The sequence below is a fragment of the Gopherus evgoodei genome, unplaced genomic scaffold (genome assembly GCF_007399415.2).
Source record: "Gopherus evgoodei ecotype Sinaloan lineage unplaced genomic scaffold, rGopEvg1_v1.p scaffold_41_arrow_ctg1, whole genome shotgun sequence".
In the NCBI taxonomy this organism is placed as follows: Eukaryota; Metazoa; Chordata; order Testudines; family Testudinidae; genus Gopherus; species Gopherus evgoodei.
The window spans coordinates 1,297,572-1,369,660 of NW_022060062.1; the positions used below are offsets into that span (position 1 = coordinate 1,297,572).

Sequence of the window (72,089 nt, forward strand, 5' to 3'; positions counted from 1 at the left end):
GAGTAATTGGTGGGTCGGTGCCAGCAACTCTTTGTCTCTAGTTTAAAAGTGGTAGCCGTGTTAGTCTGTATCAGCAAAAACAACAAGGAGTACTCGTGGCACCTTAGAGACCAACAAATTTATTAGGACATAAGCTTTCTCGGCCACCTGATGAAGTGGGTTTTAGCCCAGGATGGCTTATGACCAAATCTATTGGTTAGTCTCTAAGGTGCCACAAGGCTTCCTCCTTGTCTTTCTCTCTAGTCTCTGCTCTGGGGGTGGGGAGTGCCGGGGAGGTGGTAGCCGCCCCTGTATCATGGGGGAAGGGGGACAGTGCCTGTGTGGCGTGTGTGTCCTAGGAGGGGGAGGGAAGAGGTGCCCGTTGCCTGGGGGTGGGCACTGCCTGGACTGTGTGTGTGTCCTGGGGGAGGGGGCAGTGCCTGTGTGGTGTGTGCCTCCTGGAGAGGGAGGGAAGAGGTGCGCGGTGCCTGGGGGTGGGCACTGCCTGTACTGTGTGTGTGTGTCCCGGAGCAGGGGGCAGTGCGTGTACCATGCGGGGTGTGTGTGTGTGTGTGTCCCGGACCAGGGGGCAGCGCCTCTGTGGTGTGTGTGTCCTGGACAGGGAGGGAAGAGGTGCGCGGTGCCTGGGGGTGGGCACTGCCTGGACTGTGTGTGTGTGTCCCGGGGGAGGGGGCAGTGCCTGTGCGGTGTGTGTGTCCTGGAAGGGGGGGGGAAGAGGTGCGCGGTGCCTGGGGCTGGGCACTGCCTGGACTGTGTGTGTGTGTCCCGGGGGAGGGGGCAGCCCCTGTGCGGTGTGTGGCGGGGCGGGAGGCTGTGGGCGGCGGAAGTGACGGGCCGTCGTTCACCTGCTGGGCGCGGCCGTGAGGAGGACGCCGGGGCGCTTTCCCGCCATGGAGCTGCCGCCGCTCGCTGCGCTGCTGGGGAGCCTCCTGCTGTGCTGCGCAGGTGAGCAGCGGCGGGGGTGATGTAGGGGTGTCCCCGCGCGGGCACAGCGTGCCCCTCTGCCCCGCCGCTCGGGGCCAGGCTCCGGAGCCGCCTCGGCGCGCTGCTGTCCCCGGGGCCGTTTGGAGCACGATGCTTCTGCCCCCCTGGTGCCCCCAGATGCGGGCTCGCCGGGTCGGTGTGCGCTCGGGGGGACCGGAGGAGCCGGAGTCTCGCCAGCCGCCTCCGTGCCCCTGCCCCGGGCCCTGTCCCCTCCGTGCGCCGCGTCCCCAGCCGGGGAAAGTGGCTTTGTCAGCTGGGCCGGGTGCGCCCGGCGTGGAGCCCAGCCGGGGGCTCCTTAAAGAGCCATCGCGTGGCACCGTCCAGCGCCTTTCGGTGCTTTGGGCTTTCTGGGGCTTCCAGGTGGATCCGTGTAAGAACGTGGCTCCGTAACCTGCGGTGTAGGAACTGTGGATTACACGGGAAGCTCAGGGCAGCGCTCACTTTCTGCAGGATCTGCTGCACTTCCAGCTGGACAGCGCTGGGTGCTACGGCTGTGCGGGGAAAGCGCTGCAGCGTGGCCACATTTGCAGGCTGTTGGGAGCGGTGCATTGTGGGCAGCTGCCCCAGTCTTGGAGGGGGCTGCAACCTGTTTTTCAAAAGGGGGGGTGAGGGGGAGCCTGTGGGGGGGGGAGAGAGAGGGGGGATTTTTGGAGCTGTCAGCTCCATGCCTTGCAAGTTCTAAGGACTGGAAGATACACATCACCAACCTGTAATCAATCAATGTAAAAGTTTCGAGCCCTTCCCCCACCCCTCTCTTTATTCCCTAAATGCAAATTATGCACTCCTAAATAGCCTTCAGACCACATAAACAGCTGCTCCAACATGAACTCCCCCCTCCTCTCCGCTCCGCCATGTGGCTTTTCTACTCTAGCAAACAGCTGTGAACATTCCAAAGCAATTCCCCTGCCTGCCTCTTCTCCAGCAAACAGAAGCTGTTTGTTTTTTTAGATAAGCAGCTCCGGGGAGCCCGGAGTTCAGCCATGCTTCCAGTTTGTTGTGAGCAGGCATTCTGGGAAACCTCCTAATGCCCTGCAGGCCAATAACAGCACTTTTGGTGGCCCCCACTTGACAAGCCGTGCTGCATTCCCAGTGCTGCAATCGTTACACCCCAAGCAGACCAGGTGTACAGCCAGTGCTGCAGCCAGGGAGTTGCAGCGCTGGATGTGCCTTGCCGGTGTGGACAGTTACTAAATTGCAGTACTGTAAACCCACTACCAGCGCTGCAACTCTCCAGTGTAGCCATGGCCTCAAGGAGTAACTTTTACAACGTTATGAATAAATTCCTGGGGTGGAAGTCAAAGCAAAGAGTATAAATTAGTTGAAAATACTTTGATCTGTCCGCAGCATATGAAGCAAAAGCAAGATTTAATTAAGCAAAAGGAGCAGGCATGTTGCACTATGTGTTTATAAAACAGCTCCTTGTTTTGACACCCTTTTGGCTGCTAAAAGGTGGATAAGCATAGTTTAATTCTTTCAATGTATTTGCAGTTATTTTACAAATTTATAGAAATTTTAGGTAATGGCATTAAAATGTGTTCACTATACTTTGCCTAAAACACTTATTTTTGATCCTGTGATAAAATTTATCAAAGTGATGTGTTAATTCCACCTAATTTTAGGAAACTGCTACAGTTATCTTTTGAAACACTTCCTGTTTTCAAAGCTTTCTGATATTTTGTACAATCTTGCATCAATTTTGATGTAATACAAAATAACTATGAAACACCTGGGGATGTTAAAAGTTAGAAAAACTGCTTTTCAGGGGCATTAGGATGACACTGTCTGTTTCCTGTTGAAATGTTAATGCCATTGTTGATGTCACAGCTGTGTTAGGGAATTACTCATGGGATCAAAATTTGTTATAATAGAATCTCCAAATCTAACTGCTTGTGTGATGATGCATGAGTAGCTGGAAACTTTCTTGCAAACTTCAAGTAAAAATACATGGCTGGTTTGCTTTTTGCTATCTGTTTTACTGAATATATTACATTTGTTAATTAAGATTCATTTAAAAATATTTTCCACGTACTTAGAATAGGCACTGTATATAATCTGGATTGATGGATGTTAATTTTGTACATTTAGAAACTTTTGTTTTCACTGAGTCTCTTGGACAGTTCTGTCCAGAGTGAAGTTTGAGCACAAATTTTATATATAAACACACAATACTTGCTTCAGGTGAAAACTCTGTAGATAGGAAAAAATACTTACAACATTACTTTCTCTTTCCAAATCATTAAACTGTGCCAGTGTATATAATCCCTATAATTTGACAATTGTTAGCACATCATGTTGATATTTTATCATAAAATGGAAGTAAATGACACAATGTGCTAGTGTTTATTTGAAACTGAGTAGCAGGAAATACAATTTATAGTTCAGATCCGTCTTTATTTAAAGGTGATTTAAAGAACAGTTGCTTTCAAAATGAATTTGGAAAGGGCAGTAATCAATGTTCAGTACACCGTTTATATTTGGATTTCATAAAGAAGGTAAATTTTAGCTTTTTGTTTTGTATTTGCCTTCTTCCAATTAAGAATATTCTTTTATGCAAAATATTTTATGTTCCTTTAAAGGAAAGGAATATTTAAAAGATTATTTTCAGTATTTTGATAGTGTTTTTTCAGATAATCTTTTTCCACTTATAACAATGATTTAGCCTTCAAGTATTCAGTTATCAAGTTGAGGAGATGCTGTAGTTATGGATACAGTATAGATTTCAAATTCCGATCATCTTTAAGTGGACTTGCAAATATGTCTATTACCTCCAACTCAAATTAAAATATAAGTATTACATTAAAAATATTAAAGAATGTTAAGGTTGTAAAGTCAACCACTCAAAAAGTTAGATGACAGAATTAATGCTGCATATTTCAACTTTAATTCAGCCCATTTGTTGTACGTGTTAGGATATCATGTGGTCATGTAATTAAAGACTGTCTTTTCAGAGGTCCCTTGCCTCATCCTGTGCTCGTAATGGGTTCTAATTAACTCCATGAGTAGCAGCTATTCAATGTTTGGTTTTATCCTCACCATTTGATTTGTCTTCCCATGTCTAACTTATTGTACACTCTTGCTCTGCTTTGAATACAGAATTAATTTCCTCATTGTCTTTTCTTACAGAGCTCATCACTGTAATATCAATCTACTTCATAAACATTAATTTATTTTCATAACACTTGAGTGAGGTAATTTGGTATTCTGCTGTCACTTTACCGATGAGGAACTGGTGCACAAAGGGATTAAGGTAGACAGAGCCTGCTAATTTTGGGATCCCAGTTTGAAGCATCAGGGGATGGATTTTTATCAGAGAATTTGACATATTACATGTCTAGAACAGAGCTGTGTTGACTTCTATTGTAGTTGTGAATGGTCATCTCTTCTGCAAATCAGGCCCCCAAATGTGTCAGATTGAACAATTAGGATTTGGAACAAACAATTAGTGGCTACCTGTGAATAAACTGATTTAAGTTGGGGTAGTCAATTATTTTTTGTCAAGGCATAGTCAAGGTCCAGGCTCCCTTTTCACACAGCAATAACAGTAATGATGAAACATATGGAAAAAGACTTCATGGTCCATTCAAAAGTATCTGGCAGTCTGCGTTTGGCCCGCAGTCCGCCTGTTGACTACCTGAGGCTTAAGTGATTTGTCCAGCATCATACAGAAACCCTGTAGGAGATTGGGGGTGATAGAAGTCAGTTCTCCAGGGTGGCATTTAACTGATTTTTTCATGAGACTATCTTGTCTTTCTGTAGTCCTCTGCTTTATTCACTCATTCCAGCTTCTCTGAAACAAATGATGCAGAAGTCCTGCAGACAATAACCTCATTTTGTATGCAACCCTGGTTCATTTCTAGGACACTGCCTATCCGGTGCACTGAATTAAGCAGATGTCATGTGAAGAAAAAAGTATGTGATCATGTAATTAAAGGCTATATATCAAAAGGCATACCCGCAAGGGGTCTGAATTAAGGCTGCATGGACAACCTTAATTCTGGCATTTCCTAACTTTTGAGTACTTGACTTTAGAAACTTAAATTGTTGTAAAGTAGCTTTTTAATTTTTTTTGGAAGAAGTTTCCTAATTTTTTTTTTAAAGCAAACAGGGGGCAAAAAACTTCACAGAAAAGTAGGGCTGGAAAGGATCTTGAGAAGTCTAACCTTTTCTCCTTCTCCCCCCGCCCCCCAATTCACTGGGGAAAATCCCATAGGTTCCCTGATGGTGATACCATTTTCTAGTCCTTGCCATAAAATGGAGCCAATGGTGAAGACTTGGTTCTCCTTGTTTAACAAAAGTTGTTTCTGCTGGTATGTCTGTGAAACTGCTGAGGCTTTTGTGAGGTAGTGAAGGGGGAGGATGTTTTAGCACTGGCTGAGGCAGGACCAAGACAACCTCCGGCAATGGGAATTCCACAACCTATCCTAGAATCCTATTCCAGAGCTTGACTATCTTTTAAAGTTTTTCTTTCATCTGACCTAAATCCCACTTGTTGCAGATTAAGCCCATTACTTCTTGTCATAACTTCAGTGGACATGGAGAACAATTGATTGCAGTTCCCTTAATAACAGCCCTTAATATATTTATTAATTTGACATCTTTTCTCAAGACTTAAATGTGCTCATTTTCTAACCTTTCCTCATAGGTCAGGTTTTCTAAACCTTTTATCATTTTTGTTGCTCTCCTCTGGACTCTCTCCGGTTTGTCCACATCTTTCCTGTGTTTAGGCATGGCTGGATTTGGTTTAAATCAACAAATGTTGGTGAATAGTTTTAGCTGACACATTGAAATAAAAGAGAGAAATCCATCTGTAACAGTCAGCACAAATGCAGCTCTGTTCCCCTCCCCCCCTCACACCTTTTGCCTGCAGGGATTGGATTATGACACCAAAATTGGTCATAATTAAGGATTTGGAATCTTTGGATCTTGGCTCTAAAGCACAGACCTCTGCCACTTAAGCTAAGGGACTAAAGGTTGTAATCTTCTATGTGGACCAGACTGGAAGGAGGTGACCCACACACTTTGCCTTGTATTTGCTGATTGGCAGAGGACTGTTGAAACAGCATAATCCTGGGTTCAATTCTGGATTGTACTTCAATAGTCACAGACCCTTACATCCTGACCCCTTAATCATTTTCTTCTTTCACAGCTCCTATCTCACTCTCACTTCACTTTCCCTCCATCTCATCATCCTTTTGCATTCCAGTCAAGTTAGTTCCTTCTCCATGTTGTCTGAGCACCAGCAGTAGGGGATTCAGAGCTCACTGTTCATAGTTCTGGTGCCTGGCACAGCAGACTCCCAGCCACCAAGAGGAACAATTTCAGGGAGAGTTCTGCTTACTCTTGCAGCCTTGGAATAGATCATGCTTATTTATTCTGTGGGGATGGTACATGTGCAGTCTGATTGGAACTGTATGAAGATGGATGGTGAACATAGGATAATGACAGGTAGTCTTTTGAAAATTTAACTGCTAAAGTACTAATCTTTTATTGAGTTTGTATAAGCCAGGGGTCCCCAAACAGTGCCTGCGGGCGCCGTGGCACCCGCCGGGACATCCATGTGTGCCTGCCTACTGTCCGCCAGACAAGCAACTCCCGAAATGCTGCCGAGAAGTGGCAATGTCAAGAAGCGCTACTGCTGAAATCCCGCCGAATTTCAGCGGCAACTCCTCTTGATGACACTCCTTTACAGCGGCATTTCAGTGGCCGATTCACAGCTGCTTGTCCGGTGGCCACGGTCCTCGGCGGCTAGTCGTCTGGTCCCTGCCCCACGGAAAAGGTTTGGGACCACTAGTGTAAGCTATGGATTGCCCCGTATCTCCGTGAGAGTTTCATAGAGATCTGAGGCAGATTCCCATGAAGTGAGGAAGTCAATCAACATCCTGTTCTGCCTCTCAGACTAGGCATGTGGTAGTATGCGCATCATACAGAGACACAAGCCTGCTTTCTGCAGCCCTCCTGCCCCCAAGAACTCGCTTCAGCTATTCCCAAAATCAAAGCTGCTTACCAGGGGCCTCCTCTCCTGTTTGCACTTTGCCAAGCTCCGTCAGCTGTGACTGGCTAGCCTCCTCCGGGATAGAGAGGAGCTCCTGGCTGCATGCATCTCTGACCTCCAAGTCATCTGCCTCTGGGTCCCCCACACCCTCCACATCCTTTTCCAAGTTTTCCTCCTTGTGGCTCAGTCCAGTCTCGACTGGCATGCAAGCCAACAAAGTATCCACAGTGGCCTTCTCAGTGAATGTTGGCTTGCCACTGATTATCGCGTCCAGCTGTATGTAGAATCGGCAGCTTGTGGGCACAGCCCTGGAGTGGCGGTTTGCCACCTGCAACTTGTGGTAGGCGTTCCGCAGCTCCTTCACTTTGACCCTGCACTGCAGTGTGGCCTAGTCATGGCCCCTTTCTGTCATGCATTTTGAAATCTGTCCTTAGTTATCATAATTCCTACAGCTGGAGTGCAGCTGGGACGGGACAGCCTCTCCCCAAATGCTGATGAGGTCCAGCAGCTCAGCATAGCTCCAAAGGGGGGATCGCCTGGTGCATGGAGCAGGCCTGGCCATCTGGAAAGATGCGCTGAGACCACTCCATGTGTCACTGAGGAAACAGGAAGGGGACTTTCAAAATTCCCAAGCAGTTTAAGGGGTGGGACTCACTGTTGGTCACTTGAGGGCAGGGCACTAAAGTTCAAACTGATGACCAGAGAGGTGAGAACAGGCATTGTGGGACACCCCCTGGAGAGCAGTCACAGTGGTGTAATTGACCATGGTGTCTACTCTGGTACCAAGGCGCTGTACTCCTGTTGCAGAAAGCTGTATGCTTCTCGTCAAGGTGGTTTTTTAAATAGCACTGCAACTGCACAGTTTCTGGCACTGCATGGCTTGGCAGGTACACACCTCGGGAGTTACTCCGCAGAAAGCTGCTTTACTGCACGGAAACTTGCCAGTGTAGACAAGACCTTAGTGACTACTTCTGTTTCTTGACTTTCCCAAGCAGCTGGTAGGTGGTTCATATTATTTTTGGGTTGCTTTCAGGTTTTGTAAATCAGCAGTAAAATTGACCAAGCTACTAAATTTCACTTGCTGCTGTTTTCTGGATTCAAAGACAAGTATTGAATTGATTCACATATGGAAACATATCTTTGCAATTGTAAGAGCTAGAAATGTTAAAATGAAAGCCTACAGTCTTCAGAAGTTGGTGGTTAGCTCCTTCTCCATGCAACCTACCTGGGAAAGCTTCCTACCTGCAACTGGTGAGTGGGCGAATACTTTGTTTCAGTCACTGCGTTATCTCTGGTTTATTCGCTGGTAAAGGGTTTTGTCTTTTCCAACCCTTGATTTTAGCTGATTTTCAGGATTGTTTGCTGAGGGTATGTCTACACTATGAAATTAGGTTGAATTTATAGGAGTCGATTTTTACTAAATGATTTTATACAGTCAATTGTGAGAGTCCCCATTAAGTGCATTAAATCGTCGTAGTGTGTCCACAGCACCGTCACTAGCATTGACTTTCAGAGTGTTGCACTGTGGGTAGCTATCCCACAGTTCCTGCAGTCTCTGCTGCCCATTGGAATTCTGAGTTGAGCTCTCAATGCCTGATTGATGGTTTTGGGTACATGTCATCAGTCGCCCCTCCCTCTATGAAAGCAAAGGCAGACTATCGTTTCACGCTTTTTTTCCGTGCAGATGCCATGCTGCTTTCAGCAGACGGTGCAGTAAGACTGCTAATCGTTGTCATCCAACCACTGCTTCTGCTGCTCTCTTGGTGCCATGATCCACCTCGCAGGTCCTCTTATCGTTTGGTATAAATATCTATTCTTGTGGCATCCGTTGTTATCCACTGCTTCCACTGCAACTCTGCTCTCCTTCAGATGCCATACCATGGCAAGCATGGAGCCCGCTCAGCTCACCGCTGCTGTTGTGAGCATTGTAAACACCTTGCGCGTTATGTGCAGAACCAGAACCTGCAAAGGCAGGTGAGATGACGACAATGCGATCACGATAATCATGAGGACATGGACACAGACTTCTCTCAAAGCGCGGGCTCTGGCAATTTGAACATCATGGTGGTAATAGGGTAGGTTCATGCTGTGGAATGCTGGTTCTGGGCCCAGGAAACAAGCACAGCCTGGTGGGACCACATAGCGTTGCAGGTCTGGGATGATTCCCAGGGGCTGGAAAACATTCGCATGTGTAAGGGCACTTTCATGGAACTTTGTGACTTGTTTTCCCCTGCCCTGAAGCACCAGAATACCAAGATGAGATCAACCCTCACAGTTGAGAAGCGAGTGGCGATAGCCCTCTGGAAGCTTGCAACGCCAGACAGCTACCGGTCAGTCGGGAATCAATTTGGAGTGGGTAAATCTACTGTGGGGGCTACTGTGATCCAAGTAGCCAGCGCAATCACTGAGCTGCTGCTATCAAGGGTAGTGACTCTGGGAAATGTGCAGGTCATAGTGGATGACTTTGCTGCAATGGGATTCCCTAACTGTGGTGGGGCGATAGATGGAATGCATATCTCTAGCTTGGGAATGGACCACCCTTGCAGCCAGTACATTAACCGCAAGGGGTCCTTTTCAATGGTGCTGCAAGCACTGGTAGATCACAAGGGACGTTTCACCGACATCAGTGTGGGATAGACTCTAGGACTGGAAGGGACCTCGAGAGGTCATCGAGTCCAGTCCTCTGCCCTCATGGCAGGACCAAATACTGTCTAGACCATCCCTAACAGACATTTATCTAACCTACTCTTAAATATCTCCAGAGATGGAGATTCCACAACCTCCCTAGGCAATTTATTCCAGTGTTTAACTACCCTGACAGTTAGGAACTTTTTCCTAATGTCCAACCTAAATCTCCCTTGCTGCAGTTTAAGCCCATTGCTTCTTGTTCTATCATTGGAGGCTAAGGTGAACAAGTTTTCTCCCTCCTCCTGATGACACCCTTTTAGATACCTGAAAACTGCTATCATATCCCCTCTCAGTCTTCTCTTCTCCAAACTAAACAAACCCAATTCCTTCAGCCTTCCTTCATAGGTCATGTTCTCAAGACCTTTCATCATTCTTGTTGCTCTTCTCTGGACCCTGTCCAATTTCTCCACATCTTTCTTGAAATGCGGTGCCCAGAACTGGACACAATACTTGAGTTGAGGCCTAACCAGCTCAGAGTAAAGCGGAAGAATGACTTCTTGTGTCTTGTTTACAACACACCTGTTAATGCATCCCAGAATCATGTTTGCTTTTTTTGCAACAGTGTCGCACTGTTGACTCATATTAAGCTTGTGGTCTACTATGACCCCTAGATCTCTTTCTGCCATACTCCTTCCTAGACAGTCTCTTCCCATTCTGTATGTGTGAAACTGATTGTTCCTTCCTAGGTGGAGCACTTTGCATTTATCTTTATTGAACTTCATCCTGTTTACCTCAGACCATTTCTCCAATTTGTCCAGATCGTTTTGAATTTTGACCCTGTCCTCCAAAGCAGTTGCAATCCCTCCCAGTTTGGTATCGTCCGCAAACTTAATAAGCGTACTTTCTATGCCAACATCTAAATCGTTGATGAAGATATTGAACAGAACCGGTCCCAAAACAGACCTCTGTGGAACCCCACTTGTTATACCTTTCCAGCAGGATTGAGAGCCATTAACAACTACTCTCTGAGTACGGTTATCCAGCCAGTTATGCACCCACCTTATAGTAGCCCCATCTAAATTGTACTTTCCTAGTTTATCTATAAAAATATCATGCGAGACCGTATCAAATGCCTTACTAAAGTCTAGGTATATCACATCCAACGCTTCTCCCTTATCCACAAGGCTCGTTATACTATCAAAGAACGCTATCAGATTAGTTTGACACGATTTGTTCTTTACAAATCCATGCTGGCTATTCCCTATCACCTTACCACCTTCCAACTGTTTGCAGATGATTTCTTTAATTACCTGCTCCATTATCTTCCCTGGCACAGAAGTTAAACTAACTGGTCTGTAGTTTCCTGGGTTGTTTTTATTTCCCTTTTTATAGATGGGCACTATATTTCCCCCTTCCAGTCTCCTGGAATCTCCCCCGTCTCCCAGGATTTCCCAAAGATAATAGCTAGAGGCTCAGATACCTCTTCTATTAACTCCTTGAGTATTCTAGGATGCATTTCATCAGGCCCTGGTGACTTGCAGGCATCTAACTTTTCTAAGTGATTTTTTACTTGCTCTTTTTTTATTTTCTCTTCTAAACCTACCCTCTTCCCGTAAGCATTCACTATACTAGACATTCCTTCAGACTTCTCAGTGAAGACTGAAACAAAGAAGTCATTAAGCATCTCTGCCATTTCCAAGTCTCCCATTACTGTTTCCCCCTCCTCATTGAGCAGTGGGCCTACCCTGTCCTTAGTCTTCCTCTTGCTTCTAATGTATTGATAAAAAGTTTTCTTGTTTCCCTTTATTCCCATAGCTAGTTTGAGTTCATTTTGTGCCTTTGCTTTTCTAATCTTGCCTCTGCATTCCTGTGTTGTTTGCCTATATTCATCCTTCGTGATCTGACCTAGTTTCCATTTTTTATATGACGCCTTTTTATTTTGTAGGTCACGCAAGATCTCAAGGGTGAGCCAAGGTGGTCTTTTGCCACATTTTCTATTTTTCCTAACCATTGGAATAACTTGCTTTTGGGCCCTTAATAGCGTCCCTTTGAAAAACTGCCAACTTTCCTCAGTTGTTTTTCCCCTCAGTCTTAATTCCCATGGGACCTTACCTGTCAGCTCTCTGAGCTTACCAAAATCCGCCTTCCTGAAGTGCATTGTCTTTATTTTGCTGTACTCCCTTCTACCCTTCCTTAGAATTGCAAATTCTATAATTTCATGATCACTTTCACCCAAGCTTCCTTCTACTTTCAAATTCTCAACAAGTTCCTCCCTATTTGTTAAAATCAAGTCTAGAACAGCTTCCTCCCTAGTAGCTTTTTCAACTTTCTGAAACAAAAAGTTGTCTGCAATGCAGTCCAGGAACTTATTGGATAGTCTGTGCCCCGTGGTGTTATTTTCCCAACATATATCTGGATAGTTGAAGTCCCCCATCACCACCAAATCTTGGGCTTTTGGATGATTTTGTTAGTTGTTTGAAAAAAGCCTCATCCACCTCTTCCACCTGATTATATGGCCTGTAGTAGACTCCCAGCACGACATCACCTGTGTTTTTTACCCCTTTTAGCCTAACCCAGAGGCTCTCCACCCTTCCATCTCCTATGTCCATCTCCACCTCAGTCCAAGTGTGTACATTTTTAATATATAAGGCAACACCTCCTCCCTTTTTCCCCTGTCTATCCTTCCTGAGCAAACTATACCCATCCACACCAACATTCCAGTCGTGTGTATTATCCCACCAAGTTTCAGTAATGCCAATAATGTCATAGTTGTATTTATTTATTAGCACTTCCAGTTCTTCCTGCTTATTACCCATATTTCTTGCATTTGTATATAGGCATCTAAGATACTGGTTTGATCTTGCCTCCCAGCTTCGCCCTGACCCTCATTCCTCTCTGCCATTATAGCCCGTGCTCCCTCCTGTTTCCAACCCATCTCCCAGGTCTTGTTCCCCACTTACCTGTGGGCTTTGCTCACCTGTCCCCATCGAATCTAGTTTAAAGCCCTCCTTACTAGGTTAGCCAGTCTGTGCGCAAATAAGGCCTTTCCCCTCTTCGAAAGGTGAACGCCATCTGTTCCTAGCAGTCCTTCCTCGAATAGCATCCCGTGGTCGAGGAAGCCAAAGCCCTCCTGGCGACACCATCTTCGCAGCCAGGCATTCACCTCCACGACGCATCTGTCTCTGCCCAGACCCCTACCTTCAACAGAAAGAATCGAAGAGAATACCACCTGTGCTCCAAACTCCTTAACCCGTACTCCCAGAGCCCTGTAGTCACTCTTGATCTGCTTAGTGGCACACCTCGCAGTATCATTTGTGCCCACATGGATGAGTAGCATGGGGTAGTAGTCAGAAGGCCGGATAATCCTCGACAATGCCTCTGTAACATCTCGGATACGGGCCCCTGGCAGGCAGCATACCTCCTGGGATGAACGGTCAGGGCGACAGATGGGAGTCTCCGTCCCCCTCAGCAGAGAGTCTCCAACCACCACTACCCTACGTTTCTTATCAGTGGTGGCAGCAGACGTCCCAGCCTTAGGGGTACGAGGCTTCACCTCCTTAACTGTTGGGGGTGATTCCTTCTCTCCTGTATCAAGAAGAGCAAAACGGATATCTTTTACCACAGCAGGAGGGTTCGCAGCAGCGGTGGAGCACTGCCTGCTGCTAGAAGAAACCAGCTGGCTGTGTCCACCCTGAGCCGCCTCCTCCACTGGTGTGTCAGATACACCCTGAGGCATCTCCTCCTCCTCCGGTGTGTCGGTAGTCCTGTCAACTGGGACAGCTACGTCAGCTGTCTCCACATGGATACTGTCCAGGAATTGCTCATGGATATGGATGTTCCTCAACCTAGCCATCTCCTCCTGTAGCTCTCCCACCTGCTGCCTGAGAGATTCCACCAGTAGGCACCTTTCACATTGGATGCCACCCCCAGCCTGGATATCAGTAAGTGGAAATTGCAAATTACAGTCTTTGCAAGCCCACACCAGAATCTGGGTAAAAGCATCCATGCTTTGGTGCTCTGTCTGGCTACAGGCGCAGGTGGAGGAGACAGAAACAGTGCTGGCACAGGTGTTGCGGGTCCTCCTCACCATTGTAAGCCTCCCTCTGTTAAACTCTCAAATTCCTGTCTACAGCTCCCTGTCCGCTCTGCTCTGCTGTAAACAGAAAGGTTTTGGATGTGGCTCCGTTTTTAAGTTCAGGGGACCAGTGGGTCACAGATGAGACCGACAAGGGACCCCCCCCCCCCTTCCTACTCCCCTTCCGAACTCCCTTGCAAAACTCCCTGTTAGCAGCTCCTGTTTGCTAAGCTCCCTGGTCGCTTGTGCGCAGCTTTATAAAGCCCTGGCCTGAGTGAATGCCCCGCCCACCGGTTAAGGCTCAGCCAATTAACGGAGGCTTCTAGTTTTCAAACCTTCCTAGTAGCTCCACCTCCAACTGCCAGCTACAGCACACAGTCCTTCAAACAAACAAACCAAGCAGACTGACAAACACAAGCTCAGCACACAGCCAGTAACCCCCAAACACAAACACTGCAGACAGTCACTTACCCCACAGATGCTGTATGTGCTCCTCCTTCACCTGGAGAACTCCCTTGCAAAACTCCTGGATGTCCAGGAAAGGTACATGATGCTCACATCTTTAGGAACTCTGGTCTGTTTGAACAGCTGCACGAAGGGACTTCCTTCCCGGACCAGAAAATAACTGTTGGGGATCCTGAAATGCCTATAGTTTATTCTTGGGGACCCAGCCTACCCCTTAATGCCGTTGCTCATGAAGCCATAGACAGCCACCCTGGACAGTAGTCGAGAGCTGTTCCAACTATAGGCTGAGCAAGTGCAGAATGGTGGTAGAATGTGTATTTGGACGTTTAAAAGCTCGCTGGTGAAGTTTACTGACTTAGTTAGACCTCAGCGAAACCAATATTCCCATTGTTATTGCTGCTTGCTGTGTGCTCCACAATCTCTGTGAGAGTAAGGGGGAGACATTTATGGCGGAGTGGGCGGGGACCCCCTTAGAATTGCATGCAGCTTATCTTAGAAGTGGCATGTCTGAGTCTCTCACCCATAGCGACCATTTGCCTCTTTTTGGTTTTTTGGTAGGCTTGCCTGAGCACCTTAATTTTCACACGGCAGTGCTGCAGGTCCCTGTTGTAGCCTCTGTCCATCATGTCCTTGGAGATTTTTTTCAAATATTTTGCATTTCGTCTTTTGTAATGGAATTCTGATAGCACGGATTCATCTCCCCAAACAGCGATCAGATATAGTTCCTCCTGTTCGGTCCATGCTGGAGCTCTTTTGTGATTCTGGGACTGCATGGTCACCTGTGCAGATGAGCCTGCCATGTTAGCCAAATAGGAAATGAAATTCAAAAGTTCCTGGGGCTTTTGCTATGTACCTGGCTAGTGCATCTGAGTTGAAAGTGCTGTCCAGAGCGGTCACAGTGGAGCACTCCGGGATAGCTCCTGGAGGTCAATACCATCAAATTGTGTCCAAACTACCCCAAATTTGACCCGGCATGTTGATTTCAGCGCTAATTCTCTCATTGGGGAGGAGTACAAAAGTCCATTTTAAAATGGCTTCGTCATGTGGACGGGTGCAGGGTTAAACAATCTAACGCTGCTAAATTTGACCTAAACTTGTAGTGTAGACTAGGGCTAGAGTTGGCTCTTCTCTCAATTGGGTGATTTTTTTTCCCCTTAAAAGCAAGCTTCACTGGCATGCCGATAATCTTCTTAAGTAGCTTAACAGGTTGAATTCTTATTTTTGAGGTAGATAAGAAATAATCTTTATTATAAGTAGCTATTTGGAACAAATCCATCAGATTAACTTTTCTTGTTTATGAAGGAAAAATATATCCCTTTTCAGCAAAAATTTGGAGTTCCTGCTTCAAATCTTCAGTTACGATATATGCACTAATACAGTGTTTCCCAAACTTGGGATGCCGCTTGTTTAGGGAAAGCCCCTGGTGGGCCAGGCCGGTTTGTTTATGTGCCCCATCCGCAGGTCTGGCCAGTCGTGACTCCCACAGGCTGAGGTTCACTGGTCAAGGGATGAACTGGCCACCGCTTCCAGCAGCCCCCATTGGCCTGGAGCAGCGAACTGCAGCCCGTGAGAGCCGCTATTGGCTGGATCTGCGGATGGGGCAGATAAACAAACTGACTCGGCCTGCCAGGGGCTTTCCCTACACAAGTGGCATCCGAAGTTTGAGAAACACTGCACTAATATCTTGGCTTAGTATTTACAGATAAATCTTCCGTTGACTTAGGGGAAATATAGAGAATTTTAGTTTCAAATAGTAAGCTTAAAACTGTTTAGTTTGTAATCTATACTGACCTTTCTCTGACTACTTTTCTGTTTTTTGTTTTTGTTTTTTCATCCCCTCCCCCATCTACCATCACCACAGGCAGTACCCTTGGACTCACTTTATCTCTCTTAGCAGTTCTGGAATAAGGAAACATTTTAACACCTCTGTGCTGTCATTCTTTCTAACCAGATCTGCTTGAGGTCAGAATACCACATTTTACAGAGTCTATTCTTGGTTATTTTTGTACACCAGCACATTTTAAGGTTAAAATGATCCAAAGTAGGTTTTTAAAAACATTGCAGTAGCTTCACTTTTGCTAAATAAAATCAGTTCATAAAGTAGAGAGGGTAGTTGCTTCTGAAATTGTGAATGTTAAAGGCAATTTAGTCTGATTTGCTTTTGTTTGCCTATTGCCTTTTCTTCTTCTGCCCTAGAGAGCAGTAGGCACCCATGTCAAAACCCTTAGTGTACCTGCAGTTATATTGGCAAAACTGCACTTTGCTGGTATAGTTTTATTTTACTTGGAGTTGAGGGCTGTGTGTGTGTAGTTGGAAGAAGCTATATTGGCAAAAACGTGCTTTTGACAATACAAACTGTCCATGCTAGGAGTGTGGTGTCGGTATAGTATACAGATACAGTGGCAAGCTGCTCCTAATATAGGCCTGACCCTAAACCTATTTTGAGAATATGATACAGGCATAAGATGGTAAAGTGTGATCATAAACCACATGTACTACTAGCTAATGACTGACCCACATAATCTATTATGTCCATTAACACCCATTTGAAATGCTATTAATTCTAAAAAATTCACTGTATTCATTAGTTAAACATTCTGTAATGGAAATAGTAGAAAAATTAGCAACATTTACACTGTAAAAAGGAGACTAAAGTGGCTTTGCTCCTTGCTCTTGAGGACTAAGTTTAAGATTCAATGTAACTGAGTTGAAAATTGTGCTGGTTTGCAGATTTCCAGGTGACTGGGATACATGGGAGTAAATCAGAAGTGCTGCCATATCACTACAGTGAGATACATTTCTAGATAAAGAACAGTGGTTTAAGGATTCTCTGTGTGGTGATCCTCTTGACTATTATTGTAGTCTTGTAAAATCCCACTTGAGCGGCACTAGTAATATAAATGTTTATATATATTCAACAAGGTAAAGGTGGGTGAATGGATTGTGGGTTGGCAGAGTTAACTGTCTTGTACAGCTGAATTATTGGGTTATCTGAGAGATTTTGTCCTGATTCTTGTTGAGAGGGAATTGTGTGGGATAATATATGACAAATGCAACATGTCAGGTATAACAGAATTTAGATATGTCTGTGTCATACAAATCAACCCAGGAATACATGTTTCTAGTATCTCTTGACTATGCAATTTGAAATTACACTGGTAGTATGTGTGGTTAAATTAAATGCCCTTGTCTACAATAGACCATGTAAATCTTTGTAATTGAACTGGTGGTATAGCATCAGTGTAAATATTAGCAGTACAATGTCCATGCTAGTTACGGTTTTTCAGGTGCAGGTCAGCTGCAGTTCTGCCCTTAACTCTCACTAGTGCTGTACCATCTGATGACAATTTATCTGCCCTTGGAGTACCTATCCCACAGATCCTGGCACAGCTGTCTGAGGCTGTGGGTTTCTGAGAGTTTCCAAAAGGCAATCTTGGAGCCAAGGGGAATGTTGAAGTCTGACCTCTTCTCCTTCTCCCCTCAATTTACTGGGGAAAATCCCATAGTTCCCTACTTCTGGTACCATTTCCTAGTCCTTTCTATAAAATGGAGTCAAAGGTGAAGACTTGGTTCTCCTTGCTTAACAAGAACAATTTTTTTTCTACTGGAACTTCTGTGAAACTATTGAGGCTTCTATGAGGTGGTGGATGGAGGATGTTTTAGCGCTGTCTGTAGACAGCTTGAGAAGGAAGATTAGTTCTTGGAATTTGTAATTCACCAGTCATGCATTCATCATGCTTGGAGTAGACAACATTGCACTGTACTTGCAGTTGGTGGTGTCAGTAGGTAGAGCATCACTTTTGCGTTTGGATCATAACTACAGACAGGTGCATGCATTTTTGCAATGGCTTGTAACCTTTTCCTGACTACGCAAACCTGAAGAAATGCATCTTCACTGGTATACTCAGTAGGTTAAGGATGGCAGTGGAAGAGTATGCTGTCAGGAGACTGAAAGCAAGTGGTGGATGCCCAACCTGCAATGGCTTGTTTATTGGCTAATATAGCAATTGTCATATGTCTGCTGCATTTTGCATAACATGTAAAAACTGAGAGGAGGTTTTCACTGAGTATTGAGTCTATGCATAGCTGGAGAGACAAGCAGTTGCACCTGAGACTGTTAGTGCAGACTGCAATTGACACACTGCACAAATTAGAAATGCTCCATGTACACATTTTCAAAGTGAAAGTGTGAATTTGATTGTGGAGTCATGAAGTGAATCTGGCTAGTAGCTGACAGAAGTCTCTTTATGCTGCGGTACAGCTGTTTCTGTACAAAAAATACCTTTATCATTCTTTTTGTGTGTAGTTTAATGTATAATGCCTAGATAACTTTACAATTGATTTATATTCTATAAGCGAGGGAGTTGGTTTTAAATGTTCATGTCTACAAAACTAAAAACTCAATTCTAAACAAAGCCATGACAGTTTGCCTTCCTCAAAGCAAGCCTTTTCCAAATGATGGTTGTAAAGCTTATACACTCAAGGAGTGTCTGTGTGTGGAAGCCAGTGGGGAGGCAAGGTGCTAAGTAGGAACTGGCCTTTATAGAACTCTGAAATGGATGGATAGATTTTGCTCCAATTTTCTCAGTTTTTAATATTTTGAGAAGCATGAAAAATTTCAACACAAGAGGTGACTAAAGAAATTTACTACATAAACCATTTTGTTACTTACCTGTGTAGCAGGCTCTAACAGGAATCCTTTATAATGTAATGTTAGACCTAAGACTGAATGTCTGTCATTTGACTCTCGTGCTAATCTTATTTATGTATCTGAGAAACAATAATTTAATTGTGAATGCTGCTGCAAAGATCATTCTCTCAGCCTGTTGATTTTGATCCCTTGTCACAGATTAAGTCAAGTGCTTGCTCTTTGCCACTCATTGGACTGCTGTGAGGGAATCCTGCTGCTGAATTCCAGGGATTTTGAAGCCCCCAGAATGTGAATAATTGAGGCACTGCTGTTTCCAGGGACGCTCTTGAGGTGCAGATTTTCTATCTGCCAGACTCCATTTGCTCACTTGTGAAAATTTCACATGAGCATGTTTTATGTTTTCTTCCAGGCCTTCCCCTCATGCTTGGGAGGAGTTCCTCACAAACATATGAAAAACTGCCTCATTATCCTCTTTCCAATCTCTCCTGTGGTGCTTACAAAAATTGACAATTGTTATGCTGCTTGTGTGCTGAGACGCTGTCTCTCATACTGACCAATATTGTCTCATCATTTCCTTTTACTCCCCAAACTGTCTGTACAGTCTGTCGCATCTTACGCACATTTAACATGCACGATTTCAGCTTTATGCGATTGGCAGAAAACAAAAAAAGAGAAAAACAACAATTTTAATACTGTACCTGTAGTGCTGGCGATTCCTCCTGCCATTACACTCAGTGTAATTTTGACTATACGTGATTTTCACTTTACGCGCTGACTGCGGAACGTAACCCCAGCATAAGATGTGACAGACCTGTATTCATCTGTTGTCTCTTGTCTTGTATGTAGATTGTAAGCTTGTGAGGGGTGGGGAAGGGGTGCATGTTTTTGTTATGTGTTTTCAGCTCCTAGCACAGTGGGGTCCAAGACCAGGGCTCCTAAGCATGATGGTAATAGAAATAATAATTAATCGGAGAGGGAAGAAGCCTAATTATGACTTCAGAACTATATTTATACTGAAATTCCAGTATTTATTCTACCATTAGCTATCATCAGTGAAGCCCCATGGATGGTAACAATAGTGGAAATACTTGTATGGATTAGGACAGGTTTTAATCACTGTCTCAGCTAAACAGTGATGGTAACTTTACCTTGTTTTTGGAAATTCCTCCCCCCCACTCCCAGGGAATATCCCTTCTTCTTTCCACTTGCTTGAGCATTTTCAGTGGGTGAGGTACAGGAGCCATTCTCTGTCTGGTGCAGTGGAACTCAGTGGCAGAGTGAGAGCGGGGGGTTGCAGACTTTCCTTGTGGTGCTTCCCTTGGTGTAGCCATAGCTGAGCCCCTGCTACTATCTTGTGGCAGCAGTGGTGAGTCCTGAAAGAACTTCTGCATGGGCTGGGGGGGGGGCTTGGGTGCCTGTGCCCAGTCAGCTGCATGAGCTCCCACTTCAGTTCCTCCTCCTATTCATTTGAACTGTGTAAGGTGGGGTGGGATGAGCTTGTGAGCTACAGAGAAGGATCCCGAGGACTGCTAGTTTGTCAGTCCTACTGTAAAACTTGTTGCAAGAGGACCTCTTCCCATCTAAAGAGTCAGTCCTCTGTTAGGAGAATGTAGAGGATATTCTTGGTTCAAAACTACAGAAATCATACATTTAGAGAGTGAGCCTATGTAGATAATTTAACTTCCTCTGACAGGCTACTGAAGACATTTTATCACTTTCGCATATATTTTGTTCTTTTAGTAAAAGGTGGGAGTGATCACCAGTCAAACTATTACTCTTGAACTTAGTGAAATAAGTGGGGAAAACAGACCCTTTTAAAATACAGACATTTCTCTCTATGGCTGTTTATGCTGCTTAATCTTTCCTCCTTTCTATTCACCTTGATACATCATAAAGAACCCCTTTTCATGTCACCTCTAAAAATAAGTTGTATTACTGAATAAGTTTGGTTACACTATTGACATAGAGCTCACCACATGCTAAGAAAAATTATATTGTCCAGTAGCTCTGGACAGCCAAAAACCTACTGTCCTCTGGATAAACTGCTACCTTACATTTAAAATCCTAGATGTTTTGATTGACAGATGTCTGACATGCCCAAAATGAAAAGTAACTTGCTCACTTTCCTTGTAAATGTCAGCATTGACTTATATATAGGATTTTGCAATGTGTCTCAGTCTCCTTAGTGGCATAGGAAACATGGAGATGAGAGGAAAATCAGGATGCATCTGGTTGAATGAGAGCAAAAAGAAAAGCCCCTAAAGTGAACTAGAGGTAGAGACATTTGGGGGATGATGGGCATTATTTTAGTATAGTATATAGCTGGTGCCACTATTCAATTCTTTTTGTTGACACTGACTTTCCTGCCAGGGGATAGGGAGGTAGTGCCCCTTCTGTTGCCAAGATCCCGGTTTTGTTACTCTGCTTCACACTGTCTGCCTCCATTAAATCTGTATAGATTGCTCTACTGGAATTTCAGGAGGCTTTTACTTAATTGGAGACTGACCCACACCATGCTGGATCATTTAAATGTGTCCAAATCAAATCAAACTAAACTTATCAAACATGCATCTTGAGTAGTTCTCCAGAATCTGAAGATCCTGGATATTGGAATAGATAAAGCTCTATACTTAAACTTGTTTTGATAATAAAGCTTTTTATAACTCTGTTGGATAGTGGTTGTACAAAAGGAATTGTAATCTTTGCTTTCCTACAGTAATGAAAAGAATACAAGCGTTCTGTGCTTCTGAACTTGATAACTATGTCCCTGTGGAGCAAGGTCATCAACTACTGATGTTGCTAGGAAAGCAGCTCAGGAACAAGAGCTTCAAAAATGTTCAGAACAGTTTGTGAATACAGGGATACATACAAAAAGAATGGACTATTGGGTAAAGATTAAACTCATTTATTGTCCTTTCACTTCCAAATTTATTTTAATGATAGTCAAGCAAAATATTTAGAAAAGGCCCTTGTTCACTTTGGAGTTACTTCCTAAGGCCCAGATTCTGCAAACACCCGTGGTAACTTTACTTGCCTGAGCAGTGGAGACTACTAACATGAGTAAAGCTAAGCACAGGTTAGCTGTTTGCAGGTTTTGAGCCTAAATTATCTATAAATATTTCAAGTTATTAATTTTTAATCTGAGAAGAAATAACTTTTCTGACAATTGCTAAGTGCAAGAGTGTAATAAGAGCGTAATAAGAAAAGCCAAAGAGGAGTTTGAAGAACGGCTAGCCAAAAACTCCAAAGGTAATAACAAAATGTTTAAGTACTTCAGAAGCAGGAAGCCTGCTAAACAACCAGTGGGGCCCTTGATGATCGAAATACAAAAGGAGCGCTTAAAGACAATAAAGTCATTACGGAGAAACTAAATGGATTCTTTGCTTCAGTCTTCATGGCTGACGATGTTAGGGAGATTCCCAAACCTGAGCTGGCTTTTGTAGGTGACAAATCTGAGGAACTGTCACAGATGGAAGTGTCACTAGAGGAGGTTTTGGAATTAATTGATAAACTCAACATTAACAAGTCACTGGGACCAGATGGCATTCATCCAAGAGTTCTGAAAGCTCAAATGTGAAATTGCGGAACTATTAACTAGGGTTTGTAACCTGTCCTTTAAATTGGCTTTGGTACTGTAGTGGGGCAGACTGCCCCACTCCCTGTGAGAGTGGGCTGTGGCAGACCAGGGCACCTGCGAAGATGGGGAGTCAATCAGGGCCCAGTTTGGAGACAGCCGATCAGGGCCAGGCTCAGATGTATGTAAAGGCTGCCCAGAGCAGGAGCAGTCACTCTGTCCCAGGCCTTCAACAGGAGAAGGTCAGTCTCCAAGTGAGGAGACTAGCACCGCGGACAGCGCAGTGCTGGCAGGCTCGGGGAGGCTAGGGAGCTTGAGCCTGTGACCTGCCAGGCTGCAGGCCCTGAAAGGCAGGGCCTAGCGTGTGCAAGGGGCCATAGGGGAAGTGGCCCAAGAAAGCAGACAGACGAGGGGAGAGAAGGAGGACAGCGAGGCTGCTGCCAGAGGGTCCATGGGCCGGGACCCAGAGAAGAAGGCAGGCCTGGGTCCCCCGCTTCACTCCTTGCAGTACACCCAGCTATTGGCCGTAGGGAGTGGCCATAAGACTACGCCAGATCTCTGACGAGGGGAGAGAAGGAGGACAGCGAGGCTGCTGCCAGAGGGTCCATGGGCCGGGACCCAGAGAAGAAGGCAGGCCTGGGTCCCCCGCTTCACTCCTTGCAGTACACCCAGCTATTGGCCGTAGGGAGTGGCCATAAGACTACGCCAGATCTCTGACGAGGGATTGGACACAGAGGGTGATTGGACACGGTGGCTGGAGTGTAGAACTGCTGATCACTGATCCCCGGAAGGGGATCCAGATGGAGTAAGGGACACTGCCAGAGGGCAGTGGCCTTGAAGAGGACGCCGCCAAGCAGAGAGCAACGTGGGTCCAGAGACAGCAACGGAGGGCAGAATGACAGATGGGAGGCGCTCCACTGGACAGATCTAATTCCCAGAGTCACCAGCAGGAGACGCCAGCTGGTGAGTCCCAACCTGTTACAGATACCTAATGACTGGAAGTTAGCTAATGTAATGCCAATATTTAAAAAGGGCTCTAGAGGCAATTACAGACTGGTAAGTCTAACGTCAGTACTGGGCAAATTAGTTGAAACAATAGTTAAAAATAAAATTAACAGACATAGAAAAACTTAAACTGTTGAGCAATAATCAACATGGTTTCTGTAAAGGGAAATCGTGTCTTACTAATCTATTAGAGTTCTTTGAAGGGGTCAACAAACATGTGGACAAGGGGGATCCAGTGGATGTAGTGTACTTGGATTTCCAGAAGGCCTTTGACAAGGTCCCTCACCAAAGGCTCTTACGTAAATTAAGCTGTCATGGGATAAAATGGAAGGTCCTTTCGTGGACTGAGAACTGGTTAAAAGACAGGGAACAATGGGTAGGAATTAATGGTAAATTCTCAGAATGGAGAAAGTTAACTAGTGGTGTTCCCCAAGGGTCAGTCCTAGGACCAATCCTATTCAATTTATTCATAAATGATCTGGAGAAAGGGGTAAACAGTGAGGTGGCAAAGTTTGCAGATGATACTAAACTGCTCAAGATAGTTAAGACCAAAGCAGACTGTGAAGAACTTCAAAAAGATCTCACAAAACTAAATCATTGGGCAACAAAATGGCAAATGAAATTTAATGTGGATAAATGTAAAGTAATGCACATTGGAAAAAATAACCTCAACTATACATACAATATGATGGGGGCTAATTTAGCTATAACGAGTCAGGAAAAAGATCTTGGAGTCATCCTGGATAGTTCTCTGAAGATGTCCACGCAGTGTGTAGAGGCGGTCAAAAAAAGCAAACAGGATGTTAGAAATCATTAAAAAGGGGATAGAGAATAAGACTGAGAATATATTATTGCCCTTATTTAAATCCATGGTATGCCCACATCTCGAATACTGTGTACAGATGTGGTGTCCTCACCTCAAAAAAGTTATTCTAGCACTAGAAAAGGTTCAGAAAAGGGCAACTAAAATGATTAAGGGTTTGGAGAGGGTCTCATACAAGAAAAGATTAAAGATAGGCCTCTTCATCTTGGAAAAGAGGAGATTAAGAGGGGATATGATAGAGGTATATAAAATCATGAGTGATGTGGAGAAAGTGGATAAGGAAAAGTTATTTACTTATTCCCATAATACAAGAACTAGGGGTCACCAAATGAAATTAATAGGCAGCAGGTTTAAAACAAATAAAAGGAAGTAGTTCTTCACACAGCGCACAGTCAACTTGTGGAACACCTTACCTGAGGAGGTTGTGAAGGCTGGGACTATAACAATGTTTAAAAGGGAACTGGGTAAATTCATGGTGGCTAAGTCCATAAATGGCTATTAGCCAGGAAGGGTAAAGAATGGTGTCCCTAGCTTCTGTTCATCAGAGGATGGAGATGGATGGCAGGAGAGAGATCACTTGATCATTGCCTGTTAGCTTCACTCCCTCTGGGGCACCTGGCATTGGCCATTGTCAGTAGACATACTGGGCTAGATGGACCATTGGTCTGACCTGGTACGGCTGTTTTTATATTCTAAATGTAGACAGAAAAATGGGTCATGCTTAGCAAGTCTTTGCCACTGGAGTATGGAACTTTTTAAAGAGATTCCTGTCAGTAATCATGATATTGACTGAAACTATTGCACCTTCTATTTATTACAAATAGCACCCAAGATATAACAAATTAGAGGAGAGCATGTATTTTTTTTTTCAGTTTCTTTACTTTGTGCACAGACACATTTTGCCACTTTCACGGTTTCTCCTGTATGCATCCATTTCTGCTGTTTGTGTGATCCTTTAATACCGCAGCAAGGGAAAATATTTCTTTAAAATAGGAAAACATGATTACATTTACTTTGGATTTGTATATAAAAATAAAGAGAGAGCTCTAGGCACCCGTGTCATAAATTGCAAAAAGAAAAGTAAAACTAACAGCCAGCAGAACTCTCCATCCACACAGACCGAACTCCATGCTCTATGGAAGCCCTTGCAGGTAGATTTACCTTCCAGTGTGTCCTCAAAGTCAATGGACTTGGCCTATATTGGGGAGAGGGGAAGCTTGTTCCAGAACTGCAGTCCAGTCACGTAAAACACTCTAGCTCCTTCTATTAAATTCAAAGGAATCCAGCTTCAGCGTCTCCACTGTTCACAAGTGTGACAGTACAGTACATGGAGAGTGGTAGTCTCTAAGGGCTGGCCTACACTACAGCTGTAAGTTGACATAAAAGTTATGTAGTTTGCATAATTGAAATAGCATAACTGAAGTTGACATAACTTAGGTCCCATGCTGTGTTCATGGGAGACGCTGTACCACTGACTTACCTTATTCTTCTCAAGAAGCTGGAGTACAGAAGTCGACGAGAGTGCTCTGCCATCGACTTAGCAGATCTGCCAAATTAACATTGCTGCATCGATTGCAGGAGTGCTGATCTAGTTGTAAGTATAGACATGGCCTAAGTAAGGTCACAAACTCTAGAGCTTCATAGGTCAAAACCACTTCAGTTCAGTCCAGAAAACCAATAAGCATCCAATGTAGATTGCAGAAGAAAAGTGTCTTGTGCTGCCATTGAGAATCACCACTTATTAAAAACAGGCCATTATATTCTGCACCAATTTAAAATTCCAGGTTGAGGATATTGCAATAATCCAATATGTAACGCAACCCACAAAAATTAACAGAGGGACCTGGTGGCAAATGAAGTTAAAAACTTTTTACCTCAACTTTTTACAAAATAATGAGCTTGCAGATTGTGTGTATTGGAAAGCCTTTCTCATAGCTGAGTTTGTACAGCATTAGATGTACTTTTAGAAATAATTTGTGCTAGTAATTTTATGATGATCTCTGCACAGTAATACTTTGCCATTTAGAGCTGCTACTTTTCTTTAGTTTGCAGGGTTGTTGTAGCAGTGTTGGATATTAGAGAGACAAGGAAGGTGGGCGAAGTAGTATTTTTTTTTTATTGGACCGACTTCTGTTCATGAAAAAGACAAGCTTTTGAGTTTACACAGAGTGGTGTTTACACTTACCAGAATACTCAATTATTGGATTACTGTGCAGCCTCAGAATACTCTCACCAACATCATACAGCTCCTGTGCAGTAGTGCTTTTTACCAGTTGCCATAAGCCATATCTGATGTGTACCAGGCTCCTGGTGGATCTGTTTTGTTTCATTCTGAGCAGGAATTTAGGAGTGCCACTGACTGGGAGAGGTTTTATAGTGTGATACTGACTCGCATTGTAATCCCTCAGCAATCAGCAAAAAGAGTTTGTGGAAGTTAACTTGTAAATCTGTTCTTAGCATTCATGCTGACCTTCAAGACTTTCAAATAGATGTAGATAATCTTCTTTGGTAGCACAACTCGGTAAAACATGTATTGGAAAAACTCTCTTTTTGCCGACCAAGATTTAAATTAAGGGATTGGTTTATATCCTGCACAATTCTTTAAAAATGTATATATTTTCTGCTACTGTAGTTTTCAGTTCAAAAAAATCTACCTTATTACCCACAATAGTTGCATACCCTGAAGTAAAAAGAATGAGGAGTACTTGTGGCACCTTAGAGACTAATACATTTATTTGAGCATAAGCTTTCATGGGCCGAAACCCACTTCATTGGATGTATGCAGTGGAAAATACAGTAGGAATATATATATACACACACAGAGGACATGGAAAAAAAGCCCACCTTAACTGATTACTCTCATTATCGTTAGTATGGCAACATCCATTTTTTCATGTCCTCTGCGTGTATATATATATTTCCACTGTATTTTTTTTTCACTGCATGAATCCGATGAAGTGGGTTTTAGCCCGCAAAAGCTTACGCTCAGATAAATTTGTTAGTCTCTAAGGTGCCACAAGTACTCCTCGTTCTTTTTGCAGATACAGACAAACCGGCTACCATTCTGAAACCAGATACCCTGAAGTGTAAGCAGCAATATTATCTCATCTCTTCCTTTCTTGCCCAAGCATTCCAAACCTACCAAATTTAAGAATTCTTGGACGTTTTCTAGGGAAATTAAAAAATCAAATATAGCTATGTAAATAAAATGCTTAAATGCAGCCATAGCTTTTTCTTTTCTACTTGTTTTATTTTCACATTCTTTCCCTCAGTTTACCTTTCTCTTTTTTTCTTTTAGTGGATTCGTCTTCCTTGCCCTCTCAAATTCTCACTAATATTAAGTTTGGATTTCTTTAGTACTATCCAAAGCAGTCTTTTCCTATCTGTTTCTTCTCTACTGCATCTTTGCCAATTGTTTTCACTAATTCCCTAGTTGCTGCTTGTTTGTTTCTACTGCTCCTTTTCCCCTTATGTGTATTCTTTTTGCTTTCTCTGACCCTTCTAGAATAAATTAGATTGTCTCACTGGTAAGGTAGTTTTCAATAATAGATGTTCTAAAAATTTACTAGGCCTTATGCACCTAATTAATATACATTTCAAACCTTGTCCTTCAGCACTTGATATTTAGAGCCTCTAAAATAAAATGGAGATGATAGTGAATTGGTCCTTTGGAATTGAGTTTCTCTCTTAAAAAGAAAACAAATAATTTGAATTAAAGGTGACCTACGGAAGGGGGAAAATAGCCTGTGTTCTTTATCCTGTTTCTTTAAAATGCATAGAGAGAGCTGGGACAGATTTCTTTGAATTTTTTTATTAAGAGTATCAGGTCCTAATTTCCCTGGTTTTGGTGGAAGACTATGCAGATAGTGGGATTACAATGTCATAAGAGTAGCTGATTACCAGTGTAGGTGAGAGAAGGAACTTTTGTAATTGTTCTGCTTAAATTTATTATTATAATTAGTGCAAAGTCCTGTCAAACTCTTGAGAGGGGAAAAGATTCAATATCGAATCAGCTATGTATGATGTGTTTGCTTGCAGAGTTGCTCCAGTTTAATTTAGGTGTGAATTTAAATAGATTTTGTTAAGCATTTGGTGTAAAAAGCTATGTGGATACTTATTTAGGTTTAAACTGCATTTATTTCTGTTGAGTTTAAATTGATTCAGAACAGGTTTAACCTAAACAGAAATAACATCAATTAAATTGGTACAAGTTTGTGCTTAGACAAGGCTTTAGTACAGGGATCAGCAACCTTTGGCATACAGTCCACCAGGGTAAGCCCCCTGGCAGGCTAGGCCAGTTTGTTCACCTGCCGCGTCCGCAGGTTTGGCCGATCGCAACTGCCACTGGCCACGGTTCTCCGCTCCAGGCCAATGAGGGCTGTGGGAAGTGGCGCGGGCCGAGAGATGTGCTGGCTGCCACTTTCCGCCACCCCAAGTGGCCTGGAGTGGCGAACCGCAGCCAGTGGGAGCCACGGTCGGATGAACCCGCGGACACGGCAGGTAAACAAATCAGCCTGGACTGCCAGAGGCTTTCCCTGAACAAGTGGCGGCCTGACTTTGAGAAGCACTGCCCTATACTAGAGAGTTTACAGTGGTGCTGCACCGCAGTAAGTTCTCTAATGTAGCCGCTTTAAGGCGACAGGCAGAGAACTCCTCTGTCATCTTAATTACCCCATAGCAACATAATTTAGGTCAACATAAGCTGTATTGTAGCCATAGCCTAAGGGCAGGTCTACACTATAGCAGGGATCGAGGCTCTTAGATCAATCCACTGATGGTCGATTTAGTGGGTCTAGTGAAGACCCGCCAAATTGACTGCAGATCACTCTCCAGTCGACCCTTGTACTCTACCCTGATGAGAAGAGTAAGGTAAGTCAATAGGAGATTTTCTCCCGTCGACCCTCCTTGGTGTAGACCCCATGGTAACTCGACCTAAGGTACATCGACTCCAGCTATGTTATTCACAAGTAGCCTAAGAAATGAACCTCTGAAAGGATGACCAAGAAGTGAGTAATTTACATTAGTAATGTGAACAGGACATGAATCTGAATGACAGTCCCTTTGAAGTAGCCTTGCCTCTTCCTGTTCTGCCTTTCCTTCCATCATCAGCCTGTAGTGTTTCTTGAAAAATGTTTGGTGTTATATTATTGGTTATTTTTACTTTAAAATGAAAGCCAAAGACTCTAACTTCACTGACACTGTATTCATTAACTTAAAAACACAGTTTTAAAATCAAAGACCAGAAAACTATTTTTGCTTTATTTACCTGTCAGCACAAGGTCTTGTTTGAATCTAGTACAGTTGATGTCGACAGCCTAGGCAGTGCGAGAAATTAGGTCTGGTACACTTGCTGAGAACATGACTATATGGAAAGGCCACTAGTGCTATGATTGCTGCAGCTGCACTGGTGGTAGCTTGGGTGGGACATGTGTAGGGAAGTGTGTAGCAGATTCTAAAAATTTTACCACTGTCAACTAAATGTGCTTGGTGATCAAAAATGCTGGAAGTAGCAAGAGCCTTGCCTACTTTATAGCTCCTACTCAGGCTTTCACTGATCCAACTGAATCAGCGATTGCACCAATGGGAGATTTCTTGAAATTAGAGACCTAATTGTGTTAGAAGTACTGAACCCTTACTTCTAGTCTTGATGGTTTAAAAGCTTTTTGATTTGTATTAGAAAAATCTTCAGACATTTCAATTAATTTTCTGCTTTCTCTCTTTACCTGTATTGTCTGACTAGTCATATGGAGAAGCTAGGCATATTGCATCAGGAGAACATCTTCACTTTCAGTTACTAGGAAGTGGGCCATTAACTCACTGTATCAGTTTAATTCACTTTAGCATGAAGTCTATATTAGAGCAGTAACTCTGCTGTAGTTAAGGTTAAGAACATCTTTCTGTTTAGAATCCAATTCCTCTAAGTGCTCTAAAATGTACACCAATTACTTGGATTGCCTCATGGGAGTGTAAGGTTCAGTAAGATGCTGTGCTCTTATGACCCCTACATTACTGATCTCTAGATTCTCTTTGCCCCTCTTATATTACCTAAAGTTTATTGTGTCTGTTTCAAGAGCCAGGAACCTTCCTGGGGTTCAGACTCTGTACTCTGGCAAGATTGTTTAACAGTCTTCTTCCTTGCTTGTCTAGTTTAATGGCTTTATTTACTTTATATGCAAATGTATTTCTGTTGTCCTCTGCCTGTAATCAGGTCAGAAGGTAAATACACATTCATTTGTCTTGGGCAGGCTGGGTTCTTGCTCTGCCTCCCAAACACATTTTAAGAATATCTTTCAAGCACACACCTATAACTTTTTGTATACAGTCTGTACATACATAACACACTGATTTTCAGGACCAGCATATCAACAGTTTACATATGATATCTTACATGACACCTTTGTGATGTATGTTGGGGCACTGTGTGTGTCAGGCCTGATGGGATATGGGGGCCCTCTGCCAGCTGACATTGAGGGACTCACAGACACACACCCCCCCGTAGTAATATCTAAAACATTAATTGTGGAAGAATTCTTGTATGTTCAATAAAGTGCACAATGGCTTTTTTTCTTAAGTGCTATTCAAGCTGTAATTGAAATAATTCTTAAGATCTTTTGAATCTTGTATTGCTATGTCGAATAATTGTAGTTTTAACAAGTCCTTTACTGCTATGTGATCTCTGATGGATGGGTTTGTGCTTATTTTCTCTTGGCTGTATTTATTGGCTGAGACTGGAGAAAATGTGGTAACAAGCATCCAGAAACAGGATGGGGCTAAAACAGAGATGCAGATTGAATTTCTATACTATAAATTCCTAGTAGTTTTAAAATGCACTTTAAAAAAATAGTATGGGAACTTTGATTCCTACATACCTCTTCTTCATGCTTCTCATGGATGGTCATTCTGGGCTCTGTTAGTTAGAGTTGGATTTAGCTGGAAGGCAGACCTGGGGATGTCTTTTACTTTCTCTCACTGAGGTGATGGTAGGAGAAAGGGGGAGGGGTGAAGGGAGGAGGACGACAGCTTTAGGGTATGTCTACACTATGGGATTACTCCAATTTTACAGAAATCGATTTTTGGAAACCAATTGTATGAAGTTGAGTGCATGTGGCCACAGTAACCACATTATTTCGATGGTGTGCATCCATAGTACCGAGGCTAGCGTCGACTTCCGGAGCATTGCACTGTGGGTAGCTATCCCATAGTTCCCGCAGTCTCCCCCACCCTTTGGAATTCTGGGTTGAGATCCCAGTGCCTGATAGGGCAAAAAACATTGTCACGGGTGGTTCTGGGTACATGTTGTCAGGCCCCCTTCCTCTCCCTCCATCCCTCCCTCTGTGAAAGCAACGGCAGACAACTGTTTTGCACCTTTTTTTCTGGGTTACCTGTGTGGACGCCATACCATGGCAAGCATGGAGCCCGCTCAGCTCAACGCAGCAGCCATAAACATTGTAAACACCTTGCACATTATCGTGCACTTTATGCTGACCCAGAACCTGCAAAACCAGGCGAGGAGGATGTGGCAGCGCAGTGACAAGAGTGATGAGGACATGGACACAGAATTATCTCAAACCGCGGGCCCCGGCGCGTTGGAGATCATGCTGGTAATGGGGCAGGTTCTAGCCATTGAATGCCAATTTTGGGCCCAGGAAACAAGCACAGACTGGTGGGACCACATAGTGTTGCAGGTGTGGGACAATTCCCAGTGGCTTCAAAACTTTCACATGCGTAAAGGCACTTTCATGGAACTTCGTGACTTGCTTTCCACTGCCCTGAAATGCCAGAATACCATGATGAGAGCAGCCCTCACAGTTGAGATGTGGCGATAGCCCTGTGGAAGCTTGCAACACCAGGCAGCTAACCGTCAGTCGGGAATCAGTTTGGAGTGGGCAAATCTACTGTGGGCGCTGCTGTGATGCAAATAGCTAAAGCAATCATTGAGCTGCTGCTACCAAAGGTAGTGACTCTGGGACATGTGCGGGCCGTATTGAATGGCTTTGCTGCAATGGGGTTCCCTAACGGTGGTGGGGCAATAGATGGAACCCATATGCCTAGCTTGGCACCGGAGCACCAGGGCAGCCAGTACATAAACTGCAAGGGGTACTTTTCAATGCTGCTGCAAGCACTGGTGGATCACAAGGGACGTTTCACCAACATCAACGTGGGATGGCCAGAAAGGGTTCATGATGCTCGTGTCTTCAGGAACACTACTCTGTTTAAACGGCTGCAGCAAGGACTTTACTTCCCGGACCAGAAAATAACCACTGGAGATGTTGAAATGCCTGTAGTTATCCTTGGGGACGCAGCCTAGCCCTTAATGCCGTGGCTCATGAAGCCATATACAGGCAGCAGGGACAGTAATCAAGAGCTGTTCAACTATAGGCTGAGCAAGTGCAGAATGGTAGTAGAATGTGCATTTGGATGTTTAAAAGCTCGCTGGCACACTTTACTGACTTGTTCAGACCTCAGCCAAACCATTTTTCCCATTATTATTGCTGTGTGCTGCACAGTCTCCGTGAGAGTAAGGGAGAGACATTTATGATACGGTGGGAGGTTGAGGCAAATTGCCTGGCCACTGATTACGCACAGCCAGACACCAGGGCAGTTAGAAGAGCACATCAGGAAGCGGTGTGCATCAGAGAAGCTTTGAAAACCAGTTTCATGATTGGTCAGGCTATGATGTGAGAGTTCAGTTTTTCTCTCCTTGATGAATACCTGCCCTCTTGATTGACTCATCCCTGTAAGCCACTCACCCTTCCCCCTTTGATCACAGCTTGCTTTCAAAGGAAATAAAATCACTATCATTTAAAATCCATGTATTCTTTATTAATTGATTATAAAAATACAGAGAACTGACAAGGTAGCCCGGGTGGGGTGTGGGAGGAAGAGAAGAGGGGAGGAAGGAAAAGGCCACTTCAGAACTTGTTGCATGACAGCCTTGTGCTTGGGCTGTCCACTGGGGTAGAGTGGCAGGGTGCACAGAGCCTCTGCCCCCGCCCCATGTTCTTGGGCATCTGGGTGGGGAGGCTATGGAACATGGGGATGGGGAGGGTGATTATACAGAGGCTTCAGCAGCACTCTGTGATCCTGCTTCCGTTCCTGAAGCTCCACCAGATGCCGGGGCATGTCTGTTTGATCCCGCAGTAGCTGCAGCATTGCATCCTGCCTCCTCTGATCTTCCTGCTGCCACCTCTCATCTCAAGTGTCCCTGCTGTCCTTGCGTTTGTCTCTCCTGTCGTCACATTCATCCCTCCTGGCCTCATGTTTGTTGGACACTTTCCTGTACTGTGATACTGTGTCCTTCCACTCAAACAAATAAGTTCTTTCACTGTGGGTCGATTGCATGATTTCAGAGAAAATTTCATCTTGCGTGCGTTTTTTTTTTTTTTTTTTTTTTTTGCCATCTTATCTGAGAGAGCCTTCGGGATGGAGGAGGGAGGCTTGAAAAATTTGCAGCTGTGGAAGGGGAAAAAAGGGAGAGAAGTATTTAAAAAGGTATACATTTTACAGAACAAAGTGTGTACTCTTTCACGGTGAACAACACTATTCATATTACATAGCACGTGTGCTTTCGGTACAAGGTCGCATTTTGCATCTTGATATTGTACAGTATTTTAGTTTTACTACTTTGGATAAGAAATTACCATTTTAAAGCACTTAACCTACTAATCTATCACAAATGTTGACTTTCAGCAAGATGTTCACATCCAACAAGAGATTTAAAACATCAAATACCTTTCTAGTTCATCTCACAGTTTACACAGTGAAATGTTCCTTTTGGAACATTTCCTGATTGCTAAACAAATACTGTGTGATTCTGCTATAAAAAACATGACAGATGAACACATGTTGCAGATTTAAGATTGTAATATATTATGGAAAGATAGCTTCTGGCCACTTACGTAAATCTTTTTTTATGACAATCCTGTTTGGTTATTGTATAGTTTCTTTCTTCTTTTGAAGCATTGGATTGAGCACAATCTGTCGCTTGGAAACGTATTCTTCTTTGAGCATACCATGCAAATGAGGATTACGCTGATTTTTCCAGGAGATCAGGCAAAAAAGGCTGACACAAAAATTAAATCTGAAGACTCAGTAGGATTTTTGGAAAAGATTAACCCACCCATTCTTTTAAAGCAAAATGACCTTATGTTTCAAGAACAAATAATTTAACGTCAAGATTTCACAACTGTCCTGTCAGACTTAACTGACCTTAGCAGTATGCTATATATCCTTATTTTACCAGAGAGGTAGCATTAGGATTATGGTATGCATTTACTGTTGTGAAAAGTCACTGTTAACTAAAACCCTTTATGATATGTATGCTTTTTATAGGACTTATGTTGCATAAAACTAGGGTGTGTTTTGTGTAGGAGATGGAAAATGAGGAAGGGTGTAGCTTTTCCTGATGCAAGTGACTATTTATAGGATTCCCAGGTTGAACTGATTAACATTATATCCAGTTTGCTTCATTGTTCAATAACAGAGTATGGCACAGGATTTGTTGGGTAAGTGCTGCTAAAAATGTCGGACTAGACAATTTCAGTTCTGTACACTTAATCGTGTATTATGGCCAAGATTTTCCAAAGTGAGTACCTGACGTTAGGCATCTGTATAAGCAGGCTGACTTTCAAAGATGCTAAGCTCTAAGCAGTTCCTATTTCAGTGAAGGGAGCTATTGGGTGCTCAGCATTTTAGATAATTGGGCAACTTATTTGGTATCCACTTTTGAAAATCTTGGCCTATGTCTAATGGAAAGTTTATCTGTAGATTTGAATTATTGTTTGTTGAATTAGTAGAGGTTTAACACTTGTTGTACCACCACTTTTTTTTCTCTAGGCCTAACGAAAGGCGTAACAATAACTTCAACTAACCAGCCTATGGTTGAAAAAGCACGAGGAGAGAAAGTTACATTGCCATGTACATTCACTGTCTCACAAGAAGATCAAGGCCCACTAGATGTTGAATGGGTCTTAATACCAACAGATAATCAAAAGAAGGAACAAACAGTGAGTAGAGACAGCTTTTTAGAGACCTTTTAATTCCTAGCTGTTGTGAGAGCTCTGAATGTTGACGCTTTCTGCCCATAAAGAACCTCTTGCTTTCTGAATTTTCTCTCTTTCAAGTCAGGGAACTTGTGATCTTGCATGTCTGTGAAGCACCATGCACAGGAATAGTCAACAATGAATGCCAGTTATATAAACATCATTAAGATCTAGAAGGACAAGTGATTGCTCACTATAAGTTAGTGAATGATAAAGAGAAAATAACACTGGTCTACAATTTTTGAGAAGTCGTCTGCTTCAGAGATAAAATGTGATGTGATATTATGTATTTTGATGTGCTGAATTCAAATATGACAATTAAAACAACTGATTGGCTACTGTTTCTAAGATATTTAAGTTTTTACATTCTATGTCTATGTATATTGTGTAGATAGTCGAGTTTTAATCATAAATTGTAAACCTAGGTGTTTTCATGTGTTTATGGTTGCTTTACATAATATTTCACCTGTCCTGTTTATGTAACACTTTAAAAATCAGCAAAAGGGTTATATAAATAAAATTTATTATGAAACAAAAGGCAAAAAACTATTATGTACATAGTTTAGTCCTATTCAGTGTCTACTCGGCGCTTCTTGGCTTGTCTCTTGTATTCATTAAATGGAGCATCTCTTGTCACTGTCCAGAAATAGTCTGCAAGCATTGATGGGCTCCATTTGCCCTGATAGCCTGCCAGGAGATTCCACTGCTGTAGTCTGGAGCCCAACAGCTCTGCCTTACTCCTCGGTAGTTCTAAATCCCTGACAAGGTCATTCAGTTCACCTTGTGTTATGAGGTGTGGTTCAGAGGAGGAGGATGGGAGAAAATGTGGGTCCTGTGACATTGATGGTTCAGGACCAGAAGTTTCATCCTCTTCCTCTTCCTCGTCTGACTCTCAAGTGAGAGTGATTCTGGTGCATCAGGAACTGGCAGTCCTTTTCTGTGGAGTACTGGGCGTATAGCTGATTGAATGTTTGGATAATCCACAGTCCACTTTTTCTTCTTTGACACACCTTTCCCAACTGGAGGCACCATGCAGAAGTAACAATTGCTGGTGTGATCTGTTGGCTCTCTCCAAATCATTGGCACTGCAAAAGGCATAGATTTCCTTTTCCTGTTCAACCACTGGCAAAGATTTGTTGCACAAGTGTTGCAGCATATGTGTGGGGCCCATCTCTTGTCCTATCTCCAATTTTGCAGCCAAAATAAAGGTGATAGGCTTTCTTAACCATAGTGGTTATACTGCGCTTTTGTGATGCAAAAGTCACTTCACCACAAACATAGCAGAAATTATCTGCACTGTTCACACAAGTACGAGGCATTCATATCATGTATGATGCAATAACAGCTTCAGATTGCATCATTCATTGTTTTGCCTAGAAAGCAAGTACTGTCCAAACCCAGTCATAGATTTATTCATAGATCCAGTCAAAGATGTATTTTAGTCATTTCTGGTTTAAATTGAGATCCCTTCCCTTTATAACTCACTTATCCTCCGCCATTCCCAAGTCAAGGGTCGTATACACTGACCCAATAGCATATCTTGAAAACTAGAGCCAATCAACAATTTTAAGCATCATTTTTGTTCTCAGTGACCCAGAATTAGTAAAGTTGGACTACATTTGTTTCAGAAGTATTTTGGCTGTAGAGCAGTGTAACTCCAGGATACTTTTATTATAATTTTTTTTAAGTTCATAGAATCATAGATTATTGTTACTGATAAAGACAATGCCGTGTTGAACCAAACAAGTCCGCTTTTACTAAGAAAATATTTTTTAAAAATTCTTAGATCTTAAAATATATTAGTCCCTTTCCCATTCCATTCTTTAGAAGCAATACCAGTAAATTTAGATGAACTCCTTCATGCAGAGGTTTAGTATAAGTGTTAGCACGCAGCAATTTTAAACAGCTGTTAATAATTTATTCATTTTCCATCAGATAAATTGTGTTGGATGGGGTTTTTTAATTGTTCTGATTAGAATTATTTTTACACATGAAAAAATGTCTTCCAAAGAAATAGAACGGTGGTTCATTTAAAATATTCAAATTGCTATGCAGATTTGTTTGAAGAAAATACTTGTTTTTTCTTTTCCTTTTAGATTATCATGTACTCTGTAGACAGGATTTATAATGATTACTATGAAGCTATGAATGGACGGGTACAGTTCACTAATCCTGATCCCAGATCTGGTGATGGCTCCATAAATATAGTGAATCTAAAGTCAGCAGACACAGGCACATACCAGTGCAGAGTGAAGAAAGCTCCTGGAGTTGAAAGCCAAAAAATACGGTTGACTGTGCTTGGTAAGATAATTTGTACAGATGCTATATGCTGTATATGTTTTTGAGGGCAAATTCTTACATGCCATATTACATTTGACACTTAAAATAAGAGAGAGGCTTGCGTAAAATAAATTCATAATCTAATACTAAATTGTAAGTGGATAAATTGGGCTGTCAAGCGGTTTAAAAACAATCGCGAGATTAAAAAAAAATCCGCAGTTTTAATCACACTGTTAAACAATACTAGAATGCCATTTATTTACATTTTTGTGGGTTTTCTATATTTTGAAATAGTGGGTCAGAGGTGGGCTTCAGGGCTTCAGCCTTGCTTGGGGCTCCATCCCCTCTTGGTGCAGCCCTATTATTTAGTGTTCAAAAATTAGAGGATTGATACCTCTCCTCTCCCAGTGGAATGGAGGAGGACAAAAATGTAGAAATTAACATTTCTGGAAAATGGCTCAAAAATTGGTTTGCCCTTTGTATGAAACATAAGAGTTAAAAATATAGGCTGATTTCAAGTTTTGTACAGTGAAAAATGATTTATTTGCTAAGGCTTAATTAATGGACACCATAACTGATTTTAATTAATTTAAATAATACTTTATTTATTAGTAAAGCCAGCAAGGACTAAATGCTACATTGAAGGATCACAGGAAACTGGAAGAGACCTTACCCTGAAATGTGTATCACAAGAAGGTTCCCCACTCCTGTCCTACAACTGGAGGAAATTAACTGGCACAAAGGAACTTCCGGCAACATCGTTATTAAGTAATGTTTATCCTTTGCTATTATAATATATTTAAGATGGATAATAGGCTTTTTATTCATGTTTTTATTTCACCTTGAAATGCTACGGGTTTTTTTTTATGCCTAGGCTTACTGTCTGGTACCTCACAGATTACCTGTGTTAGACACATCCCTTACACTCTTGGCAAGGAAGTATTCTCAGCAGACTAGTGATATGGAATACCAAGACTGAATACTGAAATTAAATGCTATGGAATAAGCTTCCAGTTATTCATAAAAGAATGGTAGTGTTATATATGACAGCTTTTTGCAGCTTGACAAATGTCTCATTTTTTTCAGACTGATGTCAAAACAACTAAGACACTGACTTTTTAAATAAAATTTGTTGTAATGGATTAACACCTTTTGAAATATTGAATAATCATTAATGGAAAATTTTAACTAGTTTCTTCAATATTTTTAGATAAAGATACAGGTGAACTGTCTCTGAAAAGTGTCTCTGAGGAATACTCTGGTACATACAATTGTGTGGCGGCAAACAGAGTTGGTGCTGATGACTGTTTCGTTGTGCTAAATGTCACTCCCCGTAAGTACTTGCTGTATAGTACTTTCTGCAAAATAAGAAATGTTGATGAATGAGTTAAAAAAATAAACTCATTTGATCCTTTTGTAATCTATAAAAGAAATATGCTGTAGAACAGGTAGCTGACACCATTTTTAATTTTGTCATATTTTTGAGTATTGAGCATTCTTTCAGCTCCAATAAACAAGTCAGCCTTTTGACCTGTCTTTCCATGTGTTTGTGTTATACGCTTTTTTTTAATTTAAACATAAGTATGCATGTATCAGTTCAGTAATATTTCTCAGTATAGGGAACATTAGTTTTTATTTTAAGGTGTAAACGGAGAATTCTCTAGTTATGCAAATTCAGTTAAAGGCCAGTATTGCAGTAATTTGTGTTAATCTATTCTAGCTATAAATACAGCTGGCATAATTGCTGGAGCAGTTATTGGAACTCTTCTGGGTCTCTCTTTATTGGCCTTTCTCGTCTTCTGTTGCTGTAAGAACGTAAAGAGAAAAAATATGAAGAAGTGCGTCATGATATTAGGTAATGGCCCATCGTCTTTACCCTTTTGAACTGTAATATCTGAAACTAGAAAATAACTTCCTCTTAATGTTTTCTTGTGGGTAATATATTCATTATGGCTGATTAGAATTCTGCATTGACGTAAGCCAGTATATTAAGCCAGTGTGACAGCTAAGCATAAAAACTTATGCTTTTAATGTAGTATACATTAATATGCCTGTATCCTATTTTCTGATATTTCAATATTTTGTTCAGTTAAAAAGGATTCTGAAAGTGGTAAATATTTGAAATTTTTTTAAAAGTAAAACAGTGTTACTGTTTTTACACTTTTATTTTTGTAATAGAAAAAAACAGTAGAAATTTTATAAATCTCTCAAAGCACCAATACATGCTTGGTTTAAAGCATTTTTATTTTTAACTATTTTCAGAGTGGATGCTTCTCCTCCAAAGAGTCGTACTTCAACAGCCCGCAGCTATATAGGCAGCAATCGTTCCTCTCTGGGTTCAATGTCTCCCTCCAATATGGAAGGATATGCCACAACTCCATATAATCAAGTACCAAGTGAAGACCTTAAACGTTCTCCTGGTCAAAGCCCAAACTTTCCACATCAAAGGTAGCTGCACCTAATCTAAGTAGAATGGGAGCTGTCCCTGTGATGATTCCAGCACAAAGCAAGGACGGGTCCATAGTATAGAAAGGTGTTTAATTTATGCTTTTTTTTTTATTCTATGCAAATATTAAAAAAAAAAAAACACAACAAAACCTTGTTCCAACTTACATTTAAAAAGTGCACAAAATTGTCCTTAAAGAAAATAAACAGTTTGTTTGAACAACCATCACTTTTGCTTATTAATTTTGAACTGTTATTAAAATATATTAATTAATTGCTTCAGCAAAAGCATTTAAGTTCTGAATGAGACATGAAACAATGGAGGTATTTGTTTTTCATCTAAAATTCACCATATCAGCTAGATGTGGAATTCTGAATATGAAACACAACGTTGTATGTTTTTGACAGTGAAAAGACATTGCAACTGTACTCCATGAAATTAGATTTCCAGAGACTTCACCCTCAAAATTTTGAATGACTTAAATATTTTAACTCCTTTAGCCATTCTGTGATAATGGCCACAGTGGCTGAAGTACTTGAATGATCTAAATATTTGACTGAAAGTCTGTGGAAATCTTTAACTTTTGTAATGTGCTTTTGGGGTGTTGGGGACCCTTGTACCCCAAACGGCAAAGTTCGTTGTCTGACCACGAAAGACAGGCAACACCAGCAAGGTTCAATAAAATGCTCTTTACTGAAGGGTGCACAACGACAATAGAGAGGAAGCTCATCTCCTAAGAGAACCAGCTTACCCCTCACAAAAGAAACTAAGCATATATAGACAGTTTTGTTGCGTCACTGTGCATCACTGATTATTCAATTAAGTAACCTAAGCAATTAGAAACTAATAACTACTATACATGCATTCTTATGTTTTACAAGATTCAGTGAGTCACTTGATTAATGATACTTTAATGATTGGGAATAAACAAAGAACAAAAACAGAGTTTTTATTGCCCAGGGAGTCTGAGGTCTGGGGCTTCTCATCAGTTCCTTACACAAACTGTTCCTGACAAAGTACTTCCTGTGTTAATCTGGAAATGTCATTTCTTTCTTATCTCATGGTTGCCTAACTCTGTGAAAGACAGGCAACTCCCAGGTGTTTCCCACCATTTAATTACCCAGAACCCTCTTTGAATTACCCAGAAACCTTGTTAGCCTAACTTAGTTCAGGCTGCCATAACTGGCTTTGTGCTACTCTTATTCAGGCCTAACAATCCCCCCTTTGTCCCTAGAGGACCGTAACGGGACTCTTGGGACAACCAATTTATGGTGTAGAGCACAGTCAGGTGCCCATCCAACAGCCACCTTTGATTATAACATAGAGAACTTATAAGCCCACAGATTATTATAACTGCGCTACAGAGCAAGTTGTGGAGCCATCCACCTATATTTGGGAACCAATTATATAAGTCTCTCCACCAAGACTCAGTTCGCTCCCCTCCATGATCCTTTGCCACCTGTATGATGTGATTTGCCCTTTCCCATGTGGCATTGTACATATCAGGGATATAGACACAGCACTCTTGTCCGATTAATGCACATGTTCCCCCTTGTGAGGCAAGCAGGATATCTAGCGCCAGGCGATTCTGGAGGACCATTTGCCTTAGTTTTTTCTGTTCAGTTGCCAAACCTACCAGGGCAGTGGCAGTATCATTGGCCATGATTTCTAAAAACCCCTGGAGTCTCATCACTCCTTCCCCAATTCGCCAAGTGGTTCCCCCACAAGCAAACACAAATCCTGCATAGGCACCTGTCCAATCAGAGTCCGCCAAGTAAGGGGACGAGATTTTTTGACGTCCTCCTTCACCCCTCTTACATTCCTAATTTTCCCTCTGGGCAAATGTGAGCGGTAAACTATAGGGGGCTCCAACCAGGCTAAATAACAAGATCCACTCCATGCGGGAGGAAGAGCCAGATATGCCTTGTTACCGCATACCCAATATACTCCAAAGAGGGTGGGAAGAATCTTGGCTGTCTCGCGATGACTTATACACTTATACCATCCTGTCCATGCTGGAAAAAGGGAGAATTCGGCTGGGGAAGAAGTGCTAATACCCGTGGAAGAGTTAGCAGTACACAAACATAAAGTACGATTTGGGAAATTATACTGGAGCATGCAAGTGAAGATATAATCTTCTATCAACTTGTGATCTTCATACAAGAAATGATGTTCTCCATCTGTGATACACTTATTACCAGGAAAACTATGCCATGCAGAGGAGCAAGACTTTGCCCCATCCAAAAGAGATATGTTAGGACCCCGCTTCACTCCATAGCAAGTGCCGTTGTAATAAGCCTTACACTCACTATTTCCTAGGGCTATTCTCTCTTCACTTAGAATGCACCACTGGCCACCCTTTTCCAAACCATTAGGTACCTATCTGCAGAGATACCAGCATCAGCCCAGGTAATATTCAAATCCCCTGAGGTATCCTTCCAAGAGGGAGTCCATGTCATATTCATACACGAAGGGGAATAGGGAGCATGGGGAGACCTTTTTGGCTATCGGCTGGCATTAGTGAACACACCCAGCATGAGGTATTCAGCAAAGCTGGCATTCAAGCTTTCATTTCATGGGCAAGATGTATAAATGTGTTAGAACTATGGGATTCTAAAGTTTCAACTTGCCAGAACCCCAAAAAAGGATAACAATAAACAAAATAAAAACAGGAAGACCCATGCTAATAAGTTGGGCCGTCCTTTTGGAAAAAGACAACCAGGTTATGGTTTCTTCAGTTGCAGTCGAAGCTTCAGGTTGCCCACAGGCGTTAACGGTCCATTTGTCTGGAGCTCTGATGCCGTCTGTTTCTGGTTCACCCAGTTCGCGGTGGGGTGACCGTGCGTGGCTCCCTTGAAGTCCGACGTCATCTGCTTCTGGGGAACCCTTTACCAGGTCAAGTTCCTGAGCAGTGCTCCTCTTGATTCTGGTGTGATGAATCCAAATGGGTAGCTCCTTCACTCGAATGGCAGTAGGGCTTACCAGGAGGATCTTGAAAGGTCCCAACCACTGCGGTTGAAGTGAAGTTTTCTTGTACGCTTTTACCCACATGTAATCACCTGGTAAAAAAGAATGAACAGCTTCCCACAGTGGTAAGGATTGGGAATGTGCAGAGTACTGTTGTAATGTGACTAGATGGCGCTGTAACTTCTTTACATAGATTTCTGTTTCATTTGTCATATTGGAGTCTCTAGGAACTGATATCAAAGGAGCAAAGGTTGGAGGCACATGCCCAAACAACAGTTCATAGGGGGCCAGCCCAGTCCTAGCATTAGGAGTTGTTCGAATAGTATAGAGCGCAAGAAGTAAAACCTTAGTCCATTTCAGCTTGAGCTCTTGGCACAGTTTTGTCAAAAAGTTTTTTAAGGTTCCATTCATACGCTCCACTTGACCCGAGCTCTGGGAGTGCCAGGGAGCATGAAAAGCCCATTTTGTTCCTACGGCTGCGATAAGTTCTTTATAAATCTTTGCCGTGAAATGAGTGCCTTGATCAGAGTCAGTTACCTCAGGAGGGCCAAACCTTGGGATTACTTCATTAAGTAAGATTTTGCATACAGTAGTTGCAGTAGCTTGGGCTGTAGGATAGGCTTCCACCCATCCCATAAGCTGGTCGACTATAACTAGCAAATGCCGCTTCCCTTCAGAGGGAGGTAAATCAGTGAAATCAATCTGTAGGTGCTGCATAGGTCTGTGAGCCCATCTGTGTCCCCCAGCCAGTGCTTGTTTGCTCACCCCCTTTGGATTGCATTGCTGACACAGAGCGCAGTTCTCTACTATTCTCCTGGCTACCTCATAACATCCTGGAGAAACAAACTTTTAGGACAATTTGGGCCATTTTATTTGCTCCCAAGTGTGTTATTGTGAATCTGTTGCACTACCTCACTCTGATAACTTTTAGGCAACACATAGCGACCATCACATTCCCAAAGCCCTGTTGAGTTAGGCTTAGCTCTCCACTTTTCCCAGATTGTCTTTTCATCCTCCGAGGCTTGCTGTTGCCAATTTAGAAGAGGAGAAATTGCAGTCAATTGTGTATTTTGTAGGGCAGCTGCCTTAGCAGCTTCATCTGCAAGCTGGTTTCCTGCTGATACAGGATCAGTTTGTTTAGTATGCGCTTGGCAGTGAATAACTGCAATCTCTTTAGGGGCTTGAATAGCTTGCAACAATTTAGCTATTTCTTTTCCATGGGCAATCTGTGATCCTGAGGAAGTAATGAATCCTCGCTCCTTCCAAATGGCTTCAGTAGCATGACACACCCCAAAAGCATATTTAGAGTCAGTATAAATATTAACCCTTTTCCCTCTAGCATACAAACAGGCAGCTGTTAAAGCCTGTAATTCAGCAGACTGAGCACTTGTCCCTGGTGACAAAGGTTTTCCTATCAGTACTGTGCGACCATCTGTAACTGCATATCCAGAGTCTCGAACGTCATTCTGCACAAAGGCAGAACCATCTACACACAACTCTAGCTCAGGATCAATTAGAGAAACATCAGTCAAATCAGGTCCCGGAGTAGAGACCTGATCCAAAACCTGCAAACAATCATGTATTGTTTCCTGACTCCCTTCATGAGGTAGCAAGGAAGCCGGGTTTAAATTTGCACACCTTTTTAAGGTAACCCCATGAGTCATTAGTAGAGTCACTTTGTATTTTGACAACTTTTGATTAGTTAGATTTTTGTGCTGCTGTGAATTTAACAAGCTTGCCACTGCATGAGGAGTGTGCACTGTTAAAGGATGTCCCAAGACAATCTCCTGAGCTTTCTCCACTAATAATGCTGCTGCTGCCACATTCCTACGGCAGCCAGGGTGTCCCTTAACCACTGGATCCAGCTGTCCTGAAAGGTACGCCACTGGTCTCTAAGCATTTCCAAATGACTGCGTCAGTACTCCCGAGGCTACCCCTTCACTTCATGTACATACAAATCAAAAGGCTTACTGTAATTGGGTAGCCCTAACGCAGGAGCTCGAATGAGAGATTCTTTCAGTGCTTTAAAGGCTTTTAGTTGCTCAGAGTTTGGACATAGGGGCTCTTCAGCCTCCTCCTTCATTAGTTCATGTAATGGCTTCAGCCAGTCTCCTGCTGAAATAATCCAAGGGCGACAGAACTCAGTCATGCCAATAAAACCCCTCATGCCTCGCTTAGTGATAGGGAATGGGATATTAACAATAGCTTCAATTCGTTTGGAGTCCAAACTATGCACCCCGGGACCCAGGGTGTCCCCGAGGTACTTTATTCGTGTTGGGCCCATTGCAACTTTGTGGGGCTGACTTGATGTCCTTTCACTGCCAACTGATTGAGTAAATAACAGTCAATTTCATTATTCTGTCGAGTCCTTGAAGCGACCAAAATATCATCAACACAGGTCACTAGGGTAGAAGCAGCTGGACATCTTTTAAATCCTCTGCTAAAACTCTGGCAAAGACACCCGGGGCTTCCACACAACCCTGAGGCATTCTAGTGCAAGTGAGTTGTCCGAGGAAGACCTTTCATTTTTTCCTGCTGTGCCAGGGATTCCCCAAGTGAATGCAAAAAGGTACTGTTTTTCTGGGGCCACTGGTACAGAGAAAAAAGCATTTATCAAGTCCATACATGTAAACCATTCCGCTTCAGGTGGCACCATTGTGAAAATAGTACTTGGGTTTGGTACCACAGGATGTTCTGCAATCACATACTGATTAATAAGTCATAGGTCCTGCACCATGCTATATACAGGTTTTCCATCAGGGCCAAGCTGGGGTGTTTTTACAGCCAGAATGGGAGTATTACATGGGGAAACACATGGCACTAAGATTCCTTTATTCCTGAAATCCTGCACAAGGGGCTCAAGTCCACGTATAGCCTCAATTTTAAGAGGATATTGCCTCTGAGCTGGTGGAGGCATATTAGCTTTTATCATCGGATTTAAAGGTGAGGCAGACTTTACCAATCCCATATCATACTTTCCCCCTCACATTATAGGTTTAACTTCATTCTGGACTCGGAGGGGAAGCATTTCACAATTGCTATCAGTTAACTGCATTAACAGATAAGCTTTTTCCACCGGGAATCGGAGAGAAATACTTTCAGGAGTACAGAAGATTTGAGCATGCAGTTTACATAACAAATCCCTTCCCAGCAGATTCACTGGACCATTAATTAGCAGAAAGGAATGCTGAACTGAAATAGGACCTAAGGTAGCCATACAACCATTTGTCATAAAATGCCATTCAGGCTTCCCAGTAACCCCTATTTTTCAGCATTTTTCAGTTCTGGTTTTTGGTGCCGCTCCCTTGGGTATAGCCGAATGAGTGGCCCCTGTATCTACTAACAATTCAAAAGTCTTTTGTCCTAATTTCAGGAGGACCACTGGGAATCGGGCAGCACATTTAAATGGTACCATTCCGGCTTCATAAACCTCAGGGTCCCAGGGGAGTGGCGCCTCCCTTCATTCATGATCCACATAGAACTGACCCGCTACAGGTTTGCAATCAGTTCTTAGTCTGAGGGGGCATTCTCTCTGCCAGTTTCCTTCTTCACTACACTGATAACACCCGGTATTACAGAAGCTCACACCTCCACCTCGTCCACGTCCCCTACCGAATCCACCTCCTCTTCCACCCCTGAAACCATGATTCCAGCCCCGGCCCCTTGTCTGCCTCCCGTCATAGCTACTGCCAACAAGGATGCTTGATCTTTTAGATCCTTCTGTTTTCCCTTTTTTCTTTCCTTTTCTTTTAATTCTTCTCTCCCATTAAACACTCTGGTAGCAATGCTCACCACTTCAGACAAACTTTTTTCTTGCATCCCATCCGGATGTTCCCTGAACCTTTTTGCAATATCCTCTGCACATTGTGCCATATATACCAGCTTAATCATTTCTTTCCCAGAGTCTGATTCTAAGTCCAAATTACTGTGCTTTCTCATTTCACTTGTCAATCGAGTGCAAAACTCAGAGGGATGTTCGTTTGGAAATTGAACACATGCAGTAACCTTACTCCAATTAGGGGTAACCTCCCCTGCTGCTTTTAACCCATGCAAAACAGCCTGTCGGTATTGACTCAATTCTTCCTTACCCCCATCTGTATTTGGGTCCCAACCTGGATCATCTCTGGGCATTGCTTTATTGTGAGACCTTTCATAAACTGCAGCAGCTTTTTCCTTGATTTTTTGACGCTCATTCTCAGTTAGCAGGGTATCTAATAATTGATTCACATCTGCCCATGTTGGTAAGTGAATAGAGAATACAGTTCGAAACATTCTTTCCACTGCCTCGGGATCATCCCGAAGACGTGGCATAGATTTCTGCCGATTTAGCAAATCTACAGTTGGGAATGGCGTGTGTGTGTGGACACCATCAAGGGCGACTTGCTAGTCCAAGGTACAGGATAAGCTCGTAAAGGAGCCTGAAGTGTTGTTTCACCCCTAGAAGCTGTCCTTCCTTCCCGAGCCCCTTCTTCCGTCTCTGTTTTACCACCATCATCCTTATCCCTTAATCTAGAGCTTTGTCGTAAAGGAACTCTGATTGGAATATATCTAACTTCTTCTTCTGCCTGAGCTACCGGGGCATAGGGTGGGGGTTTCTTAACAGAGTCATCCAGGCAAACTGCTTCAAAGGCTGTGCATCCCTCCTTTGGCTTATAATTATACCAGACAAATAAATAGTCCATTTGTCCTGGTCTAAGATCAACCAGAATATCCCTTAGGGAATTCATCCTGTCTGCAGAAAAGGTTCCGCAGCTCGGCCAGTCCTTAGTCGGGGACAAATGAGCAGTAAAGGAAGGCCATTGAATTTGACATAAATTTCTCATTTTAGATTTAGCTAAACCAGTAGTCCCAGAAATTTCCTTCCAATCCCTAAGTATCAGAGACAATGGGGTGTCCCCCGGGCACTTACTGCCAAATTGTCCCATTTTGATGAAGGGACTCTGACCCCTTTTTCCCGCATTGAGGTAAAGGGACTCTAACCCCCACCTCCCTGTGTCGAGCGCTCGCTTACCTCTCCAGGGACTCGAACACCTGGACTGGGACTCAAACCCAGAGAAGGATCCTGCGCAAACTCGGATTGGGACTCAAACCCAGGCAGCCTGGATCCTGCTCAAGGGGTAGGTAGACGTTGCTGAATTATTTTTAAGAGCTTCAGCTGGTTCACAGAACTCGCCTTATCGCCGACACAGAGATCAGATCACCAGGCAAGGCTCCTCTAAGCCAGAGGATGCGAGCTGTGTTGCCTCAGTGTCCGATCCCCTGCTGGAGAGTCAGATGAGTCCCGGCGAAGTCACCAAAGTTGTTGGGGACCCTTGTACCCCAAACGGCAAAGTTCGTTGTCTGACCACGAGAGACAGGTAACACCAGCAAGGTTCAATAAAATGCTCTTTATTGAAGGGTGCACAACGACAATAGAGAGCAAGCTCGTCTCTTAAGAGAACCAGCTTACCCCTCACAACAGAACCTAAACGTATATAGACAGTTTCGTTGCGTCACTGCACATCACTGATTATTCAATTAAGTAACCTAAAGAATTAGAAACTAATAACTTCTACTATACATGCATTCTTATGTCTTACAAGATTCAATGAATTACTTGATTAATGATACCTTAACAATCAGGAATGTAACGCTTAGGAATAAACAAATAACAAAAACAGGGAGTTTTTATTGCCCAGGAAGCGTGGGAGTCTGGGGTCTGAGGCTTCTCATCAGTTCCGAACTGTTCCTGACACAGTACTTCCTGTGTTAAACTGGGAATGTCATTTCTTTCTTATCTCATGGTTGCCTAACTCTGTGAAAGTCAGGCAACTCCCAGATGTTTTACAGCTTTTAATTACCCAGAACCCTCTTTGAATTACCCAGAAACCTCGTTAGCCTAACTTTGTCCAGGCTGCCGTAACTGGCTTTGTGCTGCATTCTTATTCAAGCCAAACACCATATATGGAAAGATTAACTCTGATTGGTTAGAGGTTCATGTTATGTAACTTGTTATGTAAGTGCCATGTGCTCTAAAATAGCAAGGGGAGGGGCTCCTTGTTGGAGGGAACTGCCTGAGCTTTGTACCAGGGGCTCTCCTTTTGTTCACACAGATGTGTGCGGAGGGGCATCCGGGCCAAACCTGCATGGCACTGCCCCGGGAGCTCTGCAATTCCAGCAGGCTCTGTGCTCCAAACATTTCTCCTGTTGCTGGCAAATGCACTTTAACACGGGACTCTGGGGCAAGGGAGGGGCTGTTTGTGAAGTGACACCCCTCCCTCCTTGAAGGGAAGGGCACAAGCCAGGAGCTGAGGGCTTCCCAGTGGATTATTTACCGAGCACTGCCAGTGTGCTCAGCGCTGCACGGGGCCATCTCTGTCCCAGTCCCCCAGACCAGCCATGCAGCTCTGCCCCGGGCTTCACCTCCCACCAGCCGCGAGGAGGGCTGTGGGGGAGCGGGTCTGCAGGTGTGATCTGACCACAGAGAGGACGGTCACTGGGCCTGGCCATCGGGGCCCAGCAAGAAGCAGAAGGCAGGGAGTGTGGGCTGGGAGCGAAGGGCTGACACCGCCTTTAGGATGATGTGCTGCTCCTGCTGCTGGAACCCAGACTCCATCCATGTCAGCTGCCTGGCGAGCTTTCTTCCCTGGGACACAGTCCGGCTCTGGCCTTGCCGAGGGTGGCTCCTGTGTGATCCCCAGTATGAGAGCAAATGCCTCCAGCCCCTCAGCCAGGGAGCTCACAGGCCATTCACCTCTCCAGTTCCTTGGGCACCAGCTTTTACTGATCCCTGAGCTGCCCGCAGGGCAGGATAACTCCGCATGTCCCTGAGCACCAAGCAGGGAGGGATGGGAGGAAATGGAGAAGTATCTACCCAGGGTATTTATCCAGCTCCCTTGACTGGCTAAGCATCTCTCCTGGATTTAAACCCATGCCCCTGTAAGGTGGGGCAGTGCCCTTCTCCCCTGTACAGATGAGCGCTTGTGGTTGTGAAGAAAAGCTTGAAAAATGGCCCAAGCATGGCCAACATAGCCCCCATCTGCCTGAGTCTGCAGAGAGCCTGAGCCTATCACTGTGCGGGTGGAGCTGCCCCACATGACTGACACAGCGATGCTGCCCAACTCTGCGGACAGCCCAAACAAGGAAGAGTGTCCAGTGAATCTCAAAAGGGTGATAATAGCAAGCCCGATTGCTCTGGGGGCACCTATCCCACCCCAGCAGTGACAGCCCAGGTCCTGGGGGAAAGAACTGGGGGCCTCTGCTGCTCCCAGCGGGAGAGGGACTCAGCTACCCATCCTGGGGGGAAGAAGGAACCCTGTGCAGCTGTCCCTGCCTTTCCAAGATGTTTAACTGAAATTGATTAGGAACAGGTTGGAACTGGTCTGTCCCGAGCCCCTCTGAAACACAAATCAGAGCATCCACATGGCCTTTCCTCCGGTTTCAGTTTGCCCCATTGGTCAAACTGGTGCCACTTTCCCATGCAGAGAAGACCTGAGAGTAAAGACTTGAAACCCTGGGGAGCCTCTGGCTCAGTGAGGGGGCTGGCTGTTCTCAGAGTGCCTGAGAACCACACCCCCACGAGTCCTGATGTCCCTCTGCTCTGCCCATGAGATCGTACAGCTCTGAATCCTGCTGAGCATGGGGTGAGCGGGGTGGGCCAGGGACACATGGGGGAGCACAGGAGCGACAGGCCCAGAGTGGGGGCCTGGTGTAAAGGGGTTACTCCATGTTAGCCCATAGGATCCTGACACCCCCTTGCCTGCCACCCAGGCCTGGATGGGGCCATGCTTTCGCCCTCCAGGCTCTGCTACACTGCTGTGGGCGTGGCTAACGCAGTGGGTGGAGGCCTTGGGAGCCAGACATGTGGCAGGCAGCTTGGGGCAGGCTGCAGGCAGCTGTGTCTGGAGTCAGTTTTGGGACAGAGGTAAGGGCAGCTGGCTGGGGGCCTCTGGGAGGGGCCTGGTCTGAAATGCAGGGCTGGTGCTGCCCACTCCCCAGCTGGTTTAAAAGCTCCCCTGGAGGAAGCATTCCTGGTAGGGGTGCCTGGTGCTGGCTCCACACGGGGGGCTGAACCCATGATGGCTCCAGCCCCACATGGCCTGAGTTTGTCTTGGGGGGCACTGGACACTGTGTAACACTGGCAGGGCTGGAGCCAGGCGGCTGTGGAAGATGCCAGCAGGATGGGCTGGGTGCTGGGGGGAGATCAGCCTGGATTCCCTGCCCCCAGCTGGGCCTTTGGCCCCAGCCTGGATGGGCTGGGGTGATTCTCCTGAAGGGCCAGCTGGCTTCTGCTCTCTCAGCACCCCCTGGTGAGGGGCAGGGGGTTGGAGCAAGCGAGTTTAGGGGCCTGGGACTCATGGGCTGTGCTTGTGTAGGCCTCGCCCTGGCTTGTTGGTGTAGCTGGCCGCTGGGCTGCAATTCAGTCAATGCTGAAATGTCAGGGAATTTTCCAGGCACCCCCGGCTGCTCTGGGGGCACATGGAGCCCTGCCTCTGCCATCTCTTTAGACCACCAGAGCTCCAGCTCCCTGGGCAGCTGCCTAGAGCTCAGACTGGCTGATTGCACCCATTAGCCCCTCGCAGGATAACAGTAGCCGGCCCATCCTCCCGCACACTGAATGCTTATCTCCCCAGGGTGGGGGAATGGGGGCATGGCCTGGGCACACCCTACTCTGGCTGGGGGAGGTTGGTGTGGAGGGAAGGAGTCTGGGGGACCCAGAAAGGTGAGAATGGGGGTGCACACAGACACCCGGGTCTGGGAAAGGGGGTGCAGACAGCTGCTGGCATGAGCCTGGTATGGGTGGGAGCACACAGCCCCCTGTCAGAAGGAGTAGTGGGGAGTCCCTGGAATAATAGGGGGCAGGGAGGGGGGCTCCTGGAAGGAACGGGGAGATGCATGGCACCCCGGTTACGCAGTGAGCTCTGCGGCATGGCCCCCCGGCACTTTTCTGAGGGCATTAGCACCAGCACCTGCAGGCCTCTGAGCAGCCAGCCCCTGTTTGGGGACTGGCCAGCCCCCGCAGCATGGCTGCGCTGTCCGTGTAATCCAGGGCTTGCCCCTCCTTGGGTCCCAGCATCTCCGCTAGTGGCTTGCCCTGCGAGCTCCCTGGGTGCAGACACCCCCTGACGCTTTCCTGCCTCCCCCACAACAGCAGCCGCTGCACCGTGGCCCCATGAGCCAGACTCAGCTCCAGATCCTGGTGCTCGGCCCCGAGGCCTCTGGGAAATCCACCCTGACCAGACGCCTGCTCTGCGAAGGGGGCTACAGGTGGAAGAGTCTGGAGACAGCCCAGAAAGAGGTAACCGCGGCCAGGGGGTGTCCGCAGGCAGACGAGTGTCCTTTAGCCCCGTCCCCCACCTCTCGCTCCCAGAGCCTGGGCTGGATGGTGTGGGCGGGATCTCTGCCATGAGAGGTCCCTCGGCCTAATGCCCATTCTATGGTGGACTCACAAACAGCGGGGCTGGGGTTAGGCCCCTCGCTGCTGCCTGGACAAGCAAAGCGAGCCTCAGCCTCCACATCAAAGAGAAGTGTTTCCACAGGCCCCCCTCCTTGCTGGCAGAGTGACCTGGGGTCTCCCTTCTCTGGGCAACTGGAGTCACCGGGCGATGCTCTGGAACTGCTCCCCACCAAGCCAGGCAGGACTCTGTGGAGCCTCCTCTCCCTTGGAGCAGACTTGTTCAGGGCAAGAAGCTCACACGTCTTCACCTCCTGGGTCTCTCCTTGGAGCATTCAGCATCCTCTGCCCCTCCGTCTGCTTCCCACAGTGAGCCCACCCCAGCGAGGTCCTGGGGAAGCCACAGGGTCCTGCACCCCCACTTTGCAGTCAGATGTGACTCAGCCAGCCAGTAAAACAGAGATTTATTCGATGACAGGAACACGATCTAAAACAGAACTTGTAGATACAATGAACCGGACCCCTCAGCCAGGTCCATTCTGGGGGGCAGTGAGCCAGACCCCCACATCTGCATTTCACTCCTCGTCCCCAGCCAGCTCAAGACTAACAACCCCCTCCAGCCCCTCCTCTCTGCTCAGCTTCTTTCCCGGGCCAGGAGGTCACCGGACCTCTTTGTCTCCAACACCTTCAGCTGGCACCTTTGCAGGGGAGGGGCCCAGGCCATCAGTTGCTAGGAGACAGAGTGTCAGGCATTTAGGTGCACTGGCTCCTTCCTCTGCAGCAATCACACACCCTTATTCCACCACCTAGATATTAAGAACTGCATAGGGGACACTGAGGCACCAACACAGTATTCAGAGAAAACGTTAAGAACATTCCCAGTTCGTCATAGTTCTGCCAAGTGAGGATTTCTCAGCCCTCACGCCAAGGGGAAGGGGAGTGGGAGCCTGACAGAGCTCTTGTCTAACACAATTGCAACCTTTCCAATTTGGCAGGCAGCTAGTCTCAGCCCGAGAATAGTGTCTGTGCAACTGTACCGACAGCTATTCTCCGAGGGGGTGAGTAACTGGGGTTGTGTTAAGGGGCGGCTCTAGCCATTTCGCTGCCCCAAGCACGGCAGCACGCCATGGGGGGCGCTCTGCCAGACGCCAGTCCCGCGGCTCTGGTGGACCTCCTGCAGACGTGCCTGCGGAGGGTCCGCTGGTCCCACGGCTCCGATGGACCTCCCACAAGCGTGCCTGCGTATGCTTCACCGAAGCCGCGGGACCAGCAGACCCTCCACAGGGACGCCTGTGGGAGGCCCATTGGAGCCACCTGCCGCCCTCCCGGCGACTGGCAGAGCGCCCCCAACGGCGTGCCGCCCCAAGCATGCACTTGGCGTGCTCGGGTCTGGAGCCACCCCTGGTTGTGTCAGTGTAACTGTTACGGTCAAAATCACCCCTCACCGGCATCAATGCTCCAGGACGAGGTCTGTGCCTAGAGCAGGCTAGTGAAACAGACAGGCCAAACAAAAGTGGGTTAGGAGCTGTGAAATAGACTCCCCATGAGGCCTGAGCTGGGGGTCGCTTCTTTGGCCTTGAAGTTCCAGGAGCTCCCCAGTCGCCCAGGGAGGTTCCCAGGGAAATGAGGCTTCCCTTTCAAGTGTAACAAAACTGAACACTTGGTGCTGGAACACCCTGCCCAGCCTCCGTCCAGCACAGCAGCGAGTAGCCACAGGAGCCCAGTGTTTCCCCGTCTATGGAGCTTTGCAGCTCCAGCCCCTGGCTGGGCGAGGAAGGCCCGTCTGCTCTCTGTAGCGCATGGGGAGGGGAAGATCAGTAGTTCTGGGTGCTGCAGACCTGGCTGAGCCCCTGGGGGCATGACTCCGAGGTCCACGCTTGAGAATCGAGCCCAAGCATGTCTCAAAATGCATGCCCCGAACCAGTGCCCACCCCTGGGAATTCAGCCCCAAGACCAGTGCTTCATTTGGGCCAGGACTGAGCCCTGACACCTCTGGGTTTGCTGCATCAATTATGAATGTAAAACAACTGCTTAAGCCCCTGCACCTCTTTCCTTACAAATTAAGCACTGCCCAGGGCCAGCAGCTGGTGGCAGAAGCAGGAGCAGAACCACCGACTCCCAGGCCCACGTGTGTTTTTCAGCCAAGCTGCCCCAGCGTGAGCTCGCTGTCCCATAATGAGAGAACCTCCCGGTTGTGCCAGGTGCATCAGACAAAGGGCAACTGTCCCGAGGAGATCAGTCTCTGGGACACCCACAAGGTCCCCATTCCCAGAGACTCCTGACATGGAGACACCATGGGTGGCATGTCTACTGCACGCGGGGGAGGGGGTGGGTAATGGGCAGGGGAGTGAAAGGAGGCTGAGGTTTGCTGTGGCTGGTTGCTCTGCGAGCACCTCATCTAAGACACGTGGCTCTCATTGGCTTCTACGAGAACTGTAACCAGCGTCCTCCCCATGCAGACAGGGAAGAGCTCCCCCACGCCTGCCCGGATGCTGGACAGGCCGAGAGCAGAGCAGCGACAGGGCACAGCCCTGTCATAAACAGATAGCTAAGGGTTAATGTCTCTTTCACCTGAAGTACCTGACCAGAGGACCAATCAGGAAACCGGATTTTTTCAACTTTGGGTGGAGGGAATTTTGTGTCTGAGGTCTTTGTTTTCTGTCTGCCTGCTTCCTCTGAGCTTTGGAGAAGTAGTTCTGTTTTCTAATCTTTTGTTTCTAAGTGTAAGGACAAAGAGATCAGATAGTAAGTTATATGGTTTCTTTTCTTTGGTATTTGCATGAATATAAGTGCTGGAGTGCTTTGATTTGTATTCTTTTTGAATAAGGCTGTTTATTCAATATTCTTTTAAGCAATTGACCCTGTATTCGTCATCTTAATACAGAGAGATCATTTGTATTTTTTCTTTCTTTTTTATATAAAGCTTTCTTTTAAGACCTGTTGGAGTTTTTCTTTACTTCAGGGAAATTGAGTCTGTACTCACCAGGGAATTGGTGGGAGGAAGAAATCAGGGGAGATCTGTGTGTGTTGAATTGGCTAGCCTGATTTTGCATTCCCTCTGGGGGAATAGGAAAGTCCTTTTTGTTTCCAGGACCGGGAACGGAGAGGGGGAGTCACTCTGTTTGGATTCACAGAGCTTGTGTCTGTGTATCTCTCCAGGAGCACCTGGAGGGGGGAAGGGAAAAAGGATTAGTTCCCTTTGTTGTGAGACTCAAGGGATTTGGGTCTTGGGGTCCTCAGGGAAGGTTTTTCAGGGGGACCAGAGTGCCCCAAAACACTCTAATTTTTTGGGTGGTGGCAGCAAGTACCAGGTCCAAGCTGGTAGCTAAGCTTGGAGGTTTTCATGCTAACCCCCATATTTTGGACGCTAAGGTCCAAATCTGGGACTAAGGTTATAACAAGCCCCTAGTCACCTCCTGCAGCCCTTCAAGACCCCAAAGCACGAGATCATTGTTGTCGATTCCTTGGAGCCTGGGGGGCTGCCCGGTAACCCGTTCCCAGGCAGCACTCCGGTAAGTGCCAGGCCGGAAGGTGCATTACCAGAATGGCTGGGGCTGGCTGGTTGGTGGGGAGCTCACTGACAAACCCAGGATCAGCTGGCTGGGTGCTGACGCAGCATAGAAACTCACCCAGGGCTGTGGGGGCGAGGGGCGTGGTTTTCCAGCACTTGGAGGCTCTGTCAAGGCTGGGTCTCCAGCAGGAGGCTGGCTGGGAAGATTTAACCATCTCTTCCGGCCTCAAACCCGCTTTAACCTGTGTCCGTGTGCTGGTTCTTGGAACACTGGCCAAGGCTCGGTCAGATGCTGGGCCGTGGCCACCCAGGTACCTCTCACAGCCGAAAAGGGGGCTCGGCCATGGTGCCTTTTGTCTGACCAGCCATCTCTTGGCTGACGGTAATTCTGCTGCTGCCCTTTAATTCCCCCCCCCCGGCAGGTCGCGGGGCACGTGGCCCTAGCAGTAAGTAAATGTTCAGGGCTGATGTGCAGGGTGCGTCGTTAGGCTATGGCTGGTGGCCCTTGGCTTCTCTATTGCTCCCTCCCCGCCACACACCTCATTCGTGTCTCCTTCCTCTCTTTCCTCTTCTCTGGGGGAAGAAGAGGTTTGCCCCCCTAGTCACTGTGCCCCTCACCCAGCACCCCCAGCCCACCCCAAAGAGGGTATCTGCATCCTGCCCTGCAGCGGAATCCTTACACCTGCCTCCCTGCCCCGTGGCCGTGCCCGGCACCGGATCAAGCACCCAGCCCCAGTGGGTGTGGGCCACGCACCCAGCACGAGGCCCCAGTGGGCGTGGGCTGCTCTGTGCTCTGGATGGGCGGCTGTTACATAGCTGGTGCGTTACCCCAGCGCTCACGTCTGTGGTTCCCTGGCTTCGTGTGCATCGCGTCTGTGACACTCGGGTTGCTCTGGGCATTAACCAGTTCTCGTCTCCCCCAGGCCAGCGCTGCCGTGCTGCTGGTCCCTGCAGCCGGGAGACAGCATGAGGCCAGCTGCGTTGTCACCTGCCAGCAGGTCCTCTTGGCCTGCAATCTGCCGGCCAAGCAGCTCGTCGTCTGTGTGAACAAGATGGATGCCACGGAGCCTCCCTACAGTTGCCAGCGCTACCAGGAGATTGGCCAGGAAGTGTGCGCCTGCCTCCGCCAGCTGGGCAAGAACCCAGCAACTGTGGCTTTTCTCCCAATCTCGGGCTTGCATGGGGACAACCTGCTGGAACCTAGCTCCAGGGTAGGTCTGGGGCCTAGCCACCCTGGGAAGGGCTGCAGGGCATTGGGCCAGACGGCCCCCCTTGTGGGAATGGCTTAGCCAGGCTGCTGGCTTGTCCGTCCTAGCGGCTGTCTAAGACCAGCTTTCATGATGCCACGTCTCTTTGCCTGGAGGCCCGGTGCCGTGGGGAAAGCAGGGGCTGGTACTGTGGTTCCCAGGCCAGCTGCATGCAAAGGAGGTGGTGCTGCGGGCCCAGACCCACTGAGGCATTTAGGAACTTAGCACTCACAAAAATCAATGGGTGCCATGCAGCAGGGTACCTCTGGGGAGCAGGACCGTAATGTCGAGTCTGTCTCCTGTCCCTGGTCCTCCAGGCCGCAGCATTAAACTGGCCCTGCTGTGCCGGCCGGCACACCAGCCAGGGCCCAGTCTCTCCTGTTCCAAGCACAGGAGGCCTGTGGCTCTGAGGGGAAAACAGGTTCCTGACCCTGGCTCTCGGCTGGCCACCCTTCTTCCTGGTCACCCTCCACAGTGTGTCCGCAAAGCTTCCTGGGGCAGGAACTGTCTGGGCTGTGTCTGTGACGGGTCTTGGGCCACCGCTGGGGCTGCTAGACGTGCCAGGGAGTCAGTAGTATTGTCTCCTCTCCCTCGCCACACAGAGGCCATTAAACCCTAGGAGAGGTCAGGGGCATAACGCATGGCTGGAAGGAGCTCGATACTATGGTGATGTGCATGGGATGGAAACCTCCGTGGGTTAATAGATCCCTAGATTCCAAGGCCAGAAGGGACAACTGTGATCTGTGACCTCAAGAGACCTGCCTTGAAATAATTCCTACAGCAGATCATAAGAACGACCAGACTGGGTCAGACCAAACGTCCATCGAGCCCAGTGTCCTGTCTGCCGACAGTGGCCAATGCCAAGTGCCCCAGAGGGAGTGAACAGAACAGGGCAACTTATCAAGTGATCCATCCCCTGTTGCCCATTCCCAGCTTCTGGCAGTGAGAATTTTAGGGACACCCAGAGCATGGGGCTGTGCCACTGACCATTGATGGACCTGTCCTCCAGGATCTGATCTAGGTCTTTTTTGAACCCTGTTATAGTCTTGGCCTTCACAACATCCTCTGGCAAGGAGTTTCCTTTTGTTTGGTTTTAAACCTGCTGCCAATTAATTTCACTGGGTGTCCCTGGTTCTTGTGTTTATGAGAAGAAAAGCATCCAATCTGGATTTGAAACTGGTCAGTGATGGAGAATCCATTACGACCCTTGGTTCCGATGGTTAATAACCCTCACTGTCAAAAATATACACCTTGTTCTAATCTGAAGGTGTCTAGCTTTGACCTGCAGCCATTTTTGCCATTCCAGCAGGCGGAGGAGACGAGATCATTGACTGGGTGAGGTTCCCCTCAAGCTCGGGTATCTGCCCTCGTTACCCAGAGAGTAACACTGAAATCCTTCCCTTTGCAGATGCCCTGGTTCCGAGGCTGGGCAGGCACTAGGAAGTGAGGTGGTACCATGGCCACCTGCCTGCGGCAGGTCCTGGATTCTCTTGTCCCTGGGTGGCCCCAGTGGGACTCCAACTACACATGTGGAGGTGGGTGGTAATTTGCCTTGTTAGGCTGGCGGAAGGGTGTGGGGGTCTCCTACACAGTGCTGGGGACGGGCCTGAGTCGCACATGCTCACAGGAAAGTCTGCTTGGGCTGCAGTGACTGACGTGGCCACCCGTGGGCCTAGAGGTGCTATATCACCAGTTAGCTTCATTCACTTCCAAAACTAAACTTGGAATAAATCACACAATTCAGAATAAGAGCATTCACACGGGAAACTAATCCAGAATAACTATTCTTTCTTAAATTTGCACCCACCCTTAATCTGAATTAACTTCTCAGTGGAGACAAGCCCTTTATGACCTGGCATTTATATGTGGAGGGACAGATGGCTGGTACGGCAGCGGTGGCTGCCTGCTGTTCTCCTCAGAAGACTCTGGCCATGTACGTACCAAGCCCAGACAGTCCCATGAGCATTGACTGACACCAGGCTCCCAGAGAAGTGCCAGCCCCAGGCAAAGATCTGAGCAAGTGGGCCCTGCAGCTGGGACCCCTGTGGAGTAGTGGGGGAAGCCAGGCCTGGCCCAGGGCCTTGCTCTGAGGCAATTCTTGTGACTGTCTGCTCATGTGCCCCATCAAATCTCGCCTGCGAGGCTGGGCGCTCCCAGGGGCAGGACACACCAGCAAAATCAGCCCGGGGAACTGCACCTGGAAACCCAACCCCAGCCTGGGCCTGGCTTTTAATGGTGCACTAGCCAAAGCTGCCAGCTGGGAGGGAAGCCCCTGACTTAACTGGGCGTTTGTCAGGTGGCTGTAGGAAGGCAGGGGGCCTTGTCCCAGCAAGGGACAGGACACAGCAGGCTGAGCTCTTGCTCCTGCCTCCAGGGGCGGCTCCAGGCACCAGCATGCCAAGCGCGTGCCTGGGACAGCAAGCCACAGGGGGCACTCTGCCGGTCGCCGCGAGGGCAGCAGGCAGGTTGCCCTTGTCGGCATGCCTGCAGAGGGTCCACTGATCCCGCACTTCGGCAGACCTCCCGCAGGCGCGCCGCCGAATCCGCGGGACCTGGGACATCCTGCAGGCATGCCGCCGAAGGCAGCCTGCTTGCCATGCTTGGGGCAGCAAAATACCTAGAGCTGCCCCTGCCTGCCTCTGCCTGTGACTGACAGGCAACTCAGGCCAGTGCCATCTGAAAACGGCCACTGGCTTCGGCTGCCTTGTAAGCCCAGCTCGAGACCCCAGGGGCCTGACTTCTCAGGTGTCCAAAAGCAGATGCACCCGAGTACCAGGGCTGTAAACCCAGTGGGACGGACTGTGTTCCCAGGCGGCTCAGTCGGGCCTGAGCCTGCCTGGGGCCTGCAGGCGTTGTTGTAACACAGCCAGCCTGTGTCTGCGCACGATCGCTAGCTCCTGCTCTGGATCCTCACCTCGGTCTCTGCTTCTCTGCAGGACTGGAGGGTGACCCTGTGAGAATGAGCAGCACTCCCGTGTCCTGCTTAGAGGAGCCCCTGACCCTCCCATCCTCCCTCAACGGTACCACGTCAGCTGGCCTGAAGAGGAAGGACTTGGAGAGCCCCGTCCTGCAGCTATCGAAGAAGCTGCAAGGAGAATCCCTTCACACTGGCATGCAGTGGCTGGCACCATCCCAGGGGACTGACCTTGACACAGCACTAAACTCACAAAAACAGATCCTGGAGACCCAGTGCCCCCTCGCTTCCACCCCACTCACACAGCCCTCCAACTGGCCGCAGGCCCCACCCCTCCAGCTCCCATCCTCCCCCACCCACTGGCCGCAGGCCCCACCTCTCCAGCTCCCATCCTCCCCCACCCACTGGCCGCAGGACCCACCTTTCCAGCTCCCATCCTCCCCCACCCGCTGGCCACAGGACCCACCTCTCCAGCTCCCATCCTCCCCCACCTGCTGGCCGCAGGACCCACCTCTCCAGCTCCCATCCTACCCCACCCGCTGGCCGCAGGACTCACCTCTCCAGCTCCCATCCTCCCCCACCCGCTGGCTGCAGGACCCATCTCTCCAGCTCCCATCCTCCCCCACCCACTGGCTGCAGGACCCACCTCTCCAGCTCCCATCCTCCCCCACCCGCTGGCCACAGGCCTCACCCCTCCAGCTCCCATCCTCCCCCACCCGCTGGCCACAGGACCCTCCTTTCCAGCTCCCATCCTCCCCCACCCCCTGGCCACAGGACCCACCCCTCAAGCTCCCATCCTCCCCCACCCGCTGGCCGCAGGCCTCACCCCTCCAGCTCCCATCCTCCCCCACCCGCTGGCCGCAGTCCTCACCCCTCCAGCTCCCATCCTCCCCCACCCGCTGGCCGCAGGACCCACCTCTCCATCTCCCATCCTCCCCCACCCGCTGGCCGCAGGACCCACCCCTCCAGCTCCCATCCTCCCCCACCCGCTGGCCGCAGGACCCACCCTTCCAGCTCCCATCCTCCCCCACCCGCTGGCCGCAGGACCCACCCCTCCAGCTCCCATCCTCCCCCACCCGCTGGCCACAGGCCCCTCCTCTCCAGCTCCCATCCTCCCCCACCCGCTGGCCACAGGCCCCTCCCCTCCAGCTCCCATCCTCCCCTACCCGCTGGCCGCAGGCCCCTCAGTTGTGCCACCAGTGCACCTCCCTGCTCCTAGCCTGGTCAAGGCAGCACTGGCAGGCCCCACCTCAGCAGCTGCCCCTCCAGCCAGAGCAGCACCAGCAGGCCCTTCCCGTGCATCCCAAGTACACGCAGCTGCTCCCAGTCCCCTCCCGGCCACCCAATCTGCTGCAGGAGCTGTCGGCTTCCACTCTCCAGTATCTGTCCCCTCCGCGGCCCTGCCAGCTGGCCCTGTCTCTCCCGCCGCCCCAGCACCCGCAGCCCAGGCCTGCCTGCTCGCCATCCCTTCTCGAGAGCCGCCCCTTGCTGCAGGCACTCTGCTGGTCACTCAGTACCACTGACCTGGCCTGATGGCTCGGGTGCTGGCTCGCATGCTGGACTTGCCAGGGCATTGCCCCCCACAGGCAGCCAAGGGCTGTGCCTTGCATCCCTCCAGTCCTGCTCAGGCCCCCTGGGCTCTAGCCGGGGGAAGGGGCTCTTGGAGCTGGCTCTGGGCTGGGCGGGGGTACTCCACGCTGGTGAATCTGGCCCCAAATGGCCACAGGACAGCCACGGCTCAGGCCTGCAGGTTGGTGGCTTCCGGCTGTGCTTTGTGTTGGTAAGTGACAATAAAGTGTTTTCCAAAGTCCTGGCTCTGGGATTTTCTGCCCCCCTCTATCCCACACCAGCTGAGGGGAAATAGAGGCTTGCTCAGCCCTAGCCACGATAGAGACAATCACAGGGGCCAGGCCTCCGGCGCAGCCACCAAGTGTTCACATGTGGGACAGAGATGGGGTTTGGCTGCCCCTTTGGCTGATGACTGCCAGAAGCTGAGCTGGAGGGTAAGTGCTGTGGGGAAGGGACTTGTGGTCACTGAAGGGAGCTGGACTCCTGAAGGAGGCTTCTAGCTGTCAGTGCAAAACACACGGCTACTGGCATGGGCGTCCCTTAGGGCTGGACTCAGCAGTGCTGAGCACCCACCTGTGAGGACCAGCACCTCTCAAATTAGGCCTTTCCATGGCAGCACAGTCCAGCTGCCCCATGCTCTCTGCTGTGCTCCTGTGCAGGAACAAAGGGGGTTCAGCTGGCGGAGAGCTGTGGTGCCTTTTGGCTGGGAGTCAGGACTCCTGGGTCCTGCTCTTCGCACTGGAGTAGTCTGCAGGGCATGGCTGTGTCTGTGCAACCAGCTGCCATGGGCTACCAGCCTGGGAGATGTACTAAGGAGAACAACTACAAACCTCCCTGCAAGGGTCTGGCTGAGCCCTCCCTATGCCTGGCTCTCTGCCTCTGCCACCCTGGCTGCCCCTGTGAGAGCTGAGTGCCTAACGGCAGACACCTAGCCCTAGAGTGGGCATCTTGCCAAACAGCCTGCTGCATAGAGTGGCTGTGCCTCAGTTTCCCCCTCAGTTACACCATGGTTTTGCTGGCCCTACTGCTATGTTGATGCTTAATGAGATGAGCAATGGGCCCTGCCCAGAGTTCACAACCCAGTGGCACCGTTCACCCTCCCATGGGTCTGTTCCTGTGGCTGGGGGGAGGGGACTGAAGGAATCATTGGGGATGTGAGTGCAAATCCCTCCATGCTTTGCCTGGGGAGAGCTGGCTGCTTTAACCCTTTGTACTCCAGCTCTTCTTGTGCCAGCCAGGGAGTACTGGCCTGCCCTGGAGCAGGCCACCAGTCTATCTATCTGTCATTCATTCACATGCAAGGGGGACAGATCCCCAGGGCTCTGCACTGGAACCAGTGCTGTTCACATAGTTATCAATGATCTGGAAAAGGGGGTAAAAAGTCAACTGGGGTAGGCTGCAGATGATACAAAGTTACTCAAGATAGTCAAGTACAAAGTCAACTTCGAGGAGTTACAAAGGGACCTCACGTAATTGGGTAACACAACAGATGACATTCAGTGCTGATAAATGCAAAGGAATGCACACTGGAAAAATCCCAACTGTACATATAAAATGATGGGTCTACATTAGCTGTTACCACTCAAGAAAGAGATCTTGGAGTCTTTGTGGCTAGTTCTCTGAAAACATCCACTCAGCATGCAGCGGGAGTCAAGAAAGCAAACAGAATGTCAGGAACAATTAGGGACGTGCTAGATAATAAGACAGAAAATATAATAATGCCAGTAAATAAATCCATGGTACACCCACATCTTGAATAGGCATGCAGTTTTGGTTGCTCTGTAAAAATTGGGGTATGGAACAGCTTCTCTATGAAAAGGGATTAATAAGGCTGGGACTGTATGGCTTGGAAAAGAGATGACTAAGGGGGCATATGCTAGAGGTCTATAAAATTATGAACAGTGTGGAGAAAGTGAATAAGAAAGTATTTTTACCCCATCACATAATACAAGAACCAGGGGTCACCCAATGAAATTAACAGGCAGCAGGTTTAAAACAAACAAAGGGAAGTATTTCTTCACACAATACACAGTCAACCTGTGGAACTCCTTGCCAAGGGAAGTTGTGAAGGGCAAAAATATAACTGGGTTAATAAAAGAACTAGGTAAGTTCATGGTGGACAGGTCTATTAATGGCTATTCACCAAGATGGTCAGTGATGCCACCTCATGCTCTGGGTGTCCCTAAAACTCTGGCTGCCAGAAGCTGGGAGTGGGCAACAGGGTATGGATCACTAGATAATTGCCCTGTTCTGTTCATTTCCTCTGAAGCATCTAGCACTGGCTACTGTTGGTAGACAGAATACTGGGCTGGATGGACCATTGGTCTCACCCAGTGTGGCCATTCTTATGCTGTGCTGTCCTACAGGCATATCTTCATTAATGATCTGGAGGATGGCATGGATTGCAGCCTCACCAAGTTTGCAGATGACATTAAACTGGGAGGAGTGGTAGATACACTGGAGGGTAGGGATAGGTATAGAAGGGTCCAGACAGATTAGAGGACTAAGCCAAAAGAAATCTGATGAGGTTGTCACGGAGTCCCTGGGCGATGCTCTGAAACTGCTCCCCACAAAGCCAGTCAGGACTTTGGGGAGCCTCCTCTCCCTCGGAGCAGACTGTCTTCAGGGCAAGAAGCTCACATGGCTTCATCTCCTGGGTCACTCCTAGGAGCATTCAGCATCCTCTGCCCCTCCGTGCGCTTCCCCCAGCGAGTCTGCCCAGGCAGGGTCCTGGGGAAGCCACAGGGTCCTGCACCCCCACTTTGCAGTCAGACATGACTCTCAGCCAGCCAGTAAAACAGAGGTTTATTTAGATGACATGAACACAGTTCAAAACAGGTCTTGTCGGTACAGACAACAGGACCCCCTTTAGTTAGGTCCATCTGGGGCCCCAGGGAGGCCACAGCCCCGTTGAGAGGCCCGAGCCCCATCAGGTGCCACTCTCCATTTCCCAGCCAGCTCCAAACTGAAAAACTCCCCCCAGCCTCTCACTCAGCCTTTGTTCAGTTCCCAGGCAAAGATGTCACCTGGCCTCTAACCCCTTCCTGGGTTCTCATGTTACATGCTCAGGTAGTCTCCCTCCAGGCCAGTCTCACATCCCCCAACGTAGACCAGCCTCCCAGGACAACACTCCCCACTCAGCATTCACAGACCACATTAAGAATAGTCCCAGTTCATCACAGAGGTTCAACAAGGACAAGTGCAGAATCCTGCACTTAGGATGTAAGAATCCCATGCACTGCTACCGACTAGGAACCAAGTGGCTAGGAAGCAGTTCTGTGGAAAAGGTTACAGTGGACGAGAAGCTGGATATGAGTCAGCAGTGTGCCCCTGTTGCCAAGAAGGCTAATAGCATTTTGGGCTGCATATGTAGGGGCATTGCCAGCAGATCGAGGGATGTGATCATTCCCCTCTATTCAGCACTGGTGAGGCCTCATCTGGAGTACTGTGTCCAGTTTTGGGCCCCACACTACAAGAAAGATGTGGAAAAATTGGAAAGAGTCCAGTGGAGGACAACAAGAATGATTAGGGGGCTGGAGCACATGACTTATGAGGAGAGGCTGAGGGAACTGGGATTGTTTACTCTCCAGAAGGGAAGAATGAGGGGGGATTTGATAGCCGCTTTCAACTATCTGAAAGGGGGTTCCAAACAGGATGGATCTAGACTGTTCTCAGTGGTACCAGATGACTGAACAAGGAGTAATGGTCTCAAGTTGCAGTGGGGAAGGTTTAGTCAGATATTAGGAAAAACTTTTTCACTAGAAGAGTGGTGAAGCACTGGAATGGGTTCCCTAGGGAGGTGATGGAATCTCCTTCCTTAGAGGTTTTTCCTATCTGGGATGATTTAGTTTGGGTTGATCCTGCTTTGAGCAGGGGGTTGGACTAGATACCACCTGAGGTCCCATCCAACCCTGATATTCTATGATTCTATGAAAACTTTGTATCAAAGCCTCATGTAGAAACTTTGCATTGCCCTTGGTATAATGTTATAGTCCTTAAGGATAGAATCAGATAGAAGAAAAATGATTTAGTTGGGGGTTGGTATTGCTTTGAGCAGGAGGTTGGACTGGATGACCTCCTGAGGTCCCTTCCAACCCTGATATTCTATGATCAGGCAAGTGAGAACCAAGCCAGGGCCTGTCCCAGCAGCAAAGGGATTGGGTTTGGTCCTGCAGCACACACCCAGCATGGCACTCAGGGCCAGGCTCCAGATGAGCATAACCCACAGCTGCTCTACAGAACAGCCTGGGACCCTGTGGTGCCCCTCTGTCACACACATCCCCAGGGGGCCGGGGATATGGATGCCCTGGAAAGCTCTAGCCAAGCAGTGGGATGGCTCAGCACTGGCCAGCCCTTTAAGAACTGAAGGTACTTTAAGGTCAGGGCAGAGATGCCTGCAGTGGGACTCCAGTCAGGGGGCAGGGCAGGCCTGTATGTGCCCCGGGAGCAGCCAGGGTTAAACATGGCCCTTTCTCCCCTATAGAACGCTGTGAGCTCTCCCCTTCCTCTGGTAGAGCCACTTGGGACAGGGGCATGCCCTTCCCCCAGGGATCCTCATGGGTAGGGATCTCAGCGGCTGTGGGAGTAGGGCTCTGCGTTGACTGAGGATACTTTGCCCTCTGCTCACATCTGCAGGGGGAACCCAAACCTAGAAGCTGCCCCACACATACCGGGTACCTATCCCTGCTTCTCTGGGTGCTGACAAACTGCAGGCAGCTGCAGCTCCTCAGATGGTCTCCCCCTCCCCAGGTGCAGGTCCTCAGGCCTCTGGTGCACTGCTGGCCCCACTACGAGCCCCTCCCAGCTCACAGCCATTTGTTCCCCTGCACAGGCCTGGCCAGATTCAACCAGGCCTGTAGCAGGATGGTTCCTGGAGGGCTGCTCCTAGCCCAGCTGGGGAGGAGGGAGTTGTGCTCCTGGGGGCCCTGCAGCCCCTATTCTGCCTGCTCATCCCCTGTGTGGTTCTGCTCTTCTCCTGCTCCACTGTCTTGCTGCCTGTCAGAGGGGGAGGTGGCTGCACTGGCAGAGGCTGATGGGAGACAAGAGCCTCCCAGCTAGGGCAAGTATCAGAGGGGTAGCTGTGTTAGTCTGAATCTGTAAAAGCAGCAAAGAATCCTGTGGCACCTTATAGACTAACAGAGGTTTTGGAGCATGAGCTTTCGTGGGTGAATACCCACTTCGTCAGATGCATGTAGTGGAAATTTCCAGGGGCAGGTATATATAAGCAGGCAAGCTAGAGATAATGAGGTAGTTCAATTAGGGAGGATGAGGCCCTGTTCTAGCAGTTGAGGTGTGAAAACCAAGGGAGGAGAAACTGGTTCTGCAATTGGCAAGCCATTCACAGTCTTTGTTTAATCCTGAGCTGAGTGTGTCAAATTTGCAGATGAACTGAAGCTCAGCAGTTTCTCTTTGAAGTCTGGTCCTGAAGTTTTTTTGCTGCAGGATGGCCACCTTAAGGTCTGCTATAGTGTGGCCAGGGAGGTTGAAGTGTTCTCCTACAGGTTTTTGTATATTGCCATTCCTAATGTCTGATTTGTGTCCATTTATCCTCTTCCATAGAGACTGTCCAGTTTGGCCGATGTACATAGCAGAGGGGTATTGCTGGCATATGATGGCGTATATTACATTGGTGGATGTGCAGGTGAATGAACCGGTGATGGTGTGGCTGATCTGGTTAGGTCCTGTGATGGTGTCGCTGGTGTAGATATGTGGGCAGAGTTGGCATCGAGGTTCTTTGCATGGACTGGTTCCTGAGCTAGAGTTACTATGGTGCGGAGTGTAGTTACTGGTGAGAATATGTTTCAGGTTGGCAGGTTGCCTGTGGGAGAGGACTGGCCTGCCATCCAAGGCCTGTGAAAGTGTGGGATCATTGTCCAGGATGGGTTGTAGATCCCTGATGATGCGTTGGAGAGGTTTTAGCTAGGGCAGTGTCTGCTCCCATGGCCCAGGCCCTGCTGTAGGTCTCAGGGGCAGCACTCCCTGCTCTGAGGAAGGGCTGGGTGCTCCCAGTGGCTGCCCTGCAATTCTAGGAGGCCTCCTGGAAACCTGCTGCAGCCAGGCTCAGCAAAGGGCTGATCAGGGCATCTCAAGGGACTGTCTCTTCCAGTGACCCAGATGCATGTCCCCTGCCATGGCCTTGGGCTCTGGGGTAAGTAACCACTGGGGAGCAGGGATTGCATAGCCTAGCTCCTGTCTATTCTGCAGCTCCCCTTCCTGGGCCCACATCCCAGGGTGCTGCCTGGGTCCTGTCTCAGTTCCACCCCCAGCCCGTCCTTGGGGTAGCTGCTCCCAGCCTCCCACATCTGTTGGGTACCAGCCGTGCTCCCTTTGGTTCCCTGGCTGTGGCTAGCACTGCCCCCTGCTGGTGGGCTGACCCAGGGGCAGCCCCAATGCCATTTGGGGTGTAAGCCCCCTGTCTCAGAACTTGGGGTGGGGGCAGGGGGCTAGCTGCTTGGGGACCCTCTGGGAACCCTGAAGCTTAGCTTTCCCTGGCTGCAGGGGAGGAGGCTTAGCAGCTATTAAAGCTGGGGTGGGTGGGGTAGCAAAGGGAGCTGGCAGAACTGGGCCTCAGGTGGTAAATGCCAGCCTCTCCCTCTGGGGTCTGTCTGGCTCAGGGGCCCTGCTCTGACAGTGGCAGCCTCAACTGCTTTGGAGGAAGGTGCCAGACCCCCTGTGGGAGCAGCAGTGGGCTAATCTGACCCCAGGGAGTCTCCTCCCAAACCCAGCCAAGCCCTAAAGCATCAGGCTTCCAGCCCTTCCCAGCATTGTAACACCTGGGAACCCCAGTCATGGGCCAGGGCCCTGTGGTGCTGTGCAGAGATCTCTGCCCAAAAGGGTTTGCAGTCTAAGTAGTTGCTATGCAAGGTCTGGCTAGTCTTGTGTCCATGCAAACCCCTGCTCCCTCTCCGAACTGCACCTCGCTCTTGCACCCTGCTCCCTCTCCGAACTGCACCTCGCTCTTGGCCTCCACGACATCCTGTGGCAATGAGTAGCACAGGCCAGTTGGCTGTTGGGCGGGGGGGGGGGGAGACGGACGTTTCTTCATCCATTTGGAATATGCCCTTTGCATTTTGTGGAGTGTCCTATTGCTCTTGGGTTATGGGAAGGGGCTGACTATTTCTGCGCCTGCCCTGAGGATCCCAGTCATGGGGGAAGGGGGCAGCAGACAGGGCAGCTGCTGACCTGCCCCCTGTCTGCACATTCTCATGGTGGTGGGTTGCTCAGTGCTGAGATGGCAGGTCGGCTGTCTTTTGGCATCTTCCCCACCCCCACCTTCCTTGGGGTCCTGGCTGTAATCTAATCCAGACACTGCCTGTCTCCCCAGAACATGTTCCCCTGAGTTGCTGGCTGGAAGGTGGGACTGAGCACATGCATGTACTGGCTGCTGGATAGAGGGGTGCATGGGGAGCACCCTGCATCTGCCCCCAGGGACCACTGCCACTTGCTCCAGAGCTGGGGGGTGGTGGGTCTCTTCAAGGCACTGGGCCTTCACTTCCCAGCCATGCTGTCCTGGCCCCAGAGCTGTATCTTACATCCCATCTGCTCCCACGGCAGGTCACCCCACAGGGGACATTCCCCCAGAGAGAGGCTTGCACCACCCACCCCACCTTCCCCACTCCCGTGGGCTCAGTGCCTTTTAAGTATGGTGGCAGCAGCATCTGGCAGGGCGATGAGGAGACGGCCTCACTGAACTCTGCCGACTTCACCGCCAGGCATGGACAGAGACTTCGGAGCCAGTGTCGGTGAGCTGCTCACCAGCCCTGAGCTGGGGGTGGGGAAAGGGGCTCGCCTGGGAGCTAGCAGGCTTGGGTCTTCCTAGCCCATGGGCGGATGCTGTCTGGCCTCCTGGTGGGCTGTCTTCCCCCATGAGCCCAGCTCATTGGCTGTGTGAAAGTAGAATGAATTATATTGTGAAAATAGAAAGGATTAAAGAAATGCTGTCTGTACCTTTAAGACAAACTGTTGGAATGCTGCAATCCAGGTGTCAGGAATACAGACATTAACATAGAACAATTGCACCGTTTGAGGGCAATTGGTGAAGTATTAGCCTTAAATCGATAACAGTTAGTAAGGAAATAGGATATGCATGCTGTGCCCCAGGTGAATTTTCCTGTTTTGCTTTCTTTGTCCCTTTGTCTAATTCCCGCTCTTTTATCTGTATAAATAAGACTGTTTGGGCCTTGCATGGCCGCTCACATATTCTGAATGTTATTGGCAGAGCGCTGTGCTAATAAAACAGAGTGGTCTGACAAATTGTGAGTCCTGATTCTAACTTTGACAATTTGGAGGTTCCACCGAGATGGCAACCGTCTTCACTGGGGCTGTGTGATTCCTGACTGTTTTTGTAGGATGACTGTGGCAGCCGGCACCTGGGCATTTGGTCCAAGCGGTCCTCCACTAGAGCGGAAAGGCGCACAGCCACAGTGAGGTCTACGCCATCGAACCTGTTGGTTCCCACTCTGTTCTGGTAGGGATCCCGGGATCTGACATCAGGAATCTGGTCAGGTAATTATTTCTGTGTTTTGTCCGGACTGAGGACTGTCCTGTCTCTGTGTCTATCTGTCCTCTTGTGGAGTGTTTGAGTCTGGGTGCCGTCTCCATCCAGGGATAGACCGACCAAGGGGTTCCTGTCCCCGCGGTCTGAGTGAGTGAAATCTGCACAATTGCAGCCGCACCACACCTTGGGTAAAACCCTTAGTGTGAAAGCAAGGGCAATTGAGGCAGTAGCCTGTGGGCTCCTTTTGTGTGTTGCAGCAGGCATCGCTCTGACGAACCTGAATTTCCTTCTTGTGTGATTGGTGTGTGAAAGTCCTCCTGTACTGGTAACCAGACGTCTAAGTCGGGACAGTTCCCTAAATGAACGCCGGCTCATTTTATGTATTTAGGATGGGTCCAGACTCCTGTAAAAAGGGTCAAGACTCCTGTAAATTTCTGGGAAAATGGTCTAGGCTAACTCAGGAGGATCCCAAAACTCAGTGGCCACTGTTAAAATCTTGGAACAAAAACTGAGTGGACGTCTTAAAGGACAAACTCGGCCAACCTAAAACTAAATTGGCTAAAGGAGAGGTTAATTGTTTCATGCAGTGGTGGGAAGAGGCAAATCATAGGTGGACAAAATCAAAACTGGCCTCTCTCACTTATTCAAATAATAAGTTAAAAGCTTTATTAAAAGCCTCCTCTCCCACCACTAGACCGAGCGCTCCCCTTTACCCCGTTCTCCAAACCCCGGATCGATCCAAACCCCTTCATACTCCCATCTCATTGTAAAAAGGACAAACAGTCCCTTGTTCTGTTCCCCTTTGTTGTCTGCCTCAGAAACTGATTCTTTATAGTGTCCCACTACCAATTCAGCAAGGCTGGGGGCGGGGGGGGCTCCTCAACTAGCCCCCACCCTTTCTGGGCCCTTTCCTTGAACATTTCTTTCAAAATTGTGAAATGACCACAATATCATTCACAAACGGTTCATTAAAAAAAGCAGGATCGGGCCCAGACAAGCAGGCAAGCAACAGAAAAGAAACAGGTTGAAAGCCCTAAGGAAATAGTGTCAGAAGTAGAAAAAAAAGTACTAAGTGCAGGCATGAACCCCTGGAACAATACTTAAAAGGGTGAAATCTAAGGTGATAAAGGTGTCATTTTGGAACATAAACAAGTGATTTAAGAAAAGAGAGTAAAAAGTTAACTATAGAGGCTGGAAAGAATTAAGCAGTTAAACTTTGTGGAAAATGTTAAAAAGGACCATGTTAAAGAGAGAGAATTCTTGGTTTCTTTGCAGACATTCTAAAGGGAAAATGGGCCCTTTTCCAGAAGAGTGCCTGTAAATAATCCATATATATATACAGCTATGTAAAAACAAAACAGTGTAAAGGAATGTTAAGGAAAAAAAAATGTGTATGTATCTATGTCTGTGAAAATATGTAAAGTTCTAAGAATCTAAACCAGCACATCTGGTTTGTAAAACTACTGTTTTGTAGGTGTAAGATAAATTGATTTTGTTTTTGTTTTTAATGCCACTAAAAATTCATTTGACTCTTTAATTCAAAGTTGCAAAACTGACAGACCTTTTTGCAAGACACAGGTAATTAGTGTTGTTTGGCTTTGGAATTTAGCATTTAACCCTTAAGGGGTAACTTGATTCTTTACAAAAATTAAAATGTTTTTAAATAAAGACCAAGTCATGGCTGCAATAGGGCAGTCAAAATCAGGAGAATAGGTAAAGATTCTGGAGTCTGTTTGTTTGTTTGTTTTGTTTTTTTGTAACAATAGCAGATAAGAGTTGTAGTGAAAGAATAAGAAGTTAACAGTGACCCTCTAAAGCAACAGCAGAGGTAAGGTGCACAAAACAAAAAGAAGCAATGTTAAAAACACTGAGCCTTAAAATGACTATGTATAATCAGACTGTCACTTTAATAAAAGTACATGAAAACTCTGAAAAAAACAAAACAAAGTTATACCTTATGTAAAAATTAATATGGCTAATGTTTTTGAAAAGTTATAGTATAGAAAGAATGTGCATTTTCCGTAGGACATGTGCAGCGTATATTGT

At 47.0% G+C, this 72,089-nt stretch overlaps 1 protein-coding gene across 1 annotated transcript; it reads left to right on the top strand.

The window, feature by feature from the left end:
- The first annotated feature begins 890 nt into the window (after positions 1–890).
- LOC115642544 (coxsackievirus and adenovirus receptor homolog) lies at positions 891–40,048 on the top strand. Its single transcript, XM_030546168.1, is given in 9 exon segments — positions 891–945; positions 35,034–35,203; positions 37,336–37,540; positions 38,132–38,287; positions 38,730–38,852; positions 39,240–39,329; positions 39,332–39,374; positions 39,782–39,938; positions 39,941–40,048. Coding segments are annotated over 9 exon segments (1,107 nt in total).
- The last annotated feature ends 32,041 nt before the right edge of the window (positions 40,049–72,089 follow it).